General features: G+C 42.7%; 2 protein-coding genes across 10 annotated transcripts; one reads left to right on the plus strand and one right to left on the minus strand.

Annotated features, from left to right (window-relative positions):
* Positions 1-1698: 1698 nt before the first annotated feature.
* sorbs2a (sorbin and SH3 domain containing 2a) lies at positions 1699-48625 on the minus strand. Of its 8 annotated transcripts, none has more exons than XM_079159278.1 (26): positions 48485-48625; positions 32121-32176; positions 29207-29233; positions 28931-29055; positions 26884-27297; positions 25230-25350; positions 23839-24014; positions 22277-22343; positions 21362-21412; positions 21007-21220; positions 20786-20900; positions 17774-17845; positions 16135-16191; positions 15335-15384; positions 14368-14543; positions 11057-11136; positions 10657-10703; positions 10167-10281; positions 9915-10043; positions 9313-9507; positions 7948-8955; positions 6286-7029; positions 4699-4782; positions 4305-4342; positions 3936-4042; positions 1699-3464 (listed from the first exon to the last, which is right to left on the minus strand). In XM_079159278.1, exons 2-26 carry the CDS (start codon positions 32128-32130, stop codon positions 3403-3405), a joined length of 4284 nt encoding a protein of 1427 aa, XP_079015404.1. In that variant the 5' UTR covers positions 32131-32176; positions 48485-48625; the 3' UTR covers positions 1699-3402. The 8 variants fall into 8 exon arrangements, with proteins under 8 accessions (XP_079015404.1, XP_079015402.1, XP_079015403.1 ...); XM_079159276.1 differs by having other exon boundaries at positions 10657-10754; XM_079159277.1 differs by lacking the exon at positions 48485-48625 and adding an exon at positions 42606-42798 and having other exon boundaries at positions 10657-10754.
* Positions 48626-66334: 17709 nt separating this feature from the next.
* Positions 66335-71138, plus strand: tlr3 (toll-like receptor 3). 2 transcript variants are annotated; one of them, XM_079159822.1, is made up of 5 exons: positions 66335-66438; positions 67541-67993; positions 68115-68309; positions 68465-70311; positions 70471-71138. In XM_079159822.1, exons 2-5 carry the CDS (start codon positions 67553-67555, stop codon positions 70700-70702), a joined length of 2715 nt encoding a protein of 904 aa, XP_079015948.1. In that variant the 5' UTR covers positions 66335-66438; positions 67541-67552; the 3' UTR covers positions 70703-71138. The 2 variants fall into 2 exon arrangements, with proteins under 2 accessions (XP_079015948.1, XP_079015947.1); XM_079159821.1 differs by lacking the exon at positions 66335-66438 and adding an exon at positions 66489-66669.
* Positions 71139-72089: the final 951 nt, after the last annotated feature.

The raw sequence follows: 72089 nt of genomic DNA on the forward strand, positions 1-72089 counted from the left end.
CTCTTTGTGTTGACCGTTAAAATTAGTTATTTTTTATCTCTCAAAAGATTTCCTCTAGTCTACAAAAACCTTATTTACTGTGCTCTTTGTTTATGATCACAGAGTTTTATTCCTGCCAGCTGAGGATATCTTTTCTCGTTGCCAAATTGTCAACAAAGTGTGAGTGAGGCTGTATCAATAAGCTTTCGAGTTTTTCCATCATGTAAGTGAATCAAAGTGTCAGTTAAAACAGTTGTGCAAATTAAGAATCGCACCACAAAATCCATCAGCTGCGTAAAGCGTCATCCTATGCATGTATTTTTAAGTGGACCAGATTTACGGGTTGTTTCTGCAGTTACCGTGATGATGTAACTCCTTGACAAATAAGGGAAGTTGATGGTGAAGCATTCAAACTCTCTCTCTCTCTCTTTGCAGACATGTTAGAGTTTCTCATTTTACACTCATTCTCTCTGCGACTAATTCTCACCTGCAACAAAAGCAGGTGAGCATATATAGAAGACAAAGTTCAATTTCTGTCATCGTCAACAATTCCAATGAAAAAAACAAACAAACTTACGACAAATGAATTGATCCTATGAAGTATATTAAGTATTGTCTGCGCTGTCAAAGCCTGATATAAATAGTTTCTCTCTGCTATGGACATCCTGAAAATAGTCCCCAACAAACACACTATTTACTCTTGATTGAATAATATTGCTTAAAAACTGCTGTGCCAAGCCGTTGAGAAAATGACTTAGTCCTCTATTACCAACATGATCTGTTTCACAATGGGCATGGAGCTACAAGACAGAGTAGAGGAGTCCTAAAGTGCTGAGAGACGGTCCAATGAATGGTGGTCAGTAATAACAAGGATTTAGATCGATTTTAGAATATAACCTGCAACCCTTTGGAGTTTTCAAGGTAATCGCAGTTTTTCTCTTATTGCACACCACTGCCACCAACAGGCCACGTGTGGAACTGTGGGAGAACTTGAACGTGTTTAACGTCACCGCCGTGCTTAAAATAGAGTTGTAGGAGAGGGGTTGAAATCTGTGAATCGTACCTTTAAACACCACAAATGAGATGTGACTTTTCAGTCATCGACAATTGAAGTTGTCTTCCTGTTAAGCTGAAAGGACAAAATAATTGGAAATATTTCATCTACCAGCTGGATTTTATTAGCAATACAGCCCCATAAAATCATCCAACAAATGCTAAGATATTGTAGAAATACTTAGGTCCAAGAGTGTGCATCGAATTTGATATTAACACCAATAACATATAAGATTAACATTTTCATTACATGTATAAACATAGCAGGAGTCAAATTCATGTCTTCAATCCCAATCTGTTGTATCAAAGGCAGACCAGAGGATTACTGTAAGCTGTAACACTGTAGTTTGTGATCATTCTGTGCACACGCTCCTGATGGTTTCTACACTATATATGCATGAATTAAAGTTTTTGCATCACAGAAGAGGTTTACATATACATGGCTAGTAAATTAGTGAGTTGGATGTAAGGCAGCAATCACCAACTCTACTCACTAACGACAGTAACTTCAGTTTAAATATGTCACTGGCTTTTAAAACAACGAAGAACTGGAGGGGGAAAAAAAAGGCCTACATGCCGTGGCTACAATAATAACTCTTTGAAAATGTGGAAATTAGCACCACTGATGAAGAATGTGACGAAAGAAGGAGAGGAAACCAAATATGATGGTGGGTGAGAAAAAGCTGACTTTATAAAGCAAGTGGATGTTGGCCATTTTACAGCTCTCATACAAAAAGCTTACAAAAACACCACAGACACACACACACACACACACACACACACACACACAGTGTCCTCACACCAACTGAAATCGTGGACGACGGGGTGACGTGAAGGACGGTGAATGAATAAAACAAAATATATCTTAAGGTGCTTTAACAATTGTTTTGTTGTCAGTGTCCATCCTATGTGAAACACATACAATGAGAAAAATAAAAACACATTAAATCATATTCACTGAGCATGACAAGCTAAAAGGGCCGAATAGTATATAACATGAAACAGTGAACCACTCAGTCTGACAGCAGGTTTCAAAGATGCCACCAAAGCATCGTGGAAAGCCTGCAGTTACACGACTCAAGTGTTTGATAAAATGTCATCCCTTCCTGCATGTGACTTAAATAACTCAACATAAAACATTATGACACCTGGCACCATTACAGCCCGTGAACTATTGTGTTGTTTGTCAGTCAGCACCCATCTGGACAATGACACCGGACAATAAAATAACACGCCTTCAAATGCGGGATGTTAGAAAAGCGATCGTGTTGTTCCATCCTTTCTAAAATCGTCTTGTAACACAGTTCGACCAGCACTTGTCCTCTAATAAATATAATACCTAAAAGGTCGGTAACCTCTTTGCACACGCTTTTCAAACATGACCAATACATCGGAAGTGTTGGTCACGTCCACAGTCATAACAGCGACTGTGTAAAATCTGAAGTGAAATTTGAGATAAAACAAACACTAAATTGTGTTAAAAGTTTCGTTAAAGTGCATCAATCCTAGTGTGAAGATGAAGAACCAACAGGTTGAAAATATTTTAGTTTCCTAATCTTATAATTTAAAGCTATTAGATCAGGTGGAGACAGCAAGTGCGAGAATCAATGATACTTTTCACGCTTCCACATTTGCAATATTTGAAATGATTTGCTTGATAATGAATAATGATCAGTCTTTCATATCCCCGAATTCTTATCATCCAATCAATACATAACGTTGATACATGCAAAGTCTTTTTCCACATGTACGTTTGGGACTTGACATCCTTTTACCTGAAATATCGGCTGCATGGCTGCAATCCCTTCAACACAGTTGGTATGCAACAGACCTGCTGACAGAATACTGTCTCTACAACACTCTGCACTGAATGTCTTTGGGGATATTTGAAATTGAACACTGAAATGAAATGTAACAAGTGTTTTTTTAGTTTTGAAACAAACTGAAGACAAATAAAAAAAATAAAATAAAAAGAGGTGATCGTGGTGATCTCACTGCCCTTTAACAGAAAGAAAAGCATCACAGCGGTGCCCTGTTGTCTATCGCTGACTGTTCGTAAAGTTCCTTCGATATGCTTCCATCACAGTCAAAAGTTAAAGGTCGCTGACTGGAGCACACAGTTTGGGTTCTCCATGATAGAAAAATAAGGATAAAAAGATAAAGATTAAAAAAACAACATTATTATTTTTTTTTCCATTAAAGCTGGCTAGTTAGAGCTAAAGGTTGTGTCTGTGTGAAGCCGACAAGCCACACATGCACGCAAACACATCAATGTGCGACAGGTCTCTGGGAGGTGGCGTCCTGCGGGTGCTGTGCTGAGGGCGAAGAAGTTGTCACAGAAAGGGGCGGAGCCAGGGTCTGGAATCATCATTATAGCTGCTTCACGTAGTTTCCTGGGAAGGTTCCAAACAACTTGCTCTGTCGAGAGGTCCCTTCAAAAAACAAAGAGCGGTAAAATGAGATCATCAGCGCTTGAAACTTGGCAGTATAGCTGTCACTAATATTATTACAGCTCACTGCAGTCTGGAAACCCGCCAGAGCTGGAGATCAAGCTGAGTCACATGAGAACATCTTAGCTGTTTTTCCTAAAAGACTGTTTCAGATAAACAAACACGTTCTCAGGGCTCTCAGACCTGCTCAGCTGTGAAGGGTAATGTCGACTCCCTCGACAGTGAAGTTATGAATATGTGATGGGATCACAGCGCCATCTAGTGGTCTCTGTTTGCTTTTAACATGAGCAAAGTACCTGCAGACCACGAACCCCGTGTAGACGGTAACAGCTTCTACTCGACCAACTGTTCACGGCGTACATTTGTTGCCCAGCTGTTCTGTCAGATATATTCATCTAGTATCATAACTGCATGCCTAATAGACAGTAACAACCCTGTGTTCCCTCCTCTTACCAACAAACCAGCCATCATCACACTTCTCCATCACATCAACAATGTCGCCCTCCTTCAGCTCCAGCTCGTCCTCGTTGCGAGGCAGGTAGTTGTACACGGCCTGGTACCTGCGTGAGGAAAACTGATGGTGAACTGACAATGTCACTCTTTTCTGTTGTGCGTACTATGACAACCTTTTTTTTCCTGTTGTGTTTAAACGTTATACCAAAAAAGCAAAAGGTAAAAAAAAGTATTTCTTGATCACAATTACTGCACACTAATTGTATATATCAGTTTAGCACGAGATATATAAATATAGATGCATTCAAGAGATGTATTTGCTTTCTTGCATAACAGCGAATCAGTGGAATAGTTAGAAGAAGAACTTACGGATCTCCTCCACCATGGAGTGCATCCTGTACCAATCGCTGTGGGAGAGACAGAAACAGACAGAAAGTCAAAATCTTGCATTTGAAACGGCTTTTTGTGTCGACCGTGAAGATGTTAAACGGAGAGACTTGTCTCAGGTTGTCGCTTATGATGAATAAGGTGTCATTTCATACCCAGAGGTGTGACCACAACCACAGCAAACACTCACGGCAGAAAACACTACAATTTATCCTTTCTTAAAAAGGAAAATGACACTGTATTTGAAAAACAGCACACTTTAGTATGTATGTGTTGTGGTCAGTCATGAATGATGCGGTTATTTCTAAAGATGTCCTTCCTGCACAGAGACAAGAGTACAGTAAGAGCGTGGTTGAATGAAGACATGCCCCCCTACCCTTCGACCTCTAATGTGGGACAGATAGGACCTCCGGGACAAGATGGGGCTACGAGGAGGTTTACCACCAACAACTTGATCCTGCTTCACAGGCAGAAAGACCAGAAGCAACACACCGATAATCTTCAACAGTGAACGAGTCAGCAGCCTTCACTATGAGCTGAATGCACAAGCACAAAGGCTAATGACATGCTGTAAAACATCACCCAATCAACATGCAAACGGCAAAGAACATCCTCCTAAACACACCGCCGTCAACCGACACGAGCAACACACTTTAAGAGTATTCTCTGCTGTCCAGGGTTCCTACCATGGAGGTATAAAGAGAGCTGGATACAGCGTTGGGGGCAGGGCCCTGTTCAAAGTCTCTTAGTGGCACATTAAATCGACTCAGTATAAAATGAACCGAACCCTACACATTGCTTTTGCACGAGTGTTCGTCCTGCGAAGTTGATTTCCCTAAAATAAATATACCCGCTGAGTTGCAGAAGTCTCTCTCCCACTGTGAGCCTACGGTTTAAGTCTTTTTGGGACCCTTGGCATCACATGACGAACCCTTAAATTTACCCTCCCGCGGTTTAACCACTGTGTGAGATTTGCTTCAAAGCCCAGCGCTCTTCCTGGGGGCTTGGGTTATACAGCGTAAGGCAAGTTAGATGTAAGACTTTTTAAGTTGACCAATTCCACTCAAAATTTAATTTAAGATCAACTTTACGATAAACAAAACGCATCTTGCAAAAAAATGCACCATGCCTCGCAAACATTGCCGGGTAACAACGGTTTCAGCCATGCTGCAAAATCTTGGTTGAATATCACTTTTTATTTATTGAGTCCATGTTGCCCATGTTGCCGCTATTAGACTGTGCTTCTGCTCTGAGCAACCCGGCAGCAAACTAAATCTGAATGTTGTTGGTTCCAATACTTAACGTTACGCAACGTTAATGCGAGAGGCATTCTGTAAATTCTTAAAATAGATATTTTATTAGATGTATATGTATAAGATTATACTTTCCATGTCTTAGCATTTTAGAGACTTTTGAAAAATTCACAAAGCATTTTATCCCACTTAAAGCCTTATGTTTAGATACATTAATTCAATGCATTTTTTGTTTTTGAGGATCTGGGGATACCCTGATAAATCATCACCATATCACACGATAGCGCACAATGTTTGTTAGTGTACATGACGTAGTCTCAGCCACGGCTGCAACAAACAACTATTTTCCATATCTGTTAATCTGCTGATTAATCGTTTAGTTTACAAAAAGTCCACAAATAGTTGGCCAAAAATACAATCTGGTAAATTGTGATGTGCATTTGTCACTTACAGTCAGACAACTTGCAACGACATAAAACCGAGAAAATGCAGCAAATGATCAAAGCATTTTCCTGAATAAATAACATACCAAAATGTTAGTTTTGTCAATTGATTAGTTGACTAATCACTTCAACCTATAGTCTCAGCTGCAGCAAATGGCAAGACATCAATCGTTAGAGAGAGGCATCATCAGATGAGTACTTCTCATAATCCTTGGCACCACAAACACGATCTAAATCAACGGCATCATCTCAACATTCCAGCTTTACCTTCACCTTGGGGGACCTACGTCCTGGATGGGGAACAGTGGGGGGAGAGCGCGCAGTGGCGAGGGGAGGAGAGGCGGGTTTAGGGGGAGTCAGGGCGGGAAAGGGAATAGGCGACGCTGAGTCGGGGCGGGACGTGGCCACATGAGAAAGACAGAGAGCGCTTGAGGGGTGAGTGACGGAGAGCTGTGAGGGGGCTTTTGGAGAAGGGTGAGAGGAGGGGAGGGGAGGTGGTGAGACCGGCGGAGAGGGTGAGACTGAAGGTACCGGCGATGTCATGAGGTAAGGACGGGATGGGGGACGAGGGGAGACAGGGGGAGTGGGAGGGAAGGTGCTGTGATGCTGCTGTTGTGACCGTGAGAAAGAAGACGAAGAAGGAGTAAAAGAAGAAGTAGAAGATGAAGAAGGAGTAAAAGATGAAGAAGGAGTAAACGAAGAAGTAGAAGATGAAGAAGGAGTAAACGAAGAAGTAGAAGATGAAGAAGGAGTGAAAGAAGAGGTAGAAGATGAAGAAGGAGTGAAAGAAGAGGTAGCAGATGAAGGAGTACAAGAAGAAATAGACGATGAAGAAGGAGTAAAAGAAGTAGAAGATGAAGGACGACAAGAAGAAGTAGAAGATGACGAAGGAGTAAAAGAAGAAGCAGAAGAAGAGGAAGAGGGAGGTAAGGAGGTTAGAGGTGGTGGTATTGAGGGTGAGGGGAGGCCGGAGGGGGGAAGCCGTGTCAAAGTGGAGGGAGAGACATCAGCCTATGGAGGTAATGACACACACATCAATTCTGAAGATGAAACACAGGAAGGTAAATGCTGAGGATTTTTATTGAGCCCCAGAAAGGACATGGAGGGAAAAATGCATGATTTGAAAAAGAAAAAGAAACTACTTTAGCGAATACAGTATGTTGTACAATAGTGATATTTTGAGACTTTAGGGTCAATGCATATTTCTTCTTCGACTGAAGTTACTACAAGGAATATTTTGTTGGTGATTTGTTCGGTCCCTGTGGACAAAAGCGGTCGTGCTTCTGAGCACCAGAGTCCCTTCAGAAAACCTCTCGTTTTCTTGCAGCACTGTCCGACAGTCTGCCCTGCTCGGTCCTGGCTCAGGTTCTCCTTTGCCTCCGACGGAATGGGCCCGCTGGTACAGAAGACAAGCATTAAGAGCAACTATAGAGAAATAGCCAATCACCTCGCTGATGGTCTTGCTTACTTATGGTCTTATAAAAGGCATCAGTATTAAAGTGAGACTGTTCATTCACCAGCTAAAAGTTCCTCACAGTAACTTTAATGGACAAATAATGTAAATAAAACTACTATTCCTCACATCATGTACACTACTTCATCCTCACACTGGCTGTATTAGAGATCACTCCCCTATTCACTACGTAGTGCACTTGTCATAGCAGGAAGAGCATGTCCATGGTATGTACACTACGATCTGCTAACAATCCTACAATGCAAACAAATGACATCACGCAACACTATGCCTGTAAATGATAATGCAACACGACAAATTGATGAATTAATAATTCATCTGAGATCTATATTTACTGCTCTTTTTTTAAAGAGAAGGCAAATGTGGGTGCATTTCTTCTAAGATTTTAAACATTTCCCTCCATCTAACTTCCAGGGCCCCGTAGAGTTGCCCCCAAAGCTCACACCATGCTCTACCTGTGCACTGAGTCCCTCATTAAAACCTTTCATATCCTTCCCTCTGTCCTCTCTAGCTTCACCGTCTTCCTCAATGAACAACTCAGTATATCCCCTTCCTTTCACCGGTGGCGGTCTCTGAGGCTCGGCTGGTTGCTCACTCAGAGTTTTTGACTGCCCTCCCCAAGCGATGGCAAGTGGCTCCATTGTTACGGGCTTGTGAAACTGCACCTCTAACCGAACGCCGGCCGAGTCGCTGGTTGGAGTTACAGCTGAGGGCTTCACAGCTGGCTGATAGGATTCCTCTGCTTTTAGCTTAAACCTGCTCTGGGATTCACCGGTTAGCATAGCTGCTGGGGAATCTACCGGAGACAATCTTGAAACGTTTGTGCTGGTAGAACCTTCCAGAATCATAGACAACAGTTCGTCATACGGGTCTGTCACCTGCAGCTTAACATCGGGGATTTTGCTGCTTTTGTTTACTTCCACATGTGACTTGTCCTGCAGAGGAACTGGCGTGGGCCACTTTATTGGCTCTGGCATTGTGCAGGACACAATCTCTGGCTTAGAAATATGTAATGGTTGAGCTATTTCTTTGCCACTGTTGTATCCCAGTAAAGAGTCAGGCAGTGGAGAGGCAAATGAAGGGTGAGGCAGGGGAGGAGGAGGAGGAGGAGGAAGAGGCAGTTGAGAGAAAGGCAGGGCAACTGAGGTGTGCCCTAAAGTGAGTCTCCCTGGAGAAGTTACGGAAAATCTCTGGGGCGGCAGGGCGGAGACTCTTTTTGATGGCGCAGGTGAGGGTGCCTTAGGTTCCTGTGCCTTTAGGAGAGGTGCAAGGTCAGTGGGGAGGGGGGGTGGTGTAGGCGGTACGGGGGTGGTTGGGAGGGAGGAAGCTGGAGTGGACGCTGAAGGGTCCAAAGTGAGGGACAGCCACTCGCTGGTGATGGCTTGCAGGTCAAGCCTTCTCAACGGGGGGTGACGGGAGGGGAGGTCATGAGTAGTGGAGGATGGAGGTAGATGGTAGAGAGGCTCCATGAAGGTGAAGTGAAAAAGAAGGAACAGTGTAATTTATAAAAGTGGAAAAAAAAGAAAAGAGTACAGAGAGTGTTTTTGTGTGTGTCAGAAATAAAGAGCTGTATGTACTCCTTTACGCAGATGATGTATTTATTTATTTATCTAAATATATAAAACTATTTTACTTTTTATTAACCAACACTCGGGTTCTGAAGCGTAAATAAATGCAATAAATTAATCAATCAATTCATTTACAAAGCACTTCAAAGTGCTTTATTCTAATTTGTTAGAAATTGCTGGTCGGATATTTAAAACTCTTTATTGGTTTGTTGTATTGTATCTATTGTCACAGCGTTGTAGTGATCCCCCTACCTTGATGGGTGTAGAGCTTGGTGTCCTGTGTCCAGGGTAACCATGTGGGTCTATATGGTGGCTGGAACTCTTGGACGGGGAGCGCTTGACGATGTCGATGTATGACACAGGAAAGATGCCCTGTTTGGTTGTGTCTGGGATCTTCCCCTCGTACCAGTTCTGGTCCACCTGCCTTATCACAATTACTCTCTCACCCTGCACACACACACACAATAGACATGATTGTTAACTGTAACTATAAGCACTGTTAAACACAACTCCACAGTACTACCTCTCACACTTCTGTGGAGATATCTTTCATGTGATCATAGCAACTTCAAAATCATCAAATGAGTCCAATGGCTTTAGTTGTGTTTGTAGAAATATGACAATCGCAGAGAAAACGGTTACTTTCAGCCCATTTGATAAACAATAGCTTGAATCCCATCAAACACATCACACGATTTTCACGCTTTGTTTACATCTGGATGATTACTTCTTCCTCTTTCTTTTGAGAACTTCTTGCATCTTTTGACAGGTTATGTAACGGTTTAGAATCATTTCATGAGGAATTGTTGCATTGTTGCAGCGTTTCATTGACACACGGACAATAAACAGGCTACCTTTCTCAGTGACAGCTCCACATTAGTATCGGCATTGAAGTTGTAGCGAGCTACTCCCTCTCCGATCTCTTTGACATGTGCTGGCGGAGGAGGACGAATCGGCTGCTGCTTCTCTGACGATGGCATCCTCTGTTTATGTGTGCATGAGTGTAAATGTGTGCGTTGAAGAGGGGGGGGGGATGCAAGGGACAAATTACATATAGTGGTGCACAGATATAGTACTCGCATACAGTTTATCAGTTGCACACTTACTTCTACGTATGATATGGGTAATATCCCAACCCGTCCACGGTGCTCTCCTTCGTACCAGTTGTTGTCTATCTGCCGGATGATGTTCACTGCATCACCCTTCTTAAATGTCAGCTCCCTGCAACACATTCATGTCATCAAAGTGCCAGCACACAACCGTGAAGGAGACATGAACCGAATAAAACCCCCAGCACAGCTCATTTCATATAAACAGCATCAGCAACAGAACGTCAGCCACTGAAGCAGCCAAAATAAGCTTTATTCATGCATTCATTTAAAAGCATAAAATAAATCAGTCAAAGCCATCCAGGTGTGGTGGTAAGATGTGACAGTGAAGCTTCTTAGAAAGCAAAAGAAACTTGATGCAAAAAATGCACACAAATCTGAAAACGTAGCTTAAATGCGATGAGTCGAGATGTGTTGATATGCGGTTAGGCATTCGCGGTTTAAAGCTAGCGTCCTTGTGCGTGCGCTGTGCATTTACTGTACTCACTTAGCCGTTTGTGCCTTAAAATCATAAATGGCTCTCGCAGGCTGTTTCTGATGGAGGAGAGAGAACAGAATAAGTTGTGTCATCTGTTTATGGGAGACCTAGGAGATGAGAGTGAGAGAAAGAAAGCCGGCAAGCATTACCAGGCAAAACATAAAATAAAAGCTTTTTAATATTTGTGAGAAAAATGTAACTGTGCTGTGGCATTGTGATGCTAAAGACAAAAAAACAAACATAGTAGCTGGTTGAATTACATTTTAACAACCACATTAATTAAGTGTACCTAACTGAGGTGTCATTTGTGATTTATTTTAGAGAAAGAAAAAAAAGATACTTAAAAACGACTTAGTTCTCCTAATGAAGTGCATGTTGGTGTTGAGAAGCAAACATTTCAAAGTTGTACCTCTTTGTCAGGAGTAGGCCTTCTACTCTGGGGTGTGTGGCGTCCATCCATGGTGGAGTAACACCTGGAGACATCCTGGTCTGTGATTAGCAGAGACACGTGAGAAAGGCAACAGGAGTTACCATAGTAAGCACAATCATATCACATGATGCATGCTCACAATACAAAAATGTACTTTGGTACAGTGATAGAATGACACCATTCCAACAGGTGAATGAGGGAATGAAAGCTCTGGGGTCAAAAAAAAAGATTGTTTTATTTCCATTTCACTGGAAAAACAAGGTGATTGTAATTCCCACAATATGAAACATGCAGTTGAATATTGCTGAAACACAAAATGAAACGAGGGGTAAACAGCTCAGAAATGACGAAATATACAAACACGAACATACAAGCAAATGGCTTGAAGGAAAGCATGACTGTGGGATAGAAAGATATCAAATCATATAACCAAACCAATAATCAAATTATAAACATACAGAGGAATATTCACATGTATTAACTTCAACCAGAGTAATAAACTGTGAATTCTCAAATAGTTATTTGCCTCAATTACATTAAAACTTCATCTGAGACAGATATAGTTTAGTCCTGTAAGAAATCTCTTACTGACCGTTCTGTTACTCTGATCAGAAATATTGTTCCCCCTCACTATTTAATTCCAATTCTTCCTACTCTGCCATTGTTTTGCTCAAGCTATTAAGCTACTGTCAATCCAGCTTTTCTTTTCATGTTGCAAATGAGGTTTCCAGCAGCTCAAAAAGCCTAATCCTCCCATTTTAGAAGCAGACCTTTAATGAGTTTCACTGACATTAGCTTATCACAGAACAAAAGAACGGCAGATATTTTAACACCAGGCTTTACTTGAGAATTTACAGTAAACAATCTTACTGAATCTCGTATACAGAAAAGCACAGTAATGGATGTATCGGCTGATTGAGGGGATAGGGCAACAAGCCCATGCAATGCTGAAAGAGACATTGAGGTAAATGTAGGTGGATTATGTGTATATGTCCATTACTGTATGTTTATTCAAAGAAAACACGATGTGCTGATATGACTGGCTACATGACAAAGTGTACACATGCATAACGGGGGTGTAATACGTGTATTATCTCCACCTGAATAACAGAGACCGTTTCCATTGCCCTGCTCCTCTCCATATTCGTTATTGTTTGTGGTGTCTGAGTGGCGTCCGTAACAGGCACTGATTGGTGACTGTAGCCGCGGTGTGGAGGGATCCTCTCTATGTGAGGCATATTCAGTGGGGCTCCCATCTGGGTACAAAGATGCAGAGGACTGCCCCCCTTGCCAACACCCCCTCCTCCCCCGCAACGAGGAGCTTCGCTCAGGCACATTCGGCAGCAGCTCGGCCAGTATTCTCCTCAGGATGCTATCATCGGGTGCCCTAGTTCCTCCGTGGCCTCGCTCTGCTTGAATGTGCTCATATATGTCTCTCAAGGCCGCATCTAGTGCATCGTAAATGGCCTGTTTGGACTTGGGCCTGCTGCCTCGATCTGCGCCACCACTGCTTCTTCTGGAGGTAGGCGGGGAGCCCTTTTTCCTGCGGAAAGGCACTGGGCTGACCAGGAAGGCCAGCTTGGACATCGCTTGCTGGGACTGTGAGCTCTGGATTTGGGAATGGCTGCTGCGGCTCTGCTGTGAAGGTCTCTGGTGCTGCTGGCGCGCTCGCTCTCTCTCATGGCGAAGCATGGTTGTGAAACGGGTATAAGAGGCCGGGCAGCGGCCCTTGCAGGAGCTGATGAGGTGGCGGTGTTGGTAGCCCTGGCTCTGGCCTAGACTTTGGTGACCAGGGTGTTGGTGGTGATGGTGGTGCTGATGACGGAGGTGGTGGTGGTGAAGGTTGGACGAGCCGTACAAGCTCTCAGAGGAGGTCAGTGAGCAATGGTCAAAGTCACTCTCACTGCAAAATGAGGAGCCCTCCACCTGGATGAAGTCGCTGAGGTCTGACGCGACAGCGTCTTGTTCACTGTCAGAGTAGTCTGGGTTGGCTTGTGGGCCTTGAGGAACAAGAGGAACAGGAAAGGACCGCCCACGGATGGGCTCCGGCCCAACACGAGGCTGACCCTCAGGTGGGCTACGAGGCTTATGCCGGTGATCCAAGGTGTGAGGTACAGCTCCACTGTTGCCGTTGTTGTCTTCCTCTAGTAAAGACTCTATGGAAAAACGACGTTTCGGAAAACTGGGTGTGACACCGCCGCCGCCGCCGCCGCTGCTGGCTCGAGAGGACGAGCCGCCTGGCGTGGTAGCGCCTGAAGGCACCTCAGCATCACCCAAGTTGGGCATGGATTTGGACTTCTGAATAAGGCGCTCATATGCAGAAATGCGGTTTGGCACCGTGTCGCGTGGCACCTCCATGCCCCAGGAGGGCGTCCAAGGAGAGAGGCGATGCCGATGCAGGTGAGGCTGGCCCTCTAGCTCCAGGATGCGAGCGCGGACCGAGCGGATGACGTCAGATGGGATGAGGTGAGCTCGGTCGATCTGGTGCATCTTGCGATAGAGCTGGAGAAAGCCTGGAGAATCGTGTGCCCGTCGCCGGTGGAGGCGAGGCAGCGAGCGGGTGGAGACGGATCCAGTCGAACCTGAGGGATTCCCATCGCAAACCAGGGACCCGGCACTTTCTGAGCGGGTGGCGTTGCGCCCGCCTGAGCCAGAATGCCCATCATTGAGTAAGTCATCACAGCTGCGTGACTTGAGCTTGCCAGGGACAGGCGGCACCTCATCTGCACTGCTCCATGTCTCAGTATCCTGGCAATTCGTCTGCCAACTGTTCTTACAACAGACAGACTGCTTGGAGGAGGAGCTGCCTTCCTGGCTGGCTTCCTCATGGCATTGGACAGGGTCGGAGGGGACAGGGGGGAGATGATAAGGACCCGGGGAGGTCAAACTGTTTGAATACATGTTGCATGCGTCCCCACCTTTCAGATGTCCAATAAAAAGCAGCGTGGTGAAAGAGAAGAAGGAGGAAAGCATGTTTAGCAATAGCACCCAGCAAAAAGGGTGGAGGAGCTGGGGAGAGGGAGGAGTTGGGGTGAGGGAGAAGTAGGAGAAAAAAAGAATAAAAGCGGAAAAAAAGAGGATTTGATGTATTTTCTTCAGACTTCCACCAAATACGAATCAAGGAGACTTAAGACCTCACCAGACAGACATTGTATTCCGAAAAGCATCACAATCAAAAACGACAACAAATCTTTGCGATACGGTAAGTAAGTACACACGACAGTCTGGGGAAAAGAAGGGGCAACAAAAAAAAATCAAGTGTTTGTGTGTGTGTGTGTGTGTGTGTGTACCTTTGGCTCTGGAGGGCGAGGACGGTGAGGAATGAACCACCGGTTTCTTTAGGCTGCTGCTGGGTCTGTAGGCGTCCACTGGTTTAGGGGAAGTTGCAGCTCTGCTCTGAGACGGAGCATTCACTTGGGAGCTTGTCGGCTCAGACTTCCTTCTCTTCCTGTAGTCGCTGGCAGCACTGCAAACAACACAGTCAGACATCAAGCACCACACTATACACCGTCACTGGTGCATGCACGCGTTTGCCATGTACCAAAATACCAGAAATAATCAAATAAATGTGATAAATAATGAGCATCCCCATGAACAACGTGAAAACGTTATAAAACATGTTTCTCTTTTCTGAAACCAATGATACAAATGAACTATACATGAATTGGTACTATTACAGTCATTTATGTACTAATGTTTAAGTATATCTAAGCTTACCCTTTTAAAAATTAGGCTATTATCCTTGTGTCCGGAAAGATACCTTAACTTCTCGCATTCTAAATGACTAAAAACCCAATGGGCTTTCTGTTCAGAACAAACACACTCAATGTCGCCTACATGAATTACACGGCTCATTCCATCCATGTCTGTGCCTTTCTGTTCACCGAGGAAATTGCGACTGAATAAGCAGGCCATTTGGTGAAAGGGAGTAGGACAAGGGGAGGAAGAGGTGGGGGTTGAGGGAAGGATAGGAGGTGAAGGGCAGAATCAATAGGTTTGCTGGGTTAATTTATTCCGGCTCAGTCAGTGAAAGGGTGCTGCAAAGCGCCCTGCTTTAGTGGCAAAAGGAAAATAAAGCCGAACACTAATCCTTGCATTATTAATAACAGACACAGAGGCTATTTGCACCAGAGTCAAGGCAAGAAAGAGCAGTTGTGACTCCCCTGCTGAATCACAACAAGGACCACTGCTGTTGAGAGGATGGGGGGAGGGGGGGAGGGGGGCGATGCAGAGGCAAATAAAAGAAACAGAGGTTACCTCGCAGGTCTCTCAGGAGCCTTGTCAGCAGGAGCGATGTGCAGGGATGTCTGAAACAGGGCAGACGACAAGAGAGAACAGTGAGGTCCGCAAGAACAAAGACTTGAGGCAGAGCAGCTCACAATGCACAGCCTGCATGCGGTTGTTGTTGCTGTGCCACACTCAAATCGCTCCCCCAGTGTAAGGTGCGACGGATACTGGTTCCACATGGCACACCTGAGTGTGCCTACCGGTGTTAGCGGTGAGGATACATTTCTGCTCTCTCTTGGGCTGTTCTGGAGGATGACGGCAAAGGTGATATAGCAAAGGATGCAATGAGCCGAGCTCAGGGGGGCAAAATGTGGCATGGACCAGCCGGAATGGGTCTTAGTGGTAAAGAATGGTGGACACACTTTAACTGCAACGGCCTCTCTGAGGAAATGCTCACCGTGAAATCGAAACACATCATTTTGGAAAAATAAAAAAAAGATTTCCAGTGAATTATATTTAAAAAAAAGATAGATCATAAAATGTCCAAGGAGACAGATGTTTTTCATTCAACCCCATGCAAAGAAATGAATAGCATTTCAAAGCTATAAGTTTTTTACAAAGTCTTTACAAAGCAACATCATGCTCATCTCGTGGTGGATGGCTGACATTGTGACATATGATCACACTGAAGTGATGCTACACTACATTACACTCACTTTAAGAAATCGCACCTTACATTTTCCTTAACTAAAAGAGATTTCAATCGCTGTGACTTGTTAGAAACTGTGAGATTAACAACACTACTGGAACACTCATGAATGTGAGATTACCTCAATACGTTGGCGAGCGGAGATGTCTGGATTATAATCCAGCCGTTTTTTAGGAGGCTTGAGCCCCAAGCAGCAGCAGTGAGCAGGAGCAGGAGGAGGAGGAGGAGGAGGAGGAGGAGGAGGAATAGGAAGACGGTGAAAATGAGGTGAAGGAGGAGAAGCAGTGGTGACATCATGGGGAGAAACCAAAAAAACGAGGAACATGTGGAGAGAGCGACACTCGTTAGAGAATCAGAGTAACCAGAGATGGACTAGTTCACAAACTAATGTGCACACATGTGCACGCACTCAACACACACTAACAAACACACCCACACATTATACATGTTCAGTCATATGCACATTCTTATTTCATCTATTGATCTTTCATTCCTATGCTCATCTCAAAACAACATTAAAACTACAGTATGTCAAATCAACCTTTACGCCTCACACACACACACACACACACACACACACACACACACACACACACACACACACACACACACGCACACACACATGCAGAGTGTGAGAGCAAGCTGTGAAGCAGAAAGCAGAGTGAAGCACAAGCTGCAGTGTTTATTTCAGAGTGCAGTGAATGGCGCTGTCAATGTGATTTAGTGCTGGGTTACTAGTGCAGATAAACAACTGTTCACTCAGTCGGTCGCAGCGTCTTGTGACTCGTCACCTCAAACAAACACTCAACACACTGATCATCCTGTGAGGTTCTGTCCCAGCTGGACCAGTCAGTGCATGTAGGGGAAACCATCTACGCTCTAAGGGCTTATTCAGTGGTGTGAAACATTGAAAATATTGCAGGTAGAGATCTCAACACACAGCAAACATGACTCTGGGAAGTCATGCCAGCACCTTGATGTGACATTTTCACCTGAACATTTTTGAATAAGCCCAACAAAACAATCACCTGACGTCATGCTGTGGCATGGACAGAGGCATGACACTTTGTAAATTAGTGAGGTTGGGGTAATTTGATCCCAGATCTGTGGCTAGAGGCGATCCCTGCCCTGAGCCACTAGGACGCTATTACTACCTACATCCAGCAGAGGGCGCTACAGCATTATGCTTGTAGATAAGCAAAGCATTGCTCCACCAATAGTGAAAATTAACAAAACTACAAGCAGAAATGAATCAATAATCAAGGTGATTAAACTATGAATACGGTTATATACAAGGACGAGGAATTGATGTTAGCATGTGCAAGAGATGTGGAAGAAACTGCACAGACAGAATTATACTTTTCGTCTTTAGAAAACTCATCTATTGCAAATATATTGTTATGTTGTGATTGGTTGATTGACTGTTCTGTGCAGCTCTACCAGTTCATCTGGAGCACAACTGTCTTTTAAAACTTTTTGATGATGATGATCCAGGTTTGTGTGTGAACTTTTCAGTGCCTGCTAGCCACCAGACCAAAGAAACCCAGCAACGCAGAGACATAACACAGCCTGTCACAAGGGGGGGGGGGGGGGTCACAGCACCCAACAAGTTCGACATGCCCAAACAACTAGCCCCACCCAGTCTATTCAAATACAAATAAAAAAGATCACGGGTGGAGTGGAGAAAAAGTGGGTGCCTGCCTATGGCAGGGTTGTGCTTGAGGGGGGGGGGGGGGGGGGTAGCTAAGGCCCTGACTTACCGGCCGCCCAAACTCCAGCTCGGAAAAGAACTTATACCAAGGCTCGTTCTCTAAATCTATGTCATCATAGGTCTGGGAAAGCATGACAGTGACAGAGAGAGGAGGTAGAAGACAGACAGGAGAAAGATAGTGTGGAAAGAAGTCACACACAAAGAGAGACATGGACCTCATGGTTAGGAATGGACGAACGTGGCATGGGGAGAAGACGGCTCATGGGGTGATGCAAAAACCAATTTACTACTGACAAATCATTGCTTCACTGCTTTAACTGGTTTGACATTTATTCCAAAACATTAGGGCATCCCAACTATGTGTTAGGCAGTGTACTGCCATGTTATCAGACACTTGTATACGCTAAATCATTTCATAACTCTTACCACCGTTGGAGACCAAAGAGGCAGACACGTTCAACACCTCGGCCCTTCTCAATTGATATTCATTCATTTCACGTGCATATAGATTAACAGGGCTGTGAATCACATTACCGCTGCCTCACTCTAAGCCTCAGCGAAGCTGACAGATAATGAAAATCAGGATGCATTACATATTTAACATTACATATTTAACACCCAACCTCATTATCCACACCGTGGAGCCGGCTCAGTGGATGGAATACTAAAGAGTACACCGTAGTATGTCAGAGTGGCATAGTGGCAGTTAAGAAGAAGTGGAAGGCGCACATATTGAAGAAGTGTTTGGGAAAAGACATGAGGGGTTATTTACATGGGTGTACAGTAAGTTTCACTTCTACATAGGTGGGAGCAGTGTGGTTTCACAGTCAGCCAGCTAACGGATCCAAATGTCACACACTTGTGTACTTGAAATACCGGACTGACTACTATGACTTGTGTGCTTTTATCGATGAACAGGTAAAGCATCAAGGGAGGACAGTGCTACAAACCACTAAACTGTCAATTACATATTGTTTTATTTTACTCTTTTATGAGTCTTTTATATATTACCTTGTTTTTTTTCTTTTAAATCCTGTCTTTAAGGAATACTTCACCTAAGATGACCCCTTGTGTATCAATTACTCACCCCGCGTTCTCCACGGAGAAGAAGTCTTGATGAATTGAGGTGAATGGGGGGCCGCGTTATGATCCAGGTCTCATTTATCCAGTCATATGCTCGCTACTTCCCAAAACACATGCATCTTCGCTAAAACCTTAATATTTCCAACCCTCTCGTCTCATATGGACTCCCCAAGTGTGAGACTGTTTATGCGAAAGTCCTTTAAATAGTAAGCTTTCAGCGGAGATGTGTTTGTGAAGAAGGGCACATACGACTGGATAAAGAAGACTTGGATTATACTGCGTGAGTTGTGTGAGAGCTTTCTCCAAGAATTCAAGGTAACACAGGGTGAGTAATTAATCTACTAAATTGTCATTTTATGGGTGAAGTATTACTTGAATGCCTTTTTATGTCTTATGTAAAGCACTGTGAATTGCCTTGCTGTTGAAAAGTGTGACACTAATAAACTTGAGTTGTCCTGCCGTCCATACAATGAGACGCTTTTAAAAGGTGGATTCCCAAATAACTCATTGCCATCCAATGTTGCCTCGTCATTTGCTAAAAGTTATTGGCTGAAAACTAATAATACTGTGTGTCCACTATTTTGCATGGCATGGTTAATGATGGTTGAATTCCCAGGAAGCAGAGGTTTATCGCTCCTGATGCGACATGATGGATTCAAAACACTTCTGTTGTAACACAGAGATATACATTTTCATATCAAATCAACCTGCAATAAACTGTCGGATAGGATGTGAGTATTTACATGCAACAAAACTTGACCGGTAAGAAAAAAACAACAGTTACTGTTGTGAAGCAAGTTAATCATCTACTCGTTTAAACAGCTTTCTCTATTTTACACACTTCAGCTTGCACTGGCGTCAAGACGCTTATTCATTCTACTGATGTTTTAACTGTAGAGATGCTGCGTCGGTTTGCTACTCTGTCTGCTCTTTCTAACCCCATTTCCCACATGGAAATGGGAGTTTTCATGCCAAATGAAACACTGCCAGGAGATGTGTTTGTAGGTGTTGTGGCGTTACATCGCTCTTGCTAAAAAGAGAATACAGCTTTGAGACACATGAGTCACCCTGTAAAAAAATAGCGAGAACCGAGAGCAGAAACTGCCAAGTTCTGTGGACGCGCGCAGGAAAAAAAGAAACTAAAGAAACAGAGTGGCAGAAAAACATTTTTAGTTTCCTGTGGCCTCATAATTTGACACAAATGGACACTTCACCACCCAACAGGATGTTTTTGGGAGCCCTTTGTTACCATGGACAGTGGAGAAAAAAGCTTCTAAAACAGAGTCTCAGACAGCAGATTAGCCAGCGTGGGATGACTTCTACTCTTCAGCTTTCTCCTTTAATTGCCTTATCAGGAACTGACTCATGCATTATTGCCCTGAGAGAGAAAGCTCTCTGCAGTCATCGCATTAAACATCTGCAAAACCTTCACGAATACCTTTTTTCTGTTTAATCTTCACCCACGTAACAGACCCCTCATCTACGACACCGTCTCCATTAGCCTCCATCTCAGATACCTTATGTCTATTCTGTGTTCCCGCCCTCTGCACAGTAATTATGTCTGCTGTCGGCTTTGTCATTCACCCCACACAGAGTGAACAGCCAGTACAGTCACTAGAGGATGCAGCACTGGAAACCTTCGCTTTTTAACGCCCACGCCGTGCCTGATGGAAAGAAGTCCATGCAAAAAGCCCATAATATGAAAATACATTAAGCAAGAAAGGTACATGTGCTTGAGACTCTTTTGTCAATTTGACCATCCAGTTGTATTATGTGCCGTAGCTCTGCGGTGTTATTTCACTTCATGTTGCTTAATGTTTAGTCGTTTACCTCTTCAAAAACGAACCTTCTATTTAGCAACAGAATGAACCTTTAACTGAACAATAAAAAGCAACAAAGTGACAGAAATCACTTCGGCGGATTTTAACAGAAAAATGTAAATATAATCAAATGAAAGAACATGTTCAAATATACTCACTGGTCTTTCATGCTCCAAAATGGAGGACTTTCCCGGCTCATACTCAAAAATGCTCTTAGGCTCTGCGCGGTACTTCCGTGTGTCCACCTTCCTGTTGGAAGGACCCCATTCATTCCTGGTGCAAGAAAAAAACAAAACACGCTTCTTAGAAAACAGCCCGAAACAAAGTGAATCAATCTTTAAACGAATCATGAAAGAGATACGGCAAAAGCTCCTCGTACGTGTCGGGCGAGTCTCTCTCGCGATCGCTGTCTCTGGCCCTCAGCTGGAGGAGAGATGGCATGGGCGGAGGTGGTGGGGGTACAGGGGACGGCGGAGGCTCACGAGGGCCCGGATGCCCTCCGTTGTCCGAGGGGCTTTTGGCGAGTGGCCTGTACGTATGTGTCCGGGGAGCAGGGTGGGCCATGGTGGGGTTGGACGACAGGCTGTAGTCATCTGTTAAGGACAGGACAGGACAGGGGGAGACAGAGGAGGGAGAAGTAATGAGGCAGAGCGGGCCAGACAGGAGGAGACAAATGGGTCGGGAAGAAATGGAATATAAGCAACTTTTGTTGCGCGTAGAGCATCATCTCTCACCGTTGTTTATCACGGCATATGTTGCGTTGTATGTGTCAGAATAGTCATCGTCTGTAGAAGAAGGGAACAAAGACGGATTGGTCAAACAAACTTTATGGCGTAGAGGGAGAGTCCAGTTTTAGTCCGTCATACAAGTAAGTTCCAATAGTGACAATTTTCACAGCGGGAAAAATACAAAAGCACCCAAGCAGCATGAAGCACCTCACCTCCGTCCATCCACAAGCTCAGCAGTGTTTTTCCAATATATATATTTTTGAGGTACAACAAGGCCCATAGCAACTCACAGAGGCAAAGTTATTTTCTCTACATGATGAAACTACACATTTGTTAGACTCTGTAAACCTACATGGGCTCACACGAAAGATTTGTAGACTTTGGTGGGACTTGAATATTACTTTATAAATTCACCTAGAATATACGAGTATTCAGGTTGTCATGGAAATTCTCCAAGATGCATCAAGAAGAGGCCTGCGGATGTTTTTAGGCACACACAGTCATCAAACAGTGTGTGTGTGTGTGTGTGTTTGTTTGTGTGCTGCAGTAGAAGAAGCCTGAGCAGTTTAGAACAAACAAAGCTTTGAACTGTGTGTGATACTGTCAAGCCTATAAAATTAGAGCAGATTTCCCAGGACAGCTCTGTGTCTATTAGAGGTTCCTCTCAATTCCTCCTCCTCTGCAGACTCCTCTTGCTCTCATGTAATGAGTTCTGGCTCTGAAGTTATCTGGGTCTTTTGGTTTAATAAGAACCGACATGCACGCACGCACGCACGCACGCACGCACGCACGCACGCACGCACGCACGCACGCACGCACGCACGCACACACACACACGGCCAATTTCCAATGTCTGATGATCAACTCACAACACATAATGGGGACATTTCTGCCTTTCAGTGTGATACAGCACAGACGTACCTGCTTTGTGAACCTTGTGGATCTGTTTGAACATAGTTTTGTACCAATCCTTAGGCCTATCCACCGTCTGTGGAGAGAGAAACAGTCATAAAGATTTACGTGCCGTGAAATGCAACATAAACTCGATAGCTGAAGTTAGAAGGTAGGAAGGGTTCCCACTGTTTTTATGGGACTGAGTACTTACTGAGTAGAGAGAAGAAAAAAAACACACTCTCAGCCTTTCTAGAGATCCATATTTCACTCACCGAGTATTTAACTCATGCTGAGACATGAATACATGATTTATAAAGATGTATTGTATGAGACTAAATCTCCTGTTTTTTTTGTTCACGATCAATAGTCACATTGAACTCTGGGACGTGTGAACAAATCTCTCCGATTAGATGTGACAAGCTTACCCATCACATGAAACCGCACTTGACTATTAGCTTGTGGGCTGCAGAAGCTAACGGAATGACATCATCGCAAGCAGTATGTTTGGATGTCGGTCGGCGAAGAACAACTTGATAAACTACCGTGACAGTTTGTTTGGGTTTTTAATTGCGTTAAGAAATCAATGTCAGCAGGTTTGGTTTTCGCAGGATCGAGGATACAGAAGCCATGTTGCTACAAAACCAAAGTGGGAGCTCCTGGTGCTGCGCTTGGTATGCGTGTCTTTGTGTAAACAGTATAGATCCAACAGCCACTTCAAAAAAGAGCTATCAAATGGCAGACTTAATCCCCCCCTTTATTCAGTAGCGCTAAACACCGTGTCTGGACTCTGGCCGTTTGGCTCCACAGTGAAGCGGTGAATGTGACAGAGCATGTAGCATTGGCACGGCCGGGAGACGGACCAATTACCACTTCACTCTCCATGGTTACCAAATAAAGTGCCCCCAAAAATGTTTGTCTGCTCGACAACAAGGAGCATCTGTTTTCCTTTTTTTTCCCAGCTTTTTCTCTTTGCTTTTACTGCCCATCTCTCATTCTTCCCGTTACTTTCTCTGGCTCGCTCATTCTGCAGTCGAACATGTCCGCTATTAAATGCCACTGAGTGGAGTGTTAATACACGAAAAAGCCTTAACAGAGATAACACACAGACACACACACACACTTTGACAAGTAAGCAGCGAGGACGTTGCAGTGCTAGAGCGAAAGACATTGTCTGAGCTCGTCTGTAAAACTGGCACGCAGAGGGAGAGTACAAGAGATACCGAGAGATGGTGAGAGAGAGAGAGTGAGAGATGTGAGAGAGAGAGATACCGAGAGATGGTGAGAGAGTGAGAGATGTGAGAGAGAGAGAGATACCGAGAGATGGTGAGAGAGAGAGAGAGAGAGACAGAGACAGAGAGAGAGAGAGAGACAGAGAGAGAGAGAGAGAGAGACAGAGAGAGAGAGAGAGAGAAAGGGCTTTTAATATGGGGTCAAAAGCTGCTGACAGCTGAAAGTAATCCACTCTCGTGAACCTGATCAAGACAACAGAAATAGGTCAAAAGGACTCTCCTGTGCAACGCTGCACAGCACCTAACTGAGTCAGTCTGCTGCATACCAACGCGTTTAGCTCTTTGCATGTTTGACCTCACCGTGCGGATGGCAATAGGGATGCCGGAGTCGTCCACGGGGCCGATGCCTTCGTAGTGAGGGGCTTTGATAACGGACACCCTTTTCTCCTCCTCTGAGAAGCGAGCGATGGGCACCGTGCTGCTGACGCTGGTGTGGCCCAGCACCACAGACTCTCTGGTAAGTGACTCGCTGCCCTCTGAATATGAAGAGAAAGAGGAGAGAAAAGAGAAAGACACAATGTCAGTTGTACCGACTAATAATCACACAGAAATCCAAGAAGGAACGAACGAGTCAACACTGACTCGTCCTAAGATGAACTTCTCTTTTGTACATCTCAAGATGGGAGCAGTACCAGAACAACCGGCCTTTATCTCCATGTTATACTGTGCACCACAACTGCCTGGCTCTGTCTTCTACTAATAGGTCTCCACATATCACATCCTGGGCTTTTAACAAATACATGTACCGTTAACTATTTATATGGGCAATAATGGGAAGATGAATTCACAAAGATCCATTTATGGCTTCTTAAGATATTTACACATTCTTCAGGTTTTTAGCACTTATACTACTACTAATAATAATTTGTTTGGGAATTAAATAGGTTGTGAAACATGTCAAGTACTTGTACTTCACCAACAAAGCATAACGACCTCACTGATCATGCATCAGCTGGTGAAACTGGGTAAAATGCAAATAAAATATAAAATAATGGATGTCATTAAACTTCCTTTTTGCACTTGCTAAAACAACTGAAATGCTAACTCACGGTCTAAAGCAGATCAGAAATAAATCTCTCTCTAAACACAGCTGGCTCCACAATTTCACAAAGCTTTTATGTGTGAAATCTCTGTGTCCCGTTTGATCTCAATAATCATACATATTAACAATATTAGTAAGACTGCATTCTTCCAATTAAGAAACACTGACAGGATTCGTACCTTTCTTTCCACGGCTGATGCTGAAACACTTGTGCATACATTTGTCTCATCTCGGTTAAATTACTGGAATAAACTATTTTCTAGCTTACCTAAATCAACTATTAACAAACTACAACTTGGACAAAATACTGCTGCTAGGATATTCACCAAAACTAGAAAATGTTATCATTTTGTTTTGATTTCATTGCCTCCCTGTACATGCTGAATCAGACACTTCAAGATCCAACTTTTGAATTATTAAACATTACACGAACTTGCACCATCCCACTTATCACCTCTAATCAGTTGTCATATACCTTCTGGGGATTCACAATCTTAAAAATGGTCTCCTGACTAATTAAAAATGACACATCAGTAGATAGTGGGGCCTTTTCTTACCAAGCCCCCTTTCTTTGGCATCGTCTTCCTCGCTCATGAAACATTAAGTGTCCTCGGCTCAAATAAAAAAGGGGTAAAAGATCCTGACTCACCTGAACTCCGGCTCTGTCTCTGGAGCCCAGTGTGGAGCGAGGTGGGGGGAGGAGGATAGGACAGAGGAGAGAGGGGCCTCTGTGGAGCATTTCCATTCATAGCGTGAGAGAGGACCTGGCCCTGAGAGTGACCCACAAGCCAGAAAACAGAGAAAATCAGTCACTACCAATCACAAACGGCAGCAATAATGTGCACATATCCTTTGATTTTTAGGGAATATTGCTGCTCTGGCCTCCAACATTAGATGATGAGTGCAAGTTTTAAAAAAAAAAGTAGCGAAACAAAAGAATAATTAGTTTTATAAATCCATTATTAGTCATCGTGTTGCTATAAACATGTACATTTAAAGAGGTAGAGGAGCCTATTCTGGAAATGAATGTACATGTAGACAGATGTTGGGGCTGATGTGAGTCAGGAGCTGCTGAATCTGAAGTGACTGTGTAATGTACGAAGAGTTAGTGAGGGGAAGGGACACTTATTGAATCACTTCACTTCAAAAACAGACAGAAGAGATTAAAACAGTGACGGTAAGCAAACACAAGTCTTTCGGATTCACATACATTTCATAATACATTAGTTGTGACAAACAAGACAATAGACACAATTCGGGAGGCTCCTCCGCAAAAACGCTCTCCCATTCAACACAGGAACATGTCATTTCATTGGACAATAGGGTAAAAACACAGCAATTCATGAGAGCTCCAAAACCAATGGCTATCGAAGATGCTGCTAAGGCAGCAATTTAAAGTGACAAACTTACATTAAATCAACACACAAACGCTGTGTTGACAACACTTATTGCCAGTGCATGGAATATACTTCTAAGACACATCTAATTTAATTCAAACAGTCGTAGAAGTAATGGCTTGTGTTGTATTCTGGCATTATGTGCATAACGTTTGTATTTTTTTTTGTGTTCAATTCAGTTTTCTTGGGTTTTTCCTTCAATACTCCAGTGATTTTGAGTTGGGCTCTGAGGGCTACCAAACATGTTTTTGGGCCTTTTGGCCATTTTCATCTTTTCCTTTGGCCGTCAAAAGCCGAGGATGCAACCTGGGGTAGACACTGAAGCTGCTAATCTGCTAACATGCTGCTCACACGATGTCCCGTGTACAGAAACGGTGTTGGTCCTACTTCTAACTTCTTCCTTGTTTAGTGCTTGGGAGTACCACTCTTTCCCTTACATCTATTCCCACGGAAAAATAACGAGCCGACAGGAAACGTATCTACAGTCCTCATGGATGTTATATCATTAAACCCTCCACTGCTCCCTGGACAAGTTAAGTCTTTCATGATGCCAACAACATGCAGCCAACAGCTTCCAACCTCACCCTGCTACAGCCTTTCTGAAAAATGGTATTGTCTCGTCATGAATTTTTGATATGAACGGGGCCTTAAGAGACAGTACAATTGCATCCGATAGCAAAGAAGGCATAACAGAGAAACATAGACAAGCACAAAGACATAGTGATCTCATGAGTAGAGAAACATTAATACAATAAGGGATCATTAGGTTGTAGTTGAAGGTTAGTGAAAGGTAAAAACACGGTAGTGAAAACACATTTTGTGAAGGTTTGGTTCAGCCATCCAAATGAGTGTGGGGAGGGAGGGTACCATTTGTGTGTTATAGCAATGACATGTTGGGATAATTACGTTAGTGACAGAGGCTGCTGCAGCAGTGGAGGCCGCAAAGGTTGTTAGCGCATCATCAGGGCCACCAGTGGACGTGTAGGCAGAGACATGGCTGAGGGTGGGCGATGGCGTGGGTGAGGCGCCAGGTGAGTCCAGGCTACAGATCTGCAGCTCGTCCAGCAGACCCGCCGTGGACGACGAGTAGTGGCTGAGAGCCGACACCGTCACGGGGGAGGCCGAGGACGACACGCAGCCCCCGATGCTCGTGCTGCTTATTGTGGGAAGGCCCGGCCTGCTGGCTGCACCAGCTCTACTAGGAACATACGGGGTGGGCGATAGAGCCTTGGGCATTAGGCCTGGCAGGTAGTCGAGTGACTCTGAGCTGTGGCAGCGATAGGGGGAGTGCGGTGCTGTTGGGTCAGGAGAGGGAGGCCCCTGGTGTTGAGAGGAGGGGGGGGGGGGGAGAGAGTTGATTGGAAAAGGAGCAAAGGAGTAGAGGCGCTTAGTGATGTCACTCATTTACCAGGATGTCACAAATAAGGTGTGGAAGCAACACGTGAGCCTAACAGAAGGTGAAATGCTGCTGTGAAACCACACCAGGCTGCAGCATCTTCCTCTGAAATGGGATTAATGCTGTGAATCGAAGAGGGTCTGTTAGTTCAAACTCTGTGGAAGGCAGCAGATACAGTATACGGACAGTAACAGTGACAGAAAGAAATGAAATAGTTGGTTATCACACAAACAGTATGAGTTCACACATTATGTAGAACCAAAAATGAGTTTGGTTGGTCAGATGGCAGCACCAAGCCTAACGAACTAAAGGGCAACACACACAAGCAGCATACTGTATGACCTGCAGTTCTTATTTACAAACACTATAGTGGCTTCATGGAACACCGCTGTCATACGACCCAGTGTTCGTATGCGTCATGACACGAGACAAACAGCAGTTCTATCACATTTAGCCTCTGAATTTGGCACATCCCGGCTACTGTATGTTGACTACTTTGTCAGTTCGCATGGCACGTTGAGTGTGCGCGTGTGTGGGTGTGACGCAGCCAGTGTGTTACCCTTTCATCACTCTTGATGTCACCAAGACAAAAACCCAGCAATTTTAAGTGGCCTTAAAATGGACACAATCACTGCTTGTGTTACATTATGTAGTCAGTTATGTACCAACAGCTTTGCAGGAGAAGGTCTTGGTGGGACTGCAGGAGGAGCCTTCGCTATCTCCACCTGGGCTGGAGCTGGGCTCGGGGTTTGATCTGGGGCTCGATCTGGGACCTCGGGCTCCGCTGTGTTGTTTGAAGGCCGACGCTCCGGATGTCTGAGATCCTCCGGGCCCAAGCGGACAGAGAGCGTGGCCGCCTGTGTCGGGGGTTCAGACGGAGTGGGACCCCTTTGTGGAGGCGGGGAAGTAGGTGGAGGGGAACATGTGGTCTGGGTCTTAGGTTGGGGGTGAAGGTAGGAGTTGCAGTGAGCCGGGGGGTCGGGGATGGTGACAGGGGTTAGTTTGAGGGAAGACACCTTACGCTCCTGGGCCTGTGAATTAGTGGTGGCAGATGCACTACAGCTGCTAATGTCATCCGGGAGAGTGGACTGGTGCGCCTGCTGGACTGAGTTTGCGTTGGTCTCCGAGTAAGAGTAAGAGGAGGTGCTGCTAACAGTGTAGGACTCTTTCAAAACGGCTTTCTCGTTCTGCGTGAATGTTAGCGTCCCGGGGGTAAAATCATTAGCCAGGGCAACAAGGGAGCTGTAGTCGGGCGGATTAGTGCCCGTGGGTGAGAAGTGAAAACTCTCTCTTCTGGGGGGTGGCAATGGCACATGACTGTTATCCTTATTGGCCAATTAGAAAGCGACAACCGACGTAAGTTCAAGCGCCAACAAAGAAAAATGATCAGTGCAAAGCTTGATACAAATCATCAAGTTGTTCCAAATACATAGTAGGAAATACTGCATGGTTCTGTGTAAATTATACTAGAATACACTTTTAACGCAGACCACTGATCCACTGTTTTGATTCAAATATAACAGCTTTAATGTCAGAGTGATGTGCGAGACATTTTACCTGTGTTGGGGACTTTTTGTCCTGCAGGTTGGGTCTGACACTGCGGAAGCCTTTGGCAGCAAGAGATGAGCTGCTGGCGTCTCCATTCCTAAAGTCATCTGTTGCACTGCGTGACCGCCAAGAATCTGGAAATGGAGTTGATAATATTAACATCACATACTGCAGTGTTTTGATTAAGTTCTCTGGTCTCCAATGGGTTCTTTCCCAGCATTTTTTTAAATTAAATTTCCTCCAAAGAGTCTCACCTCCAATTGAACACAAAGAACAGAGACTTACCCAAGTCTGATGAGTGAGAATCACTCCCTGGGGAACAGAGAAGACACAGCAACAATAAGTGACATGAGTGAATGTGTGGTCACTTTCATCCCTACCAAAGATGACAATACTACTGCAGAGGGTTACATCTAAAGTAGTCTTCATGTCACAAAACGGGGTAAGGGAGCAGACACAGCTCTGAAAAGACACAAACTGAACTTTTGAAGACGGAAAAATGAAAACTACACAAATTTGCAGGCAAACTATTGGTTAGGACTTGTTGCCACAGACATTACAGCGTTACCAGCATCAATTAAAGATGTATCAATAGATTCTTTCCTCAGAAGGCTGCTCTTTATGTGCAGTGGGTGCAACTGTTCTATCAGATTCTGTCTCTATTACAGAAAGGACAGACTGTGTACAGTGAAAACAAGGAGAGGAGAAGAGCTTAAAGGCATTTCATGCACATGGAGACTCGATAGACCACTTCACTCCCAAGTCTAATAAAAGAAACAATCCTCCAGAGCACACTAATGTGAGCCCCATCATTGAACCCAAAGATTAAAATCCACACAGCAGAATGACCACTGTGCACGGAGCCACGCTTAAAAAGGGTAGTTTGGGTTTATTTCACCCTGGCACATTTCCAATAAATGTGGCCATTGTGGCTCTATGGGTTGTGCCCTCACCACTTGATAATTATTCTGATTACGACCGTCTCTGTCGATTGATTCCACATGGCTGGTTATGTTAGCTAGCTCACAGCAATATAAACAGCTAGTGTTACCCGTGGAGATGGCTCAAGCTGGAACAAAAAACGGAACTGGCTCCTTAACCTCCATTATCCCCTCGTCTGTAGTTGGAACCATCCCAGAGCGTACTTTCTGTTTTCCTAGGGAACCAGCGTTGCATATTTTGGAGTGTGAACTCCAAGTGTAACAGTATGCTAAACGGCAATGCTGAGTGTACTGTACACTCCTGCCAAGGCCTAAAGGGTCCCTCAGAGACTGACGCCTGCACAATAACGCTCTAGTAGCTTCACGGTGGTTTGATCAGTTCCACCGCGCTCCTAAACCTTCCATATCGGACAACCGCTCATCGGTTTTTCAGACAAGCGCCCTGCTCTTGTTAAAAAGAAGGCTGACGATGCTAGAATGCAGACTTTGGTGCAGCCGTTAACCTAGATGCTGACACAGACCCAGACACAAACGCTGCTCTTTTCAGCAGAGTAAAGGAATAGCTGGGGACGACCAGCTGTAGCCTGTGGAAGCTGAGAAGATACTTAAGGTTACGCTCTTCCCCCCTGCTACGTACAAAAAATCTCTCTTCAGTTATTCATCTTTACCTGTAATTTCAAATCATGCGTGAAAAACAAATAGGCAACAGGATGAAGGGGCTTCTACATACAGCAGATCTACAGTAAGTTTGCTGAACCACTGATCAGGAACAATGAAGCAGAATGGTGCCGTTTTAGTCGACACACAAGCCCATCCAAGAACATATCCACCGTTCTCCAGGAGCCCCGGGGTCAACGGAGCTCTAACCAGTTAATGTCGACAGAGGAGAACGAGTCGTGGACAAAAAAACGACCTTAGAGAACAGGAAGAGAAGAGTAAACTACCCATAAAGAGGGGGAGATGGAGCCGTGTGAGAGCATGACACATGAGTACAGTATAAGTTATGACTGGTTTAGGAAGCAAAAACAAGCCCAGTACGGAAGAGACTCAACAAAAGAAAATGAAAGGATTATGCAACAAACGGATTGAAAAGAAAAATAGCATCCCGCATTCCAAACATTGCTTAAGCAAACAGAGGCAGCCATAGCCGCATACTCAAGCCATATCAGGGGTGATGAAGGCCAAACATGACTTAGAAACGAGCCACTTTTTAAAGACTTACCTCATGCCTTGAGAGTTTAATCAATGGCTACTTCAATACAAGTCTTCCCATTCAAAACGGGTTCATTTGTTGTGTGTTTGCGTGAGTGTTAGTACCTGAGCCTAGATTTGGTGAGCTCTGGACCCTCTTCATGGGAGAGAGCATGAGTGACAAGGCCGAGCTTTTGCGAGAGCATCCTCCGCTATCTGAGAAATCACAGCCAGGCAGGTGATCACAGAGGCAGGAGCAGCAGCAGCAGCACACATGCACATGCACGGACGCGAAGACACGAATGCGTCCAGGCAGAAACAAAACGCAAACAGGTGGAGGCAAAAGCACATGCGTTTAAAGAGCCTGTACAGCAGCATTTCAAATAAGTTGTAATTGTAGGAGTTTGAAGCTTTTAAAACAACAAGCTGGTGCTCGTCACAAAGGTTTCCCCACATATTTTTCGAGCAAAACGCTAATTCCGGTGGCCTTATTGGTCGTCTTTCAGCACATATTTTTGTCAATCTTCTCTATTGTAAATACAGGCAAACAGCTAAGATGAGAGCAGCCACAGAGCGGTGGTGTGTGGTGATCACTCATTGATTCTCCAGCTGCAATACACACTTTAGCTCGGGACGACTGCCATGTTCAGGACAAAGCTTTGGGAACGTATTGAGGGAGGAATGCGTCACTGTGGTTAAAAAGCAACAGGGTGATGATACTTATTGGTGCTTTCAGTCACAATAAACACGGCCTGAAATAGAAAATCACCAAAGTGGTGAAACGGGGTCAGGGTCAGAATTATAGACTCATGCAGGTAGAGGGAAAACTAGCGCACATGGCGGCTTTTATAATAGCTACGAGGTCTGAAATGTGGAAACATATTGATGTTTTTGTAAAGAATCAAGTTAAATGAATAGTTCTATGTTCAGTTCATTTGTAATACAAGAAATACAATTTGTATTGCAAAAATAAAAATATTATTCTGCTTTGTCAAACAAAAATAATGGACAACAATTTTGAACAGTGCCTGGTTTGTGTGTGTGTGCAGGTGCGCATACTTAAATACCTGTATTCATATTGAAGAGCACTTCTTATTGATCTACTGCAGGGGGACACACCTTCCTGTAAAACAAAAAATCAAAGTATTTCAGAAATACAATAAACGTCCACAATAAACAGAGCAAAGCTAGGATTGTTCCAGTGATTTACATTTATAAAAATACTCTTCCTGAGACTGCTACAATAAATAATTCAGTTGTTTGCCATTACAGGAGGCAATCTCATTTTATGTCGCATGAACTCTTTTGAATCAAATCCCAAATATAAGCATTTATTTTGGAAATCTGCCAGTTTCCCACTGCCCACTAGGTCACTTTGATTCAAATCACACGACTTCAAAGAGCCAAAATCTCTGTGCAGGAAAAGGTCTGCAGAGATTAATGATGTTTAGGGAAGGCTGTGTGGGCTCAATCTTCACTGAACTTTCACACATCTCATTTTTCCGAACGTTGAGAAAAGCGCAGACTTCCTGGTGACCGTTAACTGCACTTCTGAATTTTCCAGGCAAATTAAAGTGGCAACGAGACCTCAGAACAACCATCCACATGTGTTCACCGATTCATATGCAGTGAGCTGAAATGGCAATTCGGTCTGATTATCAGGCTGAGGTGATTGAATGTCAACAAAAAGGTGCTGCCAAAGTCAGGCCCCTAACACCCTGAACAGAACAGGAGGGTTAGAAAAGTCATGGATACTGTGGCACCAACAGATACTGATCCAGATGTTGAGGAATGCCTCAGAAAGATAACAGAATTATATTTTGTCTACTACGTGTTTTCAAGAGGAGCAGTAATGTTCTTCAACTCTCTGAGATTTGGTGCAGCAAAAACAGATCACTTTATTCTCTAGTTAACTTGATTTACTACGCAGCAGCACTGTACAAAAAAAAGTAAACGTTTCAATTAAATCAACACGTACTGCCGGTCATGTTCACAAAGCCATGGAGTCCAAATGTGTGAACATAACTTCTTCCAGCTGAGAGACTTGTTTCACAGCACAAAGATGAAACATAAACAATGGAAATGATAGATACAGAACGCCATGTTTACTTAACTGTACCTCTGTGTGATGCCTGTCTCTTGCTATATGGAGACTCTTTTTCTTGGAACCGTTCGGGTGCGTGATTGATATGAATGGGGCGCACATCAGAAGCCAAAGGCGCTAAACAGACCGGTGCATCGCTGCTTGAATGCATGCGCATGTGTGTCATCGCGGGACTTAGTGTGCATGACGGATACTGCAAGTGACAGCCTGCAGTGGCTGCGGTAGGGATCACACATGTCTGGTATGTAAATAACTGTGACACACACACACACACACACACACATGGTTAACCTTGACTCACACACACGTAGATATTGTTGTGAGGTTTTGGGAATGTGATGTACAGGAGCTGCAGGCTCCAGAAATCTTTACTGATGATACGTGCACCTATATAGTGGTTTTAATCCTGGGAAGAGAGCATCTGTGATGTCACATGACTTTTCCTTGGAATATTCTTGTCTATTACAAACCACCACCGTTAATCTGGCAGCTGCTAATACTGTACACAACAATATGTTCAGTTACAATAGAGCAGAGCATACGCCTAACTTCATGTCTGGAGAATTAATCCAAACATACAATGTACATTTAAAGTACAACTAGAAGTACAAGCAGAGTTTGCACATTCAAATCAATCCCTTTTTTAATTCTATTCCTTCAGTTTCCATGTTGAACACTAAACAGTAAAATAAACAGATGTTTCGGCTGTGTCTCCTTCAGTGCCCCAAGTGAGTAAATCTGTACAAATGATGTGACGCTACGGAACACAAAGTCTATGTCTGGATTTTGTAAACAGACATTGTGTTTCGCCTATCTGTGAGTAGTGATCTTCCCAAGACATAGAGTCTGTGTGATGATGAAAGCAAACACAGTTTGTGCCTGAACTCCTGTTGAATCCTGTCACCGCTCTGGGTATGAAAAAAACCCGACAACGCATTCATAAATTATGCTTTTTGCTTCAACACTATGACAACTCTGGGCTTCACATTGACAGGTAAAGTCCTGATAATTGTGGCTATTCTGGAGATGGTATTCATGTTTATTCTGACATGAATGTGTAAACGGCCTCAGCAGTTGGCTCTGGTGATGAACGGCACTAGATTGCATGGCGTATCATTGACACGGATTGGACCATGCTGTAAATGTTAAAAAGGCATCCACACTCGGCTTGGGCGGTATCTGTTAGGCTTGGGCAGGTATATTGTTATCTGATTTCTTTAAACTCGCAAATATCTTTATCAGCATTGGACTCAAAAGTCCAGTGTAAGTCAGGCTATAATTAGAACACTAAAGGGCCTGTAATGTACGTCAAGGTTATCACTTTGTCTCCATGCTGACACAATACCTCGAGGAGCATTGGCTGGTTCACATTTGGAATGCTATGATTATTGGCAAAATTAAGTTTCCATTAACACAAACAAAGCTTAACTTTGTCCGTTTGTTTTTTAGATCTGTTTATACTCGTGCTTGGCGCCGTAGCGTGAGCCTCCGAGTATGTACAGACTATACTCTCTGCGTTGTTCGCTGCATTAGTCCCCGAAACGCCAGAGGACGTACAACCAAAATGACCTGTGAAGAATCAAAAAGACAACGAGTGTAACACATAGATATGCCCATAGACTGTAGGTAGCGATAAACCAACCTCCAGAGTCACTGGATTGTAATTATCTGTAAACTCTTATCTCATATTCATGGTCTTTAATGCCTTCGTACAAGCCCTGTAAAGAAGGAAAGTGCATTTCACGTGCATTTCAAAGAAACGAAGGTTGAATATCCTGTAAACAACTTGATTTGGCTGGAAAGATATTTATTTAAATGAAGATTTTTAAGACCAGCTGTTTCTAAAGCGTCTAAAAACAAATTGGTCTTCTTTGTATAATCCACAGAGACGCAAGTTACAAATATTCAGAGGGGCACGACCAAGCGCCGGCCGTGATTACGTCATTACATCTCTGTCCAACATTTTTAATGAATATGCAACAGCTGACAAAAGCTTTGCCTAGATAAGTAATCAATAACCTTTATTAACGACCCCTTTATGAAATAAATTAACTGTTTATTCCATAAAGGGGTCGTGTGAATTGTACTTGGAATCTAATCAATTGTTTTATTCTCCTGTTCTGCCAAAACAGTGACATGAGCCAATGCAAATGTTACGTACCAGACAACAATGTTTGTCACAGGAGTAGCTTGTAAGAACTGTATATCGTCCTTTCGTATAAATAAGTCAATAACAATAATCAAATCAATAATTCATCCTCGTCTACCCGCATATAGCTACAACTACTTCGTTGGCACCATGTGAGACACAGTTAACGCTGGTCAGGAGGAAACATTATTACTTGTGGTACTACATCAAGCCATGCAGCGTGGGATACTTTCAGCCCCTGAAGACCTCACCCTCATCCAGAGCGCGCTCGTAAATCTATCTCCGAAAAACACACACACACACACACATACACAGACGCACGCACGCATGCATGGGGGTAAATCATGGGTCTGGCGTCGCAGGCAGTCGCCGTCCAAATGATGGTCAGATTATAAACAGGATCATGTTTCTTGGGGACAGATCAGCGGCGACACAGCAGCTGTGGCCGTGGTGTAATGTTATGGCTGCACACTTGAAGGAACCCCGCCAGGCTCTACACCTCCGAGTGACTCTCACTATCTGTTCAGGCCTTTTAAGCTTTTAAATCACTAAATGGGCAGCCCCCTCTCTAAAGCCGGAGATAGATCATTAGCAGCTCATGCATTTTTCAGCATGCATATCACAGTGTACAGTTTACTAGAGGGGCACCACATGTTGCCATTAATACTCTTCTCTGCTTAATGTAATATTTACAAAGTGTGGATATGAATGTGAACAGACCAAACCACTTGTTATCCTATCATTTCAAAGAATGAATTAACTTAAGATGCCACTACCCCCAACTCTTCTCTCCATTGAGAGCTATTTTATCTTTACACAATCGATGAATAACAAACAGGAGACCATCATTTCCAAAGAGTTTTACATTCCTGTCCTGGTTTTTTGCTGGCCAAAGCATTCGCTGTGGTAAGTGTCTTTACTTTCTTACTTCGCCGTGGTTTATCCACCGACTGTAATTTAGGCATTGGTGGGTGCATATAATTACTGAGTGTAATAACTGGACTGCAAATACCCAAGTCAGAGCTGTAAGCCACAGAAAGCAATGATGTCCAACACCACAAGCCCACCAAGTGTCATTAGTCATGCCGAGTGACCGACTGGGACCCATTCGGTTCATATCAGCGGACTTAAAGGGTTTGAGCTTTGAATCCTTTTGAAACTCATGACACTATGGTGACTACAGTACGTTAGTAGGCTCATCCTCCATTGTTTCTTTATTAGAAGAACGTTACTATTGATTTGAGCTCATCAGAAGAAAGTATTGCCATTTTTCCTCCCGTCTACATCATGGGATGTTTTCACAACAGAAGAGTTTTAATATTATCGTTGACCTCAACAAGACACAAATTCGATATTAAAGACATTAGATGATTTGCGGTGAGTAATCTATATCCGTGCTACTTAAATGATCTCATAGAATCTGTGTGTAGAAGGCATTAAGATGACAAAGCAAAAGTCAATCAATGCCACGAGAGAAGGAGGTGAATGCATATCCTTAAGTGTCACGTCCTTATTAACAGAAGTTACACTAAAAGAATGTTCTGAAAAACAATAACATGGTGAGAAATGTGAACCAGACAGTGTGATGGAAACACAAAAGGAAGGAGAGTAAAACACAAACAATGCGCTGGCCGGGACGCCATTAGTCACTGGCAGTCCGCCCTGGCATCAAAACAAGTGTCTACAAACAATGATGTCACCATCGTTCCATGGGAAATGCTCACGATGAATGAAGCAATATTTAAGAAATTTACAAAACTTTTTTTCAGTCTTGTGCTAACTGTAAACGGCTATGGATGGACGTCCATAGAAATGGCACATTTCCATTTAATTTGTTTGATTTCAGAGTGGCTTTTTAAGTCCTTGTGTGTGTGTATGTATGTATGTATGTATGTGTGTGTGTGTGTGTGTGTGTGTGTGTGTGTGTGTGTGTGTCTCTGTGTGTGTCTGTGTGCGCGCATGTGAGGGGACAGCAGGAGAGAGTGAACAATCATTGGAGATAAGCCGCCTATGGCTCCAAGGGTCCTGACCCCGGAGTGGTCACTCAGACTGAGACACACTCACAGATTAAGCTCCTTAGAAAATCTATTTAAAGGCCAAACCAAAAAGTCATCAGATAGACACTTTATGTTCAGCTGGTCTATGTACCAATGATTATCAGCTGCTGAAAGCTTGATAAGATACTTTAAAGAATACAAATAAAGAAATATTCATGGGACACCGGGGGAGATATTCTGTGAGAACGATTCAATCGGTGAGTAGCGGGGATCAGAGAGAACAAATCCCTTTTAAACAAGGCAACAGAATGTCCCCGGAGATCCAACATAAATCTCGGTGGAGACACGGCTGGTCTGAGAGTGATCCTTCCAAAAAAGGCAGAATTTAGAACTTCATTCCTGAATTGGAGCCACATTATTTTTGTGGTGGAGTGCAGGGTTGTGGTTAGAGAAAAGAAACTGAAAAGGCTTGGGAATCAAAATAAGAGTTTGGCTATAGGTTATTACCCAGCATGCTTTAAGTGGACACTGTGTTGTACAGCTTCAAGTATTTCAAATACTCCAAGTATTCATGTTAGACATCAGCCAAACAAGTAAAACAAGTAAACAATATATAATTCACATGAATTGAAATGAGAGCACAGTACAGGAGAAGGATAGCTGAAACACAGTGAACTGAAAGCTTATTACATTCACATCCTTCTTCATTTTAAACACTGATTGTCAAGTAACGCTTTACTGAAAGCTACTACGAGCAGCAAAGACAACTCGTCACTTGTTGTCTCCCACTCCCAAACCTCCATTTTGGACAAGTTAATAAAATAATATTGGCTCTATGGCCACTCAACAAGCGTGACTACATGGCACAGTGGACCTATTCATTATTAAATAATGAGGCTGTTCGGATAGCTTCAGATAGAGCGAAGGTCAATATTGCATACACTGCTTGGCACTGTGGGAACATCTAGATTTGTGGAATTTTTATTTCCATTCAAGCAAGAGAAGAAGAAGAAGAAGAAGTTATTTTCTATGTTGTATTTAAAAGGCCATCTTGTCATAAAGGCTCACTAGAGTCACTCCAAATAAAACCTTGGAAAAGTCAACAAGAAAACCACTTTCCACCATAATGGTCAAGTCAATAAAATAAAAAACTACACTACACAGTTGCATGTGTCCAAATCATTGAGTGAAGTGTTAAAATGTTTTAATGCATTCATCAGAATGGTCACTTGCCAACAATATTTGTTTTGAACACGGTCTGCATTTGAATTTAGAACAGTGAATTACACTGAGCACGAATCAGAAATAGTGCGATATCCTACCAATCCAAGGTTTGTATCAGAATCAATACAATAGCTGCTTTAATGCATTTCTAAAAATGAGAAACACGCCTGCTCTGACAGCATAACTAATAGTTTAAAAAAAAAGAGTCTTTAAAACAAAGTTTTAAACCTTTTCTTTGACACAAATACATGCTACTTGTTGTGAGACGCAGGCCATTTCATCAGGAGTCTTTTATCAGCTCCATGTAACTGTTCCACCACCACATTACTGCCACTAGTTGAACAACAAAGTTTCTGTTATCAGCCTTGTTTGTTCAACCTTGCCACTCATTAGCAGACCCCCCTCCAGCTGTATGAATGGATAGGGGAGGTCAATACGCTGACCCTGCGTGCCCACTCACTGCCCATACTGCTAACAACAGAGGCCCGTGTGTTCTGCAGATTGCATCACAACCCCACTAACGAGCACAGCCATTGGCCTGAGAGCACTAATGCAATTATGCAACACAGGCCCCCGGCGGCACTGTGAGTGCGGGCTGTGGGGGAAGAATGAATGAATTGGATGTGACAACTCGTGGGTTTGTTATCTTACCATTTCTATGCAGAAGTAACGACGCGTTCACTTTATACTGCTCTGACGTTCACAGAGAAGAAGACAGAGATACATATTTAGACAAGCAAAGAAGAAAATGGCAAATCAAAAACATAGCTGAACACTGACAAAGTATACGAATCACAGAGAGGATGAGAGGGTCCCACAAGGAATATGTTGAAAGAAACAAAACACGGGCCGAAAACGGAAAGGAGCCAATATTAGCATGTAGTATTACATAAGCGGTCTGGCTAAAGCCGTCTGGGGACACAGCATCGCGAGTAAACAACACCTCAAGAGCTGCCACGGTTTCATCTCCTCCTCTGCGCGATGTGTATGCCACATGTGGAGCTCGGGCAATAAAAGGCTGCAACACCATCGAACCCCCGGGCTACTAGCCGAGACAACCGCAACAAGCCAATATAAGCCGAGGTACAACGACATGAAAGGATGAGCAGATAGAGGGACAGAGTGCGACTAGGTGCTGAACGCCAAAGCAATAGAGAAGCACTTTTTCAAATGGTTGAAAAACACTCTTAGTTTAAAACTCAAACCACTGAATGTTACGCAAAATAGCAAGCACAGGCTCCATGTAGCGGCGATAATGAAGCCATTTCTTTAAATGCTACGGGCACGATGAGCTTCATGAGCACTTCCCCCCTCTTGAGAGCAGGAATGCCACGACTACCAACCTAATGCAAGTGAATATAGGATCCAAAGTAAGAGGAGTAACATGGCTTAGACGGGTCATAAAAGACAGCAAAGAGGTTGTAGATGACACCGAATACATGTCTGCTTTAAAATAGGACTTTTCCAAAACAGGTTCAGGTCTTTAAGAAAAACATTTCATGACAAATGATTTATGTGCCCTACAGTATGGGGCCATCCCAGCATGACTGAATCCTTCAAATTGAACGGCAGTCCCTTTAACAAGTCTGAATAATTGTCTTTCACTCCAATTTGAATCCAATCTGGTAACAATCCACCAGGCCTGAGATGTTAACTGAATGTGGCAAATCTGGTAATTGAGAGGCCTGTGCTGCTCCTAATGAAGGAATGCCGAAATTAGCTCCTTCAGACTTTACTGGGATAGTAAACACTCCTTTCTAGAGAGTGAGTGAGGTGAACACTGCTTATTATTAATCACTCTGCTGGGGAAATGACTTCAAGACAGCAAAGACGCCTTGTGGATCCTTAAACCTCGACAGGAAGAAGAACGAGTGGCTGGTGATAAAGAAAGGCATCTTGTAGAAAGAGGACACCTTTTAAGATAAATATATCTGCAAATCTAATCCAAAGTTTGTTTCGTAAAGATGTTCTTTGCCATTCTTTTATAACATTCGAATGTTGAAAACATAGAAACACATTTTGAAAATAGTCGTTTGACGCACGGGGGTTCACTAAAGCAGGATGGCTATCAGCTGTGGCTAAGATTACATTCCCCCCCATACATAGTCTGGATTCCCCAGGCAGGTACCAGTGTTAAGTGTCGAGCATGAAGATAAGAGGAACTTGATTAGCAGGGGTGCTATATATACTGCCAATAGGCAGGACCCTTTACCCTCTAAGGTGGTCCGGATCATCGTGAAAATCCATCTGAGGAATTTCGATGTACTCTGGGTGGAAGGCACGAGGAAACGTCATCAGTTCACATTTTACAATGCCTCCAATTCACCAGGCGGTTAAAGAGAAATGGCAAACTTCATCATGACAACAGCAAGACAGTAGATTTGAGCCAACATATTCTTAAAAGGTATTTTGTATGTCGGACAGAGAAAGAGAGAATCACACATTCATGGAACTGTAATTCAACAGCCTTGTGTTATTCTGCAAAGGCACCTTTTGAATGTGTTTGTCTCTTTGTACATCAGGTTTTAAACAAACACATAGTATCAGCAAGGAATGAGGAAGAGGAGGGCAAAACAGAGAGACAGTAACAGTGGAATTAAAGCTTTAAGCTGCTAACAGCGAAACAATAGTATTTCTGTACAGCCCTATAAGCTCTCTGATTTGTAGGACATGGATACCTCAAAACATGAGTTTATTCTAGACATAAATAAGTAAATCTGTGTTCAAACCTGACTTATTTTGGTCTCTCTCCAACAGAGCAACTACTTCCTAAACCCACATCACAGGTTGTAATAATCCAGCCGAGCAATTCAAGCCACCTCTGTCCCAAATAGCGTGGCTTATTTTCGCTAACCAAAATGTTTTACAGGAGCACTGTTGAGTTCTGCAAAGAACTGAAGTTTTAGTGGGACTGGAATTAATCATTTATGGTAGTAATAATGTGGCGTTTACCATGGAAAAATGGGCTGCCCTGGGACGTTCCGCCTACAGGGAACGGACAAAGTGCCCCACTGTGTGTCAGGTCCAGGAGAAAGGGAACCAAGCGAGCCCGTTCTACGAACCGAGGCTGGGAACCACCCCTCACTGTGTACCCAAGGGGTCAAGGTGACATTCCTCAACACCTCTGAGACTGGCCTAATGGAGGGATTGGAGCATGGCTTTTGTTGGGTGGGAAAGAAGAGACCATGAAAAAGTGTGTAACAAGAGATGGAAGTATGTAAAAAAGGGACAGAGGGAAGAAAATGGGATTGTGGGGCCAAATTATGGAAAGGTAAGAACAGGAAGTTGTAGGGGACTGATTTAAAAATGGTCGACATTTAGCGAAACAAAACACAAAAATATCAGATAAAAATCAGCTTCAATTGATTCAAGGGAATTTCTGCTGTGTAAGCCTACATTTAATTTTTTTGTTTAAAAGTCAAGCTAAATTAATCTCCTCGCGTTGACATATAAAACTTTTCAATCCACAAAACTGTGATTTGCTGATGCTATTTCTGAGGTGACCGCGGTAGCAACCATTGTTTTATTTGACACCATTTCCCCCTGCTCACTGTCACGGAAGACAAAAGTTCTACTCTCGGTCTATAATTGTGGGATTTGGCAGAACAGATAAATACAATTCCCTTTTGGTGTTATTGGATTGTAAAATCTATTCCGATCCCTTTAAACTGCAGCCCCGTTAAAGCATCAGTGCGTTCAAATATGTAGACACATCACGAAGGAGTAGACAGCAATATACAATCTGTTGGTTTTGTGTGTTTTCAATCCTTTCATTAAAAAGGCCATTTTTGAAACTCAATTGTTCATAAATCATGCATACATATATCATATGAATTCTCTTTCATTAGTTAGGAAGGTACATTAAACCTGTATTTGTCAATCCATAATTTAAATCTTCAATCTTCTTTCAAAAACTGTAATTTAATAAATATTGTATTTTGGCATGAAAATGTACATGAGCACATTATTCACCCGTGAAATGCAACCCTGCAGTCCGAGTATCTTTTGTGATATTTAACCGTAAAAGCCTGACCTGCAGGTGCAACAGTCCATCAAGCGGAGGAAATGTATCTCTTACCGTCATAAACCCAAAAGACTGGAGACTTGCTAAGAAGAGTCAGGTATAGGTGAGCTGTGAGCCCAAGCGCCTTTTTCTCCCTCTTTCTCTTCTTATATTCTGATTTAAGTTTTTTTGGGGGGGTTTTTTTCCGTCTTCTATCCTCCGCTCAGGATAAGTCTCTCCTCCCGGTCAAGCTTTATTCCCAGATCTTACCCCGTTTAACGCCTGGGGAGCACAGAGACAACAGAACGAGGAGAAAGTGAGAGAGCCAAAGAGTGGGAGTGACAGGGAAAGAGAGTCCCCCGTTTGGGTGAAGCAGTGATCAGATACGGCTATTTTCAGACTCAGGCATGCTCGTCTATGGGACTGGAAAGTTACCCCCTCCGGTGTAGATGGGGTGGGGGCTAAGCGACAGGGTTGACTATCTCTATTTTACCACACGCGCACATGTTTGCATGCATGCATACCAGTGCATACCATACACAGTGTGCGCGCACATATGCACACAAGGACAGACACACTCACATCCACATGCTGTAAAAACACAAGCAGATTGTAATTCTATCATACGAAATGCGTCAGGTCCGTACATCGCTGACATGTTATGTACGGTGAAATGAAACCGGGATGGCGGTGGGAGTGAGCAGACAGAGAGAGAGAGAGAGGGGGCCGCCTCTCCTCCGGGGCTTTAATGTCACACAGCAGCCGGTGTCGTCAGCGCGGGGGCCATGTCAAGTGGACCACTCCACGCGAAAAAAAGAAAAAATGACAGGAGTGTCAAATTGTTCTCGCATGAGATTTTCTTTCTGACGCCGACACTTTTGATTGCCTGGGAAGACGGCTGGCTCCCGAGATTCACACGGAGAGGCAGACACAGCGACTCTCTCTCTTTTTATCGCTGCTAGGCCGCGTTCAGTCGGCGTCACATCGGGCCGTAAATATATGCAGACTAATTACGTGTCCACTCACCTGTGTCATTAATAATGTTACTGCTGTGTAATCAATATGGGACTGTATATTTGGAAATGACCACACACATACACACTCACACACACACACACACACACAGGCTGAATATATGCAGCAGGGAGGTCAGCCAGAGGCACCTCTAGACCCCAGACTCCCTGCTATTCTCAGAATGATGATGTAACAACTGCTATTAGCATCTCACATTTGGAGCCTGGATACCTAAAACCGACCAGGCAGCTACTGTGCAACATGCTATTTAGATCACTTCCACCTCCTCCCTTCACACCCATACTTGACAATAAACAAAACGGGCACAAAAATCAACATCTAACAAATTACTGTGCCGTAGGGTTCAGGAAGAGTTCAGCAGTCTCTACAAAGGGAATCCATTAATTTATGGTAATGAGGCTCCATTAGCAGCTTGTGTCTACATTTCAAATGGACCAATCGTTACAAGTGCATCACAAACAATGGACCAAATGCGAGAACAATTAGCATAATTAACACCCATATCTCGTATAAGGCTACGCGTCCTGTCCCATGTCCTATATTGAAGTTCTGCTTTCGGAGATCAATTAAGGAAAGTCCAGAATGTTTAATAGCGTCAGCAGTGGACTTAAGGGACATGCTAAAGCCAAGGAATGGGGAAAAATAACTAGTGCCGTTAATATCGTGTGAACCTGAAGTGGTTAGATATGAAAAACGTCTCACCGCAAGGCGTTCGATGACTGCAACAGGACGTCCTGCAGTTTGAGATGTTCATAATGATATTGGAGTGTTATACAATAGCCAATTAATGGGGATTTAGGCTTTATGAATAAATTTAAAAAATGGTAGTAGCCTACAATTCGAGTCAAACAGGATAATGTCAATCTAATTTTTAAGTGTAATTTGCATACCATTTTTCAAACTCAAAATTTCTTCAAAGTAATGAAACATACAATCCGTTAGTGAAAACTGTAGGCTTGGATAACAACAGAGTAACTGGACCACTTGTAAATTGTGTTTGAGAAAATTCTAAATACAAGAAATCACTCGTAAAAGCCACTTGAGAACAAATCTGTTCATACGAGTGACCCAATGACTTTAGCCGGGAATATAAAACCACAAAAGGTGAAACATTAAACTCATGAGCGCGCTCGGTCAAGTGTCGACGTGTTGCCAACCTTTAAATCCAACATGGATGGCCTTAGTTGAGATGTTCTGGATCAATGATGAAGCGATAAATGTAGAAATCCAAGCTACACGGTCACAGATGGCTCCAAATAATAAGGAGCCCTCCTGCAACTATGTGTCCACCAATAACTCAGGTTTCAGACGTTGGGGTTTCCACAGCACACCACAGTGATGGGCGTGCCTGCAGACCTGGTCAAAAAGCAGCTGGCCCCCAGACTTTTCTGACCACGAGCCAAGGATCACGGAGCTATGGTGAAAAGCTGACAACTGACAGGTGCTAATGATGTAACTTCGGAGCCAGAATCAGGAGACCAATAAAGTATGAGTTTAGTTCGCCAATCAAGATATTATCTATTTACTTCAGACAATATCCTTTCACCCATGTGACTTTACAAAAGATGACGAGACAAAATCTCCATCAACATCTTGAGCAAACATCACCAATTGGTGTGGTTTCACAGTTGTGGATCACAACCCTTATGTACTAAAACTAAAATGCGACTTTTTTTGTTTTCATGTGAGGCAAAGATTTATAAAAACAATTAAAACGGACATGACACAGCAGCAGCAGCTTAGGAATGATCTCATTTAAGTACCAGAGCAAACTATTTTTATGGCGACCGTCACACACTCACACTCAAACACACTGACACGTTGACCTATGAGCAACTCCGGACTACAGTGGGCCGCGTCGACACGGTCTCGCCAGTACAGTTTCAACACCTAATTCATTATCAGCTTCTGCAAGGTCCCGCCATTCCCAGTTAAGTAAGTGGCAGGTTATAAAAAGCTGGAGAGCTGCGCATGTACACATTACTAAGTGTCACTTACTGGAAAACACTTAAACCTGCGAGCAGTTCATGAAAAGGGAAATATGTATCCATCAATATATTGCTCAACAGAGACAATACCAACGTGTGCTTATGTACGGCACACGATGCAGCGGAATATGAGCTGGCAGATACAGTAAACAACATTTTTAGATGTGAATTAAGAATATGTAAGCCATTTATGATACATTTCAAACCAGCGAACAATAATCCCAAAATGTTTAAGACCTCTGAGGTCAAACAGAAGCTTTTTTCCCCTACAGAGCACTGTAGAATGTAGATATAAACAATTCATACAGTCTTTGATTAAGAGAACCCCAACAGAAACTCTCTGCTACAGCCCTGCAGCACAACACCCATTTTCTCTATTACATTAAATAATTAAAATAGTATCACACTTTTGTTGTTGCTGTCAACATATCTAATAAAGCATATAGCTTTACCCAAGACATTTCAGAATTGCCTTGATCTGTGATGGGCTGGATACTACAGTAGCAAAGAATTGAGGTGCTGCATATGTTTTTCATTACAATGAAGAGAAATTCTAAAAACCATGTTGTTCAGCCATGATCTGCAAGAAGCAGGCAGCAAACTCAAACATCATCAAAAGCAGAGCAGATTGACACTTAGCAGGATAGATTCCTTAATACCTCTGCGTTGAGTCTCTAATTAGTTCAGAGCCCGTCTCAATCCTTGACTGCTTACAGACTGTTTTTAAAGTCTGCCTTTTTACACTGCTGCGATAAACTTGCGTTTATTCTTATGCCGACTGAAATGGATACATTCAAATTCACTGGACAGAAATAGTATTTAGGGTAGTTCAAAAAGACAAGGATCCTGGCTGGTCAGGACATGTCTAAGTAAAGATGTGCCCGTACACTATGTTTTTCATATTACCTTATTACTTACATGTTAAAAGTAACTGCCCCTCTGGAGAAGTTGGTTGTCAGAAAGAGTTTCTTTTTTTTAAAACACATTTTAAATGAAAGCACACAAAAAGAATGTGCGCTACACTTTTGATAATATGCACATTCTTCAGTATCCTCGTTTCTGTCTCTGCCTCGAAATGCCTCCACATCTGATCATTGGAAATGTGTACGCACAATGTCCAGGTGTCCACATCAGCTGCTTCCCCTTGTGCCCGTTGTTAAGTTATTGCAATTACAACACTTCATAAATGCGAGATCTGATTATAGATGGTGATTGGGCAAGCTCGGGGGAACAAGCTTGTCCTGCAGCTATAAATCAGTGAGACTAAGACGATCGAGCAAGCTTTTCAAAAAAAACACTTGAGCCATGACATCAGCCTCTGAAGACGGGAAGATGGAGGAGAAAGACACGCAAACAGAGGGCAGCAGTGCAAGTGTGTGAGATAGAGGGAAATAAAGAGAGAGAAAAAAACGTAACTCTGACAGTAACCCCCTGTTTCATTCTGTACTTTCACGAGAAAATGTATCACTGTCTCCTATTCCCTGATGGCCTGCCTTGATCCCCTTTCCTCCGCCCACTCTCTCTTCCTCTTCGTCTCTCACTCAAACATGCACACACACACACACACACACACACACACGGCCTCCTACTCAGTAACTCTAAACTGGCAGGTGCAACTGAGTTGACGCTAACAGAGACATACTTTCTGGCTCATTGGCCATCAATCAAGTCAAAATGCAATGATCCCGCCCCCATTAAGTGTGTATATTTAAGCCTCTATGAGAGCCCTGTTTATTGGACCCTCGTGAGACAGATAGCGGACAACTGTTGCTTGTCATACTGCATCCCGCTGTGTCGCTTCCTCTCTCCCAGACACAAGTATTTCAGTCAAAGAAATACATAGAGATACCCTCCAGTAATGCCCACACACACACACACACACACACACACACACACACACACACACACACACAGGCCAGGTAGGCCACACTGGGAGTGGTGTGAGGTTCCCGGAGTGATAGTGTTACATTGTGTGCATCCTGGACACCTCCCCACTCTCCCCGTTCACCCAGCATTCAATTGGGACTCGGATACCATCCATCGCTGCTGGCCCTTTTTTCTTTTTTTCCCCTCATTACATCATCCCTTTATATCAGTGAGCAGGCAGCACCAAAGACACACAGGGGACGTTCACTCCTCACTACTGTCTGTCAGATCTAGAATATGACATGGGCAAACACAGCAACAGAGTGGTCTTACAATATGACATGAAACACACCACTGCAGTACCATTCATGAGTCAGAGACCCACTGGTTTTTCATCCATGCTCTCTCAATAAGATTGAATGCAACATGCAAATATTGGTTTTGGTGAAGATAAATTGCAATGCAAAACTTTGAGAAAAAAAAAAATCTCTAAATGGTAAAGTATTAGTGAAGATAAACAAAGATTGCTGTATATTTTATTTACTGCACTGTTGAAGTGCAAGCAGACAATAGAGATTATCCTAAGCATTTGGGATGTAGGTTAAACATGGATATACCAATTCATGCTTATTGCTACCAAGCAGCATGTCTGCTAATCTCTCGCCCTGGCTGTCTTTGGGCTACTACTAATGTTAAGCAACATTTATACAGCTTAAAATCTTGTGGTTTTTGGGGGTATTTAACATCCTCCATCGACCTCATCTCCCTTTTAATGCACTGGAAACAACAATCCCCAGGAATGCACTTTTGTGGAAACAGAAGCGACTCACCGCATCCCGGATGAGCCGATTCATTTGCCCTGTTCTCGCCTAATACAACTCACTATTGTTGCTTGTAACACACGTATAAACCTCCCAAAATAGCCTGTTTACCACCTCAGAACAGCTCGGTATTCAGCTCTGGGTTGGTATCCGCTGCAGCTGCTAAAAGCGACGCGGAGGAAAAGACACTATAGCCACCTTAATAACACCACCACTGCTGACACGGTCCGTAACGTTGCCTTACCTTACAGCTACTGCCGCCTCACTCGACTGATTCTGCAGCATATCGGCCAGTTTTATTCAGCCGCTTCCATGCAGTAAACACTGCAGTCCTCAATTGTAGCGACCACAGGAGCTATACACGGCGGCTCGGAGGCTAGCGCAGTGTCCGTGTGATGAAACCGTACACCTGTTTGTCGACGCGCATGGATGTTGCCCCGGTGTCGGTCAGCTAACTATAAAGGCACCTCCCTCTCTCGCGGGGGTCAGTCGGGCTCGGATAGCAATGCGGTGAAGCTGCCCTGTCCCCCTTTTTCCCCCCACGACACAAACCTTCAAAGGAAGAGGCGGCGCGGCGGCACAAGTAGTTACAGCATGTCTTGTGTTTTTTTTTTTTTTACTACAAGCCACAGTCGCACCGCAGTCCCACACCGCGTCTATCCAGCAATGGACCGTTTCCGCTTGTATTATTATTGATTGATGCCGTAGCTCCGTGCGCAAAATGGCTTCTGTTATTTTCATTCAGCAACAGTCTACCGCGAGCTTCCCATTGGGTCATCGTGTAGCCAATTCAATCAGTGCTCGCACAACAGAGGACCGCACAACAGTCGGCCTGTGTGCAGCTCACCGCTGTTAACAGGAAAGTGCCACTTTACCTTCCATCTGCAGCAGTGAAGCAGTGGAGAGTTTGTGGAGGCTACATGCTGTGTGTGTTAATAACTCGAACATGACAATAATATAGTCGGGATCAGTGAGTGATCCACAGACCCATGCTGGGAATAAAGATAGAGCCTTGCCAAAATGCCTATCTGTGTTTCCCTGGCAGCATACCGTGTTGTCATCAAACTGGTTGAAGGCAAATGTTGAGCTATTAATATATGACAAGTCATTTATAGGTTGATGTTGGAGGTAGGCTTGTGTTTTGAGGATGGGGTTACAACGAAAAGATAAACCTCAAGTTAACCTGCATTATGGGCCAAAAAAGCATTAACTTTTACTTTATTATCTTCATAATAGCTACACTGTTAAAGGGAAAACTAACACCGAGTAGAGATGATCAGGTAGAGTAGACATTTTGAATGTAGAAGTTATTGCTTGAAGCAATTATTTTATTATTTGATAATAGTTATAGGATAACACATTCCAGTAGCTGTCTACAGTGCTGTGAGCAGTTTTGGATAAATCAGTTTCTGTTGTTAGTCTCTTCCAATCATTAAACATTGTGGCGCATCCAAACAGGAAATGGCTCAGTGTGAACCCTGCAAGTGTTGATTTTTCAGTTGTTGACAGAGAGCTGACATCATTTTGTGGCAGCGGAAACCTAATGTGTTAAACTAAGAGGTGTTGATTTATATCCCCTCTGGCATGATTTATTATGCACAGCATTTTAATAAATGAAATTAACTTTTGTTGTGAGGTCTTTAACGCCAGAAGTTGAATTATGGTTTTGTATCCTTAAGTGTTGCCCTGTATCAATGCTGTATTCATTTTAACTTTGTCTTCATTAAGCAAAGCAACCAGACCATGTCTTGATTTTTGATGGCTTGATTTGGGAATTCACCCTCTGTGTCTGTTTTTCTCCCCCCCCCCCCCTCACACACACACCAAGCTGTTAAATTATTTACAGACTGGATGGGAGCCCTTTATAGCTATGTGGTGGTTATTGTTACCATGGCAGAAGACATGACCTTTACACATTTAGCACATTGTTTCCCTTGTGTCAAATGAAATAGAATGAATCCGTAGTATATGGTGCACTTAAAGAAGCAGATAAACCAACAGGTTCAGAGCAAAATCTATCCGTCCATCTAATTTACGCACAAATCATAAATGTGAAGTCTCAGTGCAACATCAGAGACACAGATCTGCAGACTGCAGAGCATCTGCAAGAGAAAGTGAAAGCAGAAGCCCTATTGCTCATGAATCCTTAAAACCTATAGACGGCTGTCAGGGATGGTCTAGTGAGTTCATATTGAGTCAAATACAAAGCAAAAATATGACCCTTTCACCTTATGAAAATGTCCCTTAAGGAATGCATCCATTCTTGTGTAAATATCTAACAAATACTATTCTTTTTTGAGCTTATGCAATAGTGTCAACGATGTGTTTACCTATTCAGCTTTGTGATTACGCAAAACTAGCTCATATCATCAACTAAGAGCGGCATAACACTGCTTTATGTAAACCTAATAATCAGACCACTTGCACGTAATTAAACTGATACATGACCTTGTTTGCTTTTTTTCAATGATGTAGTGCTTTTATTACCTGGTTTTAAGTTTATATAAAAGTATTAGGTTTCAAATATTACTTGATTTAGTATAGTGAATATTACTGACCATTTTTTACTGTTAAATGCGGGGACTTCTTACTGTGGTTAATGTCATCTTAGATATTAATGATACTTTAAACAAACTGTGTAGGATTTAAGGGGACCTATTAGCAGATATAGAATGTGATATTCATAACTATGTTGTCCTTATAATCACCTGAAACTAGGAATTGTTGTGTCTTTGTTAGCTTAGAGGGAGCTTTTCACATCAACTTAGGGACCGGGTTCTCTTCAGGGAGCCCACCATGTTGCACCGCCATGTTCCTACAGTAGCCCAGAATGGACAAACCAAACATGGCTCTGGCGAGAGCCTATATTGTTTTTATGATACCTGAAGGCCACCGTAGTTCTCTGTTACACTTGTGAAACTGTGGCAACATGAGCCGCAGAGTGCAAAACCGTGGTACTGACAGCCTTTAATCGCTTTTAAGCTTTAACCGTCATATGAGTGCAGAGCGGTAGCCGTGAGCTAGCCAGTGGGTCACGCTAACACGCACTAATATACACTAATAGACATCTGCTGCCGGCCTGCCTATGTCAACAAAGCACAGAGAAGCTCGGATCACAACTCACACAGCGGGAGAGTGACTTCATTCTCTGTAGACATTACTCCACTATATCTTCACATAGAAAATAGTTGGTTGCTGCTCTATCATTTTCTTAATGTCAGAGAACTTTTAAGTTACAATGACAAATAATTAATCAAATTAACTGATTAAAGCTGAATTGTCATTTTGTTGTTGACATATGCATGAAGGGGTACAAATTTAGACGGTTATTGTTAGCTGACCTTTTCCAAAGTGTCTACGAGACCACATCTGTGAGTGTGTTAAAATGCACGCATGCAAGTGTTTGGTGTTTTATCACCAGCTCTTGTCTACAGTACAGACAGCCCTTACTGACCCTACAGTTGCCATGTAGATGCCTTTTTATAGGTGGTACGTTATCCACAGAAATACTCTTAGCAATCCATTCTGATGGGGCCGAGAGGATGATAATGATACAATATGTATGGTATGCAGTGGTCCATTGGTGTTACAGGTGCATAAATACTAAGGGTGGAGCTTAGGACGTTGAAACACATTATAGAAGCAGACTGGCATGTCTAAACTGGAGGTGTGTCAGCAGCGGTTTTCAGTCATTTGTCTCACACACAATACCCTTCTATTTCAATCAATACAGCTGCACGTGCACATGTACACACGTAACCACAAGCCAAAGCATAATGTTTACACTTCAAGTCCATGTTGTACGATGATTGTGTGTAGAGAAGCCATGCTGGTGGCTCTGTGACGCCACACTTGGGCACAGCGTAGCTTTGAGCTAAATGCTAATGCCAACACGCTAACATGCTCCCTATGACAATGCTAACATCCTGATCATTAGCAAGTGTAATGTTTTATTCTGTGTTTTCACGGGTGTCATCGAGCTAGCTCAACATAAACTACAGCTGTGATGAGAATGTCATTTATTTTTGGGTAGTTGTATACCAAAGTATTGCAAAAATCTAAATACTTGACCTGATGATTGTGCTAAATGAAAAGTCAGTTGACATGTCAGGGGCCATGAATGTCTTTACAAAATGTAATAGCACACCATAGATATTTCAGTCTGGTTCAAAGTGGTAAACCACACAATCGACAGACCTGCATTGCCATCACTCGGCCTCCTGGACTGTGTCACTACATATAGTCACAGGCATCTTTACCAACCCCCTCTGACATTGGCTTTCAGCATAGGAAGTAGCGGTACCACCAGTGAGCATCACTCATCTGGTCGAGTCAAGTGTTGATGTGAATGCGATCCAGAAGCTGGCCTTCGATGCAAGATATAAGCCTACTGAAGCTCACCACTACATTACAATCTTGATCTGTGCCAGACCTTCTTCCATATTCAAATGTGTAATAATGCTTCCCTTAATAGTATTTCCATTTTAGCATGGCAACATGAACCTTATCTTACAGGGCCTGACATCATCGAGCATGGGTCATGCTTTTATGGCTGCAGCTACCTATCATAATCCACATCATGTCTGCAATTATCTAATATCCAATACTACCAGCACACCCTTCACGGCCCCTCTTAGAATAGCCCACAGTAAAGGAGAGCAAGCTGACACATGGATCTTGTGAGAAAAATAGCTCTTTTATCTGAGCAGTGGCACTCGCTCACATCTTTCCACTGATGCTTTCCAAAGAGATCCACATTTGGAACAGCTGATACTGAGGTTCACTCGTCTGGCCAATGTTAAAGTGGCACAGTGGTGCTGAATGAGTGGATGGCATATGAGTGCACGAGGACATTGTCCGGCAATGACTTAATGCCACTTTCACTTATATTCCAGTCTAGCTTTGATGTCTGAGAGCCGACCAGGTGAAATGCCTCAGCAAATCCGTGAGAGAACAAGGCTGCTGACGTAGAATCCTGCCTCATCTCTCTATTTAGCAGTCTCACTGAAGTGCAAGTCGACCCTTTGCTGTCTGTTAATGTTTAATGTTAATTAAGGGTTTATCTCTACGTCTCAATCGTGGAGTGAAGGGGATGGAATGCCGAGTTATGTCAGCCAACCATCATTCAAACACCAAAGTACAATTTGCACTTCATCTAACCCAAGACTCACCCTGCCCTCTGCCTTCCTACTGTGCTCCATCAATCAAAGAGAGGCAACAGTGCCCAGTGTCACACTTGGGTCTTCATTTTGAACATTAAAGCTGGCACTGCGTTGCTAGGATGGACGTTGTGGCGAGGCTGACATAACAGAACAGAGAAAAATGGTGGAAAAAAGAAGCTGAAGGACAACAAAACAACAAATGACACGATGAAGGACATGGAGGAGCAGAGATGCAAGATAAGAACCATACTGTAGGCTAAGTCCTAGCTTATAAATTGACATCATGACACATCAGGGGAATCTTTAACTGCATGACAATGCATGTTATGACTTGAATTAATCTTTAGAAATGTAGATAGACAGTTCTAAACATTGATGTCAATAATATCTGTAGCTAATAGAAGATAAATCAAAGCTGCATAACAGCAACATAATATAAATGAAAGTTATATTGAGATTAAATACTGGCCATGAAACCTACTGGCGTTATTTCTAATGAAATGAAATGTAAATAAAGTTTTGCAACATCCTAGACCGGAAAAAGATACTAAGTGATGGTTGACTCATACAGCCATTCATAACACATAATAAATAATGTATGACTTTCTGTATTCTAAATACATGTTGAAGTTTTTTAATCCATAGTGCTGAGGACGTTAGAAATGATGAGACTCGAGGCAGAGAAAGGAGAGGCAGAAGTAAATTAGTTTTCTCTAATATTTGTCGTACACATATTTTCTGTATTGTAACAGGTCTTACAAATAAATTAGCTGACTTAGCTGGTTGAATAGAAAATAAGTGTGCGTTGTTCCTGACAGGCTCTACTTGTGGTCTGCCTGAACTGGTCTTTAAAGCCCCACTCATCAATATTGTCTATAATGGATCAGATGATGTGTGCAATATATAAAGGGTTCCTCATAGTGACAAAGTCACAGAGAATTATCACCCTACTCTGCAGCGCTACAGAGATATTTAGCCTGTTTTTGGCCATTGTTTTGGTTGTATACCGCTCCCAAATCCCATTCCCATAAATCAAAGTGCAGACAGACAAAGATAGTGCCTAGCTGCTGAAGAAAGTTAAACAGAAACACATTCTCTCAGCAGGTGGAGACCAAAACAGAGCAACGATATGTGAGAGTCAGCTCAAAAATCATTGAGTCACAGAGTCAAGTATAACAAACACAGACTATTAAATGTAACAGGAACACATGCAATACTGTAAACTGGAGAATACTGAAATAGGTTTTCATTTTCCTCATCTTGAGCAGTGTCTCTTTTTCAAGGTGTCAGCTGACAGCACTTACTTTCAAATTAGGGACAATATTTCATGTTCAGCACATCTGCATGGCACAATATGCTGTTTGGCGTGCCTTGCTGTTTTACTCCCTTCAGATGAGGAGTCAGCAGCTGTCGAACATTCAGGGGGCAGCTCCCACCAACAGAGGCTGTAGTTGTATAATGAGTCAAATGCCGTAATTACAGCAGCAGGGCAGGATGATGATTCTAGGAAACCAGACTGCTAATTTCTCTGCTCCGTTCTCCCTCTTGCAATATCCTGTGAGAAGCTGTGACAAAACTTAATTTCTAAAACACAAACAGCAAATGTGTTTCGACCCGAGGACTCTTAAGTTTAAGTGAAATTCCATTTAAAGTGGAATATGTCCTGAATAAAATAATACAACCAAACATTTTGGTGTCTACCAGGTGTAGGAACATCTTTTTAATAACATTCCACGCATGCTTTTAAACATCCCCAAGATATTAGGGATGCACACGAACATATCTCAAGAAATATCGGATAGATTGCTGCTAAATTTGGTGCAGACGTTCATGGTTCCCAGAGGATGATGTGACTTTGGTGATCCCATGTCTTTTACTCTATTGCCTCTGTGAGGTTTTATGTGAAATTGCCAAACATTTATTGATGGATTGCCATGAAATTTGGTTGAGGCATCCATACCCAGCAGTGCTAATTAGCAAATGTTAGCATGCTAACACACTAAACTAAGATGGTGACCATGATACATTACATTACATTACAGCCATTTAGCAGATGCTTTTATCCAAAGCGACTTACAATTCAGATTCTATCACAATTCTACATTGTAAGCACAGCTACAGGAGCAATTTTGGGGTTAAGTGTCTCACTCAAGGACACATCAACATGCAACTAGTGGAGCCTGAGCCGGGGATCGAACCCCCTCTGATTGAAGGACGGCGATAAACATCATACCTGCTATACACATCAGTAAGTTAAGCTTTATTTTGTTTCAGTATCAATATGCATGTCTCATGGTTTTGATCAAATCTGTACTGGGATCATTGTGGAACCTCTACATAAAGTATGATCCACTAAGGCAACCCTGATATTGAAACATCTAATCTTACTCTTGGAGCTCATAACCTTGTACACCCTCTCTGCTTTTCCTTATCGGGGCATAAAGCGAACACAGAGCTGCTTATGCTCGTTATGCAACACGCCCCTTCATGTTTCACCCCTGCGTGTGTCTTCCAAACACAATTACTGATAGACTCTGTCTCTGAAACTCATTTCTAATATTACCTCGGCACTTCATCCACTTTAATACCCTCCACTGATGTTGGTGAGCCAGGCCGCTCCTGTGTGACTGCTGAGTGGATTGATAAGTTGTGTTGTGGCTGATGAAATGTTGCATAGCTGGACGCTGATGTGGTGTCTGCCATGAATGCTCACTAGAAGAGCAGGAGGTAAGTAAACATAATAGACGAGTAGTGCTGGAGAAACGCATTGGAGACTACGAGTAAGTGAAATGAGATTGAGTACAGAGGCAGAAGGTATGCAGGGAACAATAGAAAGTGAAGAGCATCTTCAAGAGGATGTGATGCCAGTCAACTAGTGGATATGCCAGCTGGCTCATACCGTGTCACAAGATCCCCAAGATCTTTAAACCTTTCAGGTTCACACCATCAGGTGTTTGGTGAGAAAATACGCTCATCGTCAGCTTAGGGGAGATGTGTTTGGGAGTGTCTTTGACTTTGTAAATGTGGAGTCTTGATGGATTATTCAGAGAGTTTAGATGCTATCACGTAGCAGATCTTATAATTATTCTCTCTTTCTCTCTTTGTCAATTATTTATTTCATTCATTGTCTTTTTACTTTGCATTTACCAAACAATTAAAAAGGAAATAAATAAATACAAATAAAAAGGTTTTTCTTGATTTAAACCCAATATGTTTTATTGTGTATTATGTCCCAAGACAACAAAAGTAAAGGAGATGGATACATTGAGAGCAGCCCATCGACCATATAAAGCAATCCACTACAGCGCAACAAAACCACAAATTATATCCTCAAACATGACAATGAATCTCTGGTTTGCAATACATGAGGCATGTGTTGTTATCTGCCTCAGATATACATTTTAACAGTAAACATTTTGCAATGATTCTGACTCTTTCTCCATGTTGAATTCATGAGTTTTAAAAAAATGTGCTTTGAAAGTACCCCTAAGCGTGATTCATGACTCACAATGACAATTCAGTCCAGTATCAACTGCCCCACTAAATTCACTAGTTAATGGTCCATCGCCAACGATAATGTTTAAAGGCATCATGGAGCAGGAGCTGTGAATGTAATTCAGCCTCTAAAAGGTTACAACAGAACAATCCACGATACATAAATTCTACATGAACATTGTGCAATCCTTTAGATGCCATTATAAAACGCTGAATGGACCCAAATTCAGATTTTGTTTTTGAGGTGGGGATGTTCTTTCACTTCGTGGGTAAAGCTTCCACACTAGTGACACCACAAAACAAACCAAAACACTAACAAGCGTGGCAAGACGAACATTGTGATCACTGTATTCTGCGAGATAACGTACTTGTTTATCTTGCAGGGAACGCAGAGCACAGAGTCCTCACAGTTTTGGATGAACTGTGTGCTTGATGTCTCACTTGAGATGTTCAGGAGTTAGTACTTCCTGCTATTTTAACTGAATTTGTGCTGCTCTGTCAAATTCTAAGATAGATATTAATTCGCCATCAAAACACATTTCTATCTTTAGAGTAGATGGAGTTTCATGTTGTTCGGAAGGCAGTAGAGGACATCATACCATCTCAATTGATCTATCCATCCAGTTCTCACACTTTTAATATTCTATTACTACTCCTATAGCCTATCCCAGAATGCATTGAGAAACGGGCTGAGAGACACCCGAGATATGTTTCCATTAAATCACAGCAGGACTTACATACTTGAATACAGTTACAGTAATAGCCCAAACTATGTTGACCGAAGGTTTCAATCTTCAAGGTACATGATGCACCATTAAACACGGTTCTTAACGCCAATAATTTGAAAACAATTGAACAATTTGAAAAAGTAAAATGTTCTGGAAAAACGTGTGTTGTCGTGGAAAATTATTTGCAGTTTGGTTTAGTTGCAAAAGTTGACACATCACTTCTGCAGTAAGCATGTAAGAAATGATTTCATAGGTAAATTATATATATTATAGACTTCATGTCTTTGAAGTCAGACTTCCACAGAGAGGAACATATGAGTGTTCCCGAGAGAGTCATACCAGCTACATCGTCAATGAAAATGTCTTGGAAAAGTCCTGACTAATTATTTCTAGAAAAAAGTGGGAACACCGGATTTGACATTTACCAGCTTTTTACAAAAGGTTGGTGATGAACAGCTGTATTGATATATTTCTGCCCATTTCTGCACCCACCCATGTTCACATACTGAGTAATTATTGTGATATTCCATATCAGCAGCAGAGCAACCAGCTGCGTTTGCTTGTACAGAGTTGGCAGAATCAACCGCATTCGCTGTTTCCATCATCTACTTGCTAATGAGCCTGTTAGGGGAAATAATTTCAAAAAAAAAAAGAGAAAAGATTTGCTTCAGAATTATGTCCCTGATTTATTGTAAAAGCTGTAAATCCTCTTCATAGATTTTCAGCTTTTTCTCGGGCTTGTAATTAAGTAATGGCTCTATTAATCCTATCAGACCTGCATTGCCAGAGGGGAGAGAAGGGACATTCATTTGGAGGCAACAGGAGGAGATTAATCCAGACCAAACATACAATAGTGGTACGCAATTGTGTACATGGTGGTGCAAATAAGTGAATTTGATGCATAATAGTTTAAAACGTGATATAAAAAATGGGCGTGAGTTAAAAATAACACTGTACTGTTTTCGTTTCATTTCTTCAATGTGCAGCAGAGAAAATACTGCTATCACAGTGGCAAAGCTATCACCGGCCTTTCACTTCTAAGTTCCAGTATGTTGGGTCACAGCTTTAGCACAAACAGGAAATGGGAAAATTGGAAATGTACAAGTCACAAATTGTCCTGCTGAACGTGTTGCATGCAGCGGGCCAAAGCAATCTCAGGCTGAGAATTTTTTAGGATGAGGAATGTGACCCATGAATCTCCCTCTTCCTTCTTTGGTAACAGCGCTGCTCCGCTACATCAAAAGAGACCTAAATCGCTAAATCAGTTTTAACCACATGACCCAGGGAAATATTTGTGTATTTAGCCAACGGGGGATGAACTTATAAGTGGATGGAGGAAAAATTGTGTTTATTTATTTATTTATCAGCTGAAACCTACTTGAACTCTAAAATCAATTAAATCCTGTCAAATATCTTATTATTTGGTTTGGTCACATGTACTTTTCTCTTCTTTTTGGTTTGTTTCTTTGTTTGTTTCATTGAAGATACCGTGCTCTGGTTGGCAGTGGTGACACTCAACCAGCACATACAAGTCATGTAAAGAAATGTTAAATAATCTGCCGCCAGTGGTTATTAAAACAATATGTCTGAGTGTTGTGCAACGTAATGACACTCCTGAATGAGGAAGTTCTTCTAATTATGATATTTGTATGTTCAAAGGAACCATTGCACCTCAAACATTCCCTCAAACCATATGGCTTTTTAAATGAAGAAGGCATTAAGTCCCATCTGTCAACTATCACTGACAGGGTTGTTGGTACTGCCAGATTGTTGAAGCCAAAGCTTAAGGTGCTGGCACAAAGCTCTCTCTGCCTGCCTTCCATGCAATCAGTTTGGTGTTAGAAGGGTGTAATCTCGCTCTGAATAGGCCTCTTGTTTCACAGCCTTCAGCACATGGTCTCGTAGTGGCAACTCTTCACACAAGATGTCTCTGCAAAACAGGGGGACAGGGCTCAAAGGCACTGTCTGTAAACTGCAGGCACGAATTAGATCTCATCACAAAGCCCTGGGAAGATGTTGTAAGAAACTAAAATTGAGTAAACATGATAATGAAAATTTGCTGTCTCTCAATGATTCAGATTAAAACCAACATACTTTTACATACACACCCAAAGACCAACTATTGTTCCTTTAATATTTACAAAGGTGCTATAAGCGGGATTAAAGCATCAATATAGCAGCAATTAACTATTTGCTACATAAAGATATGGAGTAAGGTCTACCTGAGGAGAGAATGAAATAACTCTCCCTCTGTGTGTATGTTGTAATCCAAATTTCTCCTTGCTTTGTTTACATAGCCTAAATGGATTGGCGTGCTTTTAGTGCATGTTTGTGCATGTGAGCGTGCCCGGCAAGCTCACAGCCACCACTCTGTACGGCATTATATGCCGGTTTCAGCTTGTCGCGGAAGCGTAGCATTCACCCTTGAGTTACCCCTCGGGTAAACACTGTTAGCTCAGCACTTTTGCCATATTCTGCACTGTTAGCGCTTATAGCACCATTAGCTGCAAGCCACTGGCTCAGACGTCGCCATGATGAGGGCCAAGGCAATATAAATGCTCCGTATCCTGTGTATAGCACTTTTAAAGTGTGGTTAGCGACTATAGCTAATGAACATAGCGGGACATTTAGCAGCTTAAGAGCCAGATATTTTCCTCAGGAGTTGGAGAAGACCAAAACAGAGCAAACTAAAGAGCTAAAAAAAGAAGGACTATTAAACTAACATTTGCTGAGTGCCCAGAGATGTTACTTTGCGTCTCTTGTGTAAATAGTCAACTGTTTGCTAACATATCAGCCGTTTCAACTTTATAAGATGATTATGTGTTAATGTTGTGTTTATGGCTTGTTTCTGCTGCCCCCAAGTGGCCGAAATCTCTAGGTCCTGTATATGTCCACATACACATACATGTCATGCAGTACATCTTAACGAAAAGGCTTAGTGATGAAACAGTTGATATGTCTAATTTGGTGGCTATAGCTTAATGTGAAGATTTCCTTACCACTTATTTCTTTTAACTATTGCTGAGAGAGAAAAGTAAATTGTAAAGATGCTTTATGGGCTACACTGGTTTATCTAATTGAACGACTGCAAAGAGTTACAGCCCCAATAAGGTTTTCACTGTATCTGCCATCCTTCCAGCCGCGCTCCCCACACACTGAATTGTCTCCCCTTGCATTTTACAGAGCTGCACTGCAGAGAGTTAACAGCACAGTAGTAGATCCACGCTGCTGATTCCAGTTCAGTATTGATATCCTGTCACCCCTGAGGACCACTTATAGTGGGAAGAGACCTAAGTCAGCACTTTGTGAGCACTAGTCAGTGATGAGAAGCACATACCATCAGCTAATGCTCAAATAAAGAAAAAGGACACAATGACGTGTCGATAATTGCACAACAGTTGCAGCTGACAGTGTATGTTTTCACTGATGTGAAGACATTCTATAATTTTCAGTAGCGTAGTTAGTCCTCTATGTGGGTTTCATTGATCACAATCAGGAATAAAGGCTTCCACAATTCCTAAGAATGCTACATCAGTTCACAGTAAAACGTCAGTGAATGCTTATTCTCCTGACTCTTACACATTGTTATCTTGTGTGTCGTGTGACACATAGTGGAGTCATCTACGTAATGTGTGTGTTCATGTCCTTAATAAAAGGACTAAATCTGATAAGGAACACCAAGAGTAATACGTCCATATCCTGTTCTGTCCTGTATTCTCTCAAGCATTTGATTGAAATCAAAATGCACATTTGCCCCTCCCTTCCTCGGAGGTGTAACAACCACACAAGCTGTGTGTCAGTAGCTGACACCAGTACCAGAGCTGGGCGTCTGACCTCCAAACATCATTGTTCAGCAAACTGGGGAGGGGGAGATATGCTGCAGTGTCTTTTTTTTCTTCTGCAGAGGGCAGAGAGAACATGCTACAACATTGATTCTACTGCCTGTACCGCTCCTTGTATGTACATGAACCTTTTCTCCCCCTCTTCAACATCTAAAATCTCCTCGTCACGTCACACGTCATGTGATGAAGATGAATCAGAGCATTTAACCCCCCTTTTATTCAAGTGTCAGTGCACAGTCAAACTAACAATACTTAAATTACCACTGCTCCACAGCTTTTTACTTTAGGACTCCTTGCACTAATTTTTGTTTTTATCACTTGAGCTGATCATATACAGCAGATGCCCATTACGTCAGACCATTACAATGCACTGCTGTGAGACTGCAATTAACTCCATTAACATCGCATGAGGTTTATGGGGTAGATACATAAACTCACAGGCACACAATGTGAGAGTGTTTATCAGTGTGAAGGGAGGATTTGAGTTGATAATGACATTACCTCGTGACGTAATGCACAGAGTTACATAACATAGGTTAACATCCACCATGTATAACAGTGAAGAGCCAATAGGGCAAACTCACCCTTGGTTTCGAGGCATTCCAACACTCTAGAGATTCAGTCTGCAAATGAGGCAGAGGAGATTTGCCCGAGCCGGTAAGATGAAGAATGCGGCACACACACTCCCATTGATGGAGCCGCTGCCTCCCCCAGTTATCCCTCTTGCATGAGTGCATTCAATCACACGTACGCGTGACACGCACTAGCCACTCTCGGGCTGAAGTGAAACATGTATACAGCAATGCCTGTCCACAGTACAGTAGGGTTGTTTCGCCTTACTTTTAATCCCTCATTCCGGTAGCAAGTTGTGTTTCTCCTGAGAGAATCTGTTGTGCATCTAATTCCTGTCAGCTGTCATGCCAGTGTTTGCCTCCTTCCCCTAATGAGCAGTTGACAGTGAACACAATTTAGCTAACACATTACTAACTTGACCACCTCCACAGTGCTAGCTCTCTCCACTTTTTACGGTCTTCAGCAATCCAGCCATTGGCAAAGCCCTTTAAGCTGCCTTGGCTTAACACCGGGCTAAACCAATCAGGTGGCCTGAGGTCTATCCCAGGACGGACCTGCTCTAATAATCTGAGGAAAGGATGAAGAGGAAAAGAGAGGGGATAGAAGAGTGCATGCAGGTTTGTGTCTGTGTGACTATGGAGGATGAATGGAGGACTCCTTTCTTGGGGCGATGTACGGTTTCCTGCATTGAAGAATCACCAACAAAGATATGCAACACAATTGTATTCATCCACAGTATTAATCCAGTATCCTAAGAGAGAAGATGTGCTGAAATTAAAAGGCCACAGAGTTAGCGTCCTCTCTCCATAAATCTCCACATAATCAATAATCTATTAGCAAACAGAGTGTGCAGGGGTCAACAGAGAGATAAGCTTCCATGCTTCGTCAAAAGAGGAGTTAAGACACTAAACACAGGTTGCTACCACTCTTTTTTATAGGCACATGTCAGAGATAAAGTGCAGGACATTCTATGACACGTACAATCCAGGAAACAATCACAAATATTATGTATTGTTATATTATAATATCCAGCATGATTTAATATAAGTGTAGATTTTGGTCATGTATAAGAAAAGACTAAGAAGTGTCTAAGGGGCAGGGACGAAGACAAATGTAAAAGGCATGCGGTGGGCAACTAGCATGCAGGAAGTGTTCTAGTAGGCAGCCCATATGGCATTGCATCACATTTTCTCCATCAAAAAAAGAAAGCACTTCATCATGTTTCCTCCACTGGGAGGTCACCCCAGTGGGCTTTATCGTGTTTTATCTGCCATAGGGGCTTTTTAAGATGTCACTTTGCTCGAACATTCGAACACGGGGGCACCAAGGCGGGTGGTTGCAAACCCCCCCGAAGGACAAATGTTAACACTCACAGTGGTCCTAGAAGAAAACATGGGGGATCACCAAAAAGGCGTTAGGAGTCATCCTCTGGGGAGCATGAATGACTGTACCAGATTTCGTGGCAATCCATCCAATTGCTTTTGAGATATTTCCCTCAGGACCAAAGTAACGGACGGACAGAGCGGCTCATTCCTTGAGTCATTATGCTAGCTTAGAGGAGGCTTTAAAAATACACTATGTACAGCATGTGATCAAATGTGAACAATGAATTTAAGAAAAGCTAGACATATAGACAGACTTCTAATGAAAGGTCATTACAGATATTGGTGAAATAGATAATTGGTTTGAACAGCACTTTGACACAGTGTGGCTTTGAACGGTGCCAGTGCTGGTTTGGATTAATGGATTAATGGCATTCTTGGGACTGATGGGACTCGGGCTCTGTTGCGCGACAGCTGATGTCAAACTAATTAACACACTGTGGTTCACAGTGGCTGTTGGTATGATACGATTAAAGATTTTTAAATGACACCGAGGATATTCCAGTGAAAGGCATGCTCAGTGAATGAACTTTGAACAGCATATTAAAGCAACTATGAAAAAAATAAGTATTTCTGTTTGAAGTGAATTTCCCTTCAACTGAAAAGACAGCCTGAAGGATGCAATAACACATCACTTACCCATCAATTACAAGAAGGTAATTGCTTTTGCTTTCAGGAGTGCAGTTTGTTGATCAACTGTGGTTCCAGTTCATGATTCATTTAGCATGAGTAGAAGGTCATTTCTGCTTTTACATTACTGCTGACCTTTCCAAATGGGTATGGCCATTGTTATCTTCAGATTTATTGGTGTTTGGACCATCTCAATAATACACCACTTGCTGCCTAAAACTGTTGTGATATATACTGCTCGATAAATTAATTTCACTCCATTTCCTTGCAATGTGTTTCTTAGGGGAAATAGGTGCTAAATGCGATATTCAGAGCATATACTGTCTATATTGCCTTTGAATAATGATCCTGCCTCTAGTTGACTCTGGCCAAAGTGTTCTTTAGTGCTGCTCAGATTGGGGAGAAGCTGCTCCTGTTGTGCATTTCCAAATAAAGTAAGAATCACCGAAAAGTTACGTATAATGCCAAATCCTACAAATACCTGTAATAATTGATTTGCCACGCTGCAACAGAGAAAAACAAACAGAGAAGCTTGTTCCAAGTGAGCAGCAACATATCAGATCATATGCTACTGTGTTATGTATAGTATTACAAAAGTGTATCTTTTTGTTACAAAACTTGAAATATATGAAACTATTCAAGTAAGAAGCACCATGAATGGCCTACTGTGTCTATTGCAGGGTTGTTGAGCAGCACAATAAAAGGATTTGACTGCCCTCTAGTGGTAGTTTAAACTTAACCCTGTTGTTGTTTTTGGTCCAGTTTATCTCCCTTAAGTTTCACTTCTCTGATGTTCTGAATGGGGGCATTTAAAGTTATATAATGTAATTAAACTAAGAATTAAACATCATCAATATGACTAGAACTATTACTGTTTCCTGGACTTAGAAGTTGGTCCAAAGGAGTGCATGAAATGACAACACCCACCCCTGCCTCACAACTTTTAAAGTGCCTTTGAGGCTGTGTTGGTGCTGGGCAGCTCCCAGGTTTGTTTGTGTGTGACTGCTTATGAAAGAGAGTAGGAATACTCAGCAAACCTACTCTCAGTGTATCAAGCTTGTACATGTTTTTGTAAAGCATATTGTCAACAACCCAGTTCTATTAATTACATTTAAAAATATGATATGAATTTTAAAAGGCAGGGCAATTTGTGATACATAATCCATGATTGTATGAACATAACATGCACAACAGGAAAGAAATAACACAAATACTATTGTCATGTATTCTTTAAAGGTGTACTAAAATAAACTGATCTTCAATAAGTGCAGTAGTTCTACCCTCTACTCTGGTAACATGGGCACGAATGCACTCTTGTCTTACTTCTGCATTTTAACTATTGCAGAGCGTATTTTAGGGAACCAAATGCATCAGGTGAATGACTCACTCACTTTCGCCTGCTACAATTATATATTCTATTAGATATTTCATAGGTTTTAGAAACATGCATTTGTTGGTCACTTTATTTTGACGGTACAACAACTCATAGCTTCCTACGTGACTTTATTAAGTGTGTGCATTATGTGTCAGTGGACCACACAATTAAAGTGATACCATAGATGTACCTGCTGGCCAACACTGAATAAGGTAGCTGCTGAGCAACAACCGTATACAAATAATATGACATGAAGATACTAGGCGGACTCGCTTATGCTATTTGAATTTAGTCCAAGGACACAATATCCTGTTAATCCTGTTTGTTCAGAGCAAGACTGGGCCGACCTATCTTCTAGAGAGGGTGACACGTGACAGATAGAAGACAATTCATTCTTGTCAGTATGCACATAGCCGGAAGTCTAACACATAGACCGTGACTGCGCTCTGCACCTGTTTCCAGATTACATATATGCTACATTTGTATAACACCTATAAAGCAGCAGAGATACGCTCTAATGACGGAGGTGCGTCACCTATGTCATTCTAAAGTTATCAGAGGCTTTAGAGCTATTGACACTATTTACAGCAAACCTGCAGCCAGTTTCGCTCCTCCACATTAATCGTCTTGTATGTCTACTCTTAAATTTACGGTATTTGTCCCATTCAGCGTTGAGTCTTCGCCACGAAATCCCCACATGTCACCTCATAATGAGACGACTGTTTACAAATAAATTGGTGTATTACACATAGTAAAACAGTCATAAACACATTTACAAGATTTAGCATTTTACAGGCAAATAGAAACAACGTGCCCTTATTTAACACACAAACACATATGTACATTACGGTACAGAACAAGTGTATTTGTTTTCCGGTAGTCTTAGCCCGTTTACACCGCGCCTTACCAAACCCTTGCTGATGTTTTGAGCACTATTCAGTCAATATTGCATCAGGCACTTCGGATGTTTGGTAATCTTAAATCGGCTGCATCCCGTCTGGTTTGTAGGAAGTGAGTATGTATTTCTGTTTATCCTCATGCATGAAACAGTTAAACTCCACAGTGTCTCTCGGCCATGTGGAAGTGAAATCGGAGTTGCTAGTTGCTCATTTCCGTTTATAGTCTGACTTTGGGAGCTTGTAGAGTCTTGTCTGCGCTCCCGAGCAAAACACACTGTGGTGCTGGAAGTGAATGCCTTCGGTTTCAAGTCGATGAAGTCAGACATGTAAAAGGCACAATCTGGTAAGATCTCTGCCGGTTTTATATCACAAATAATAGCCAGACTTAAAGTGTGAAGTGTCTAGGTAACACTCGGTGCTGTGATTATGTAGTCATAGAAATAAATCATATTAGTGTACTGCGATAGTAATGTTAATATAGTTGTTATTGTATCTTTAGAAGAGCGATATCTGTTGAAACTTTTTCCTAAATATTGAGTCACACATTGATTACCGAATTGTCTGTTAAAGTGGCAGCACTCAGCATTTTTAGAACAAAAGATCAAATGAAAGATGTGAAAGATGTTGCTAGTGATGAACAGCGAATTATCACATGACCAGACTTCCCCTCTCCTCTCTGAAGCTTTTCTGCGTCTTTTAGCTCCTTGTGTTATTATTTATGGCCCGCAGCTTTCCTGTTTTGAGTCACTCTCAGTAGCAGCAGGCATGTTGTTTAATTAACCTTTTGGACGCTAAGCCTTTTTTTTAGGCCTTTTCTCGAAAATTGTAACCCATACAAAAGAGATAACAATTCTGTAACTACAAGGTCTATTTTAAAAATGTTGATGCTTGAATAACACTAGGGATTGTGAGATTTGATGAGATGAGTAAATATTGTGTATATGTTACTGGTTAAAGCGAAAAAGTTAAAGAAAAACCAGAATATTAACTGCTGAGCACCAAAGCTAAAACAGAGCTCAAAGAGAAAAAGCACATATGCTCCTTATATTTCCTTTGTCTTTCAGGTGTGTGTAACTATTTGCAAACATGTTTGCCAAATTAACTTTCTAAGATGATATTATATCGGTGCTATTGTTGTTGTGCTGCCCCCAAATTGCCCAGAAAGAAAAACGCTAAGGCTTATGCATATTTGAATCTTTCTTTTGTTTTTCAAGGTTTTTGAAACAATGCATGCCCCACGTTCCTTTCTCCTGGCGCTGGTCATCATGACGGGACCTCGCAATTGCGTGGCCTCCCAGGTGAAGACCTCTTGCAATGTGCAAGACGGCAGAGCTGACTGCAGCCACCTCAGCCTCAGTGCGGTCCCCCCGGACCTTCCCAAGAGCATCACCAGCCTGGATGTGTCTCACAACAGACTGAAGAGGATTCCCCCTGTGTCACTCACCCCATACCCAGGCCTCCTCCACCTCGACGTCAGCTACAACAGTATCACCAAGCTGGAACAGGGTTTGTGCCAGACACTGCCTCTGCTGCAGACACTGAACATGGGACACAATCAAGTGTTTGTGCTGAAGAAGGAGGACGTGAGCCATTGCACCAATCTAACATGGTTGATTATGGCTAGTAATAAGCTAAAGCTTGAAGGGGAGCCCTTCTCTGCACTACAGGTACAGTTGCACTGATGAGTTGGGTCGGTAATAGCTGGAGTAATAGCTCGCTCATTTTCCTCACAGTTGTTCGATATGCCTCTCATGTATTACATTTTTATTCTCCTTGTAATGTTCACAGAGCCTGAGAGTTCTTGATGTGTCCGTAAACAAACTGCAGTCAGCCAAGCTCGGCTCCCAGCCTCAGCTGCCCAGACTCGTGAGCCTCAATCTGGCATTCAACGACTTCACCACCCTGAAGAAAGAGGACTTCTTGTTTCTTAGCAATTCGTCCTTTCTGCAAGTCCTCAACATGTCAAAGGTGTCGCTGGAAACGGTAGGAAACTTACCAAGAAATGGGAAATGAAATGGTGTTGTCAAAATTGGAACCAGTGTTAGGAAGTAGTATTTGAAGATCCTTGCTTTCAGTTGTCTGTTTTGTTTCCCTTTTTTTGTCTCACCGCAAGACCTCTGTGTTATGTTTTGTTGCAGTTGGAGCCTGGTTGCTTTAAGCCCATTTCAGGCCTACGTACTTTAATCATGGATGGAAGTAAAATGGGCACGCCTGTTATTTCTAAACTCTGCTCAGAGTTGTCAGGAACAGCCATCGATGCCCTGTTTCTTCGGAAGATGAAGCTGGTCACGCTCACAAACACAACCTTTACAGGGCTACAGAAAACAAATCTAACCTTTCTGGATCTGTCCCGTAACGAGATGGCCAAAATTCAAGAAGGCGCATTTAGAGGGCTGTCCAGACTTCAGACTCTAATTTTGACAGACAACAACATCAGACACCTGACCAAGGACACATTTCAGGGGCTCAAAAGTTTGAAAAGACTCCATTTGACAAAAGCTCTTGTGAAAAGTCACACCATCCCGATTATCGACGATTTCTCCTTCCAACCACTGAGTGACCTGGAGAGTTTGATATTGCAGAGAACCGCCGTTCATGAAATTACAGAGCACACATTTACAGGCTTGACAAGTCTTCAGGAACTCGATATGAGCTGGAGTAGTTACACCTCGCTCAGAAACATCACCAACAAGACGTTAGTCTCACTTGCGGGATCGCCTCTCAGAAAGCTAAATCTAACATGGACAGCGATAGCACAGATTAATCCTCAAAGCTTCTCCGTTTTGAGAAACCTCACCACTCTTCTTCTGGATTTCAACTTCATCAAGCAAACGCTCACTGGCAAAGAGTTTGAAGGCCTGGGTCAAGTTGAAGAGATTTACATGTCCAATAACCACCAGACCATCAATCTAAGCCCCACGTCCTTTGTGAATATGCCCAATCTGAGGGTCCTGACTTTGGGAAGAAGCCTGAAAGCTGAAGCAGTGAACATGGATCCCTCTCCATTCAGTCCCCTGCCCAACCTCACCATTCTGGATCTCAGCAACAACAACATTGCTAACATGAGAGAGAATATGCTGGAGGGGCTTGTGAACCTGAAAGTGCTGAAGCTCCAACACAATAACTTAGCCCGCTTGTGGAAGAGCGGCAACCTCGGTGGGCCAGTGTTGTTTCTCAAAGGCACCCGGAGGTTGATGACCTTACAGATGGATAGTAACGGGCTGGATGAGATCCCTGCAGAAGCTCTGAGAGGGTTGAGTAACCTCCGCGAAATCCACCTGGCCAACAACCTCTTTAACAGTCTTAAGGACTCCATTTTTGATGATCTGAGCTCACTGCGGGTTTTAGATTTACAGAAGAATCTGCTCACGGCTGTGAGGCCCGGAGTGTTCAAAACTCCTATGAGCAACCTCAGCCTGCTTCTCATGGACAAAAATCCATTTGACTGCACGTGTGAGAGCATGCTGTGGTTCGTGACATGGTTGAACGACACAAATGTGACAAGGGTGCCAGGTCTCAGGGGCCAGTATTTGTGCAATACCCCACTAGCTTACTTTAACCGCTCTGTCATGGATTTTGACACCCTCTCCTGCAAAGACATGACCCCATTTGAGACTCTTTACATACTGAGCAGCACTGCCGTCATCATGCTGACAGTAACTGCGCTTCTGGTGCGCTTCCACGGCTGGAGGATCCAGTTTTATTGGAACATATTGATCAATCGCACGTTAGGATTCAGCGACGCCAGAGTTGAAGAGGGCAGGGAATTTGACTATGACGCTTACATCATCCACGCGGAGAAAGACGGTCGCTGGGTGGAGAGAAGGATGGTCCCCTTGGAGAATGACATGTGCAAGTTTTGTTTGGAGGATCGAGATTTTGTCCCCGGCATGTTAAAGCTTGAATCCATCGTGAATAATATGACAAAGTCCAGAAAGATCTTGTTCGTCGTCACTGAAACTCTTCTCAGAGATCCCTGGTGGAGGTAAATCAAACTTACGCTACTTGATTTGTATATTGTTATTCTAGATTCTACATAAGGTTGAGTCAAATTCAAATTACGTCATTTAGAATTTTGTGATGTGTAGTATATTCTTTCTGGGTGGCATACTGAGTTCTCACAATTGTCTCTTTCCTTATCCAGATTTAAAGCCCATCATGCACTTCACAAGGTCATTACAGATAGCAGGGACTCTGTGATTCTGGTCTTCCTGCAGGACGTCCACGACTACAAGTTGTCTCGCTCACTCTTCCTCCGTCGGGGCATGTTGCGTTCAAGCTGCGTCCTGGACTGGCCCGTCCATAAGGAGAGGGTGCCGGCCTTTCACCAGAAGCTCCTCATGGCTCTTGGCATGACTAATCGATTGCAGGAGTGAATGTGTTTCATTTGTAGTGACTGTAAATTCACTCTGAAATAACAGATACCAATGTTTCTTCAATTAATTGCAACTGACTGCGGATGGCTTTGCCCTCTGTGTGAATATTGTGCTTACTGTGAATATGCACTCAGTCTTATTGTATAAATGATAACGAGCGAAAGGTGGTGTTGTGTATGTGTGCCTGCATACACAGTGGGTTTTTTGTACATTTATTGTTTGCTAGTACTGCAAGGTAGATAAATCATCATGTTCTCCAATGTTTCAAACAAAGTCCAGTTGAACAGTTACGTTTTGACAATCCTTATTTAGTAATTTACATTATACATTTTGTAATGTACATTGTAATGTATGTCTAGAAATAAAAAATATTGCAAGTGCAGTTTTAATGATTTTACCTCTCAATCGCTAAAACGTTGGCCCTTACATTGAAAAGTCTAACCCTAAAGTAATTAAATAAAGAAGATTTTAAGTTATATATCTTAATCTCGATATGTGATGGCACAACTTTAATTGTATTATTTAGCTGAAAGAATCTTGTGGCAGTTTTTCTTCTACTTTCATGTAATAATAGTATTGCATTTATTAATCTTGGAAAAAAGATTTATTTTCTAAAAACGCAGAAAACGCATCTCCAAAATGTAAAGACAAGGCTTTAAAAAATGTTTTTATGTGCTTTCTGTTTCCCCAAGGCTCGAAACTGACACTGTTTCAGTGTCGTGTCAAGGAACACGCACGCACACACGCACAGGTCAGAATGGATTAAAGTGAATAGCATTAAAAGATACATAGACCTTTAAATCACCACACAACAGAGTGGCACAGGACAAATCTAAAGCTTCCACACTTTATTCCTCCATTTGTCAGATTTTATTTATTGAAAGCCGAGCATGAAGGCCTAAATTATTTCTTGAAGTCTTCTAAACGGTGTCAGAAAGAAAATTATGGGGGAGGAATGCTGAAGTGTTTATTTATTATTTTGTTGGCCTAACAGTTGTCAAATTGAATTGTATTGTGTGTAAAAATACTGAAATCCACCATGTGAAAGTTCTCTTTCCAGAATGTAAACTCTCGCCAGGTTGCCAAAACGTCCACATTCCTAGAAATACATAAATACTACATGACCTCATTGTCCTCATGCTGGCTACAGCCTTGATGTTCAGTCTCTGTTGAGATTGTGTCACAGATGTTAATTTAACAGGTCCACTAAAACAACACAAATAATAAGGGTTAAAATGAAGTAATTGTGCTTCCTTACTTTCTTAACAAAATAGTGTACATTTTATTTAAAGTATAAAATAAAAAAACAAAATATTCAATTAAAACAAACTCAATAATAACTCAATAACTCAATAATTAAGTAAATAAATAAGTAAATAAATAAATA

The sequence above is a fragment of the Pholis gunnellus genome, assembly GCF_910591455.1.
Source record: "Pholis gunnellus genome assembly, chromosome: 5".
Lineage (NCBI taxonomy): Eukaryota > Metazoa > Chordata > Actinopteri > Perciformes > Pholidae > Pholis > Pholis gunnellus.

Excerpts from the sequence above, each read along its gene's own strand:
- sorbs2a (XM_079159276.1), bottom strand. Across the intron at positions 29,056-29,206 it reads TTCTCACTCATCAGACTTGG|ATTCTTGGCGGTCACGCAGT; the intron begins GTAAGTCTCTGT and ends CTCCATTTCCAG. Across the intron at positions 10,282-10,656 it reads TTTAAGGCACAAACGGCTAA|GGAGCTGACATTTAAGAAGG; the intron begins GTGAGTACAGTA and ends AATGTGTTGCAG.
- tlr3 (XM_079159822.1), top strand. The coding sequence starts at position 67,553 with ATGCATGCCCCACGTTCCTTTCTCCTGGCGCTGGTCATCATGACGGGA. Across the intron at positions 68,310-68,464 it reads CAAAGGTGTCGCTGGAAACG|TTGGAGCCTGGTTGCTTTAA; the intron begins GTAGGAAACTTA and ends GTTTTGTTGCAG. Across the intron at positions 70,312-70,470 it reads CTCAGAGATCCCTGGTGGAG|ATTTAAAGCCCATCATGCAC; the intron begins GTAAATCAAACT and ends TTCCTTATCCAG.